Source organism: Vipera berus, assembly GCF_964194415.1.
Source record: "Vipera berus genome assembly, chromosome: 3".
Taxonomy (NCBI): Eukaryota; Metazoa; Chordata; class Lepidosauria; order Squamata; family Viperidae; genus Vipera; species Vipera berus.
In genome coordinates, this window is record NC_138204.1 from 25,398,371 (window position 1) to 25,470,459 (window position 72,089).

The 72,089-nt window shown below is 37.5% G+C and overlaps 2 protein-coding genes across 3 annotated transcripts in view; one reads left to right on the forward strand and one right to left on the reverse strand.

The window, feature by feature from the left end:
* The window catches only part of GHRH (growth hormone releasing hormone), a gene marked incomplete at its 5' end in the record, with an annotated part of 3,104 nt that extends 1,195 nt beyond the window's left edge, over positions 1 to 1,909 (forward strand). The window contains 2 exons of the mRNA XM_081323659.1: positions 729 to 833; positions 1,716 to 1,909. Of these exons, the coding sequence (XP_081179785.1) occupies positions 729 to 833; positions 1,716 to 1,851 (241 nt within the window). The 3' untranslated portion in view covers positions 1,852 to 1,909. The remainder of the gene's footprint in view (positions 1 to 728; positions 834 to 1,715) is intronic.
* A 1,372-nt stretch (positions 1,910 to 3,281) lies between these two features.
* On the reverse strand, positions 3,282 to 39,512 carry RPN2 (ribophorin II). Of its 2 annotated transcripts, none has more exons than XM_081323126.1 (17): positions 39,475 to 39,512; positions 37,898 to 38,091; positions 34,515 to 34,610; positions 33,379 to 33,554; positions 32,797 to 32,872; positions 31,755 to 31,889; positions 27,571 to 27,747; positions 25,410 to 25,528; positions 24,945 to 25,050; positions 18,521 to 18,612; positions 16,992 to 17,106; positions 15,417 to 15,611; positions 14,128 to 14,214; positions 13,109 to 13,204; positions 12,287 to 12,362; positions 9,452 to 9,581; positions 3,282 to 3,427 (listed from the first exon to the last, which is right to left on the reverse strand). In XM_081323126.1, exons 1-17 carry the CDS (start codon positions 39,485 to 39,487, stop codon positions 3,418 to 3,420), a joined length of 1,893 nt encoding a protein of 630 aa, XP_081179252.1. In that variant the 5' UTR covers positions 39,488 to 39,512; the 3' UTR covers positions 3,282 to 3,417. The 2 variants fall into 2 exon arrangements, with proteins under 2 accessions (XP_081179252.1, XP_081179253.1); XM_081323127.1 differs by lacking the exon at positions 3,282 to 3,427 and adding an exon at positions 10,147 to 10,207.
* Between the last annotated feature and the right edge of the window lie 32,577 nt (positions 39,513 to 72,089).

Sequence of the window (72,089 nt, forward strand, 5' to 3'; positions counted from 1 at the left end):
ACAGTATATGAATGTCAAAATAAGTAACACAACCTTAGCTGTGCTCAATCAGAGCTAAGATCCATCTACTTAGCTGCCCTGTTTACTCCAAATGGCCAGCTTCTCAGAATGTTACCAACAGATTTTGAGCTTTGATTCCATGAAAGAATGCAGAAAATAGTTATAGTTGTGAAACTGAGAGCCCCTAAGGTATTACATGATGTCAAATTTCTTTTTAAGAACTTCAGTTAAAATTGTTTAGACATGTTTATACTTTTTCTTGCCTTTAAAATTTAGCAATTAGAAATACACGAATTCACAACAAAGTTCAAAATAAATGATTCAAAACAAAACCAACAAAACAAACCAGTTAGGACATTGGAAAATCTATTTGGCCTGTCTTGGGAGGAATTCCAGCACTCCTGTGGAAAACATCCTGTTTTGCCATTGAACCTTTTTAGGCGCTACAGCATAGAAAAAGGGCACACATTGGTGATCCTTATTTTGACTTCATAAGTTCCAGAAATAAATTATACATGAGAAAGAATGCAGTGAACTCATTTTTATTTAGCACTTCACTTGTTATCCAAAAGGAACAGAAATTGGAAATGCATAGAACTTCCCCTTTTAGGATAGTGTAGCTTTGAAGGTATATAGACCTGCCTTTTCCATTAACACGAATTGTTCTTACGATGCTCCTTTGCAAGTGGGTTCTGCATCAGAATGACAGTGCATTTATATTTCATTAGACTTCAGCGTCATGCAGATGCCATATTCACTGACAGTTACCGGAAGGTCCGAGGAAAGGTATCAGCACGGAAGTTATTACAGGGCATAGTTGGGAAAAGACTTAGGTAAGTGTAAAGAATATACATTATTTACCGTAACTTTGTAGCTGTTAAGACTCTACTTGACTGTCAAATGCAGAGACAGGAAGATAATCCTGGTGGTGGTGACAAATTCTTACAACCGCAACAGATATTTTTCTCATCAGACGTGGCCAGAAATATAGCTCAGTTAGCAACAAAGAGTTATTAGAAAATGTGCTATATATTTCAAGTGATTTGAACTATTCACTAGAGGAAATTTGAATTTATGTAGTATCTTAACTGGAGCTCTCATTTCACTATTTTCTTGGAAAAATCTAGGCCTATATCTGATATGTAATATAAAAATATTTATCTTTCTAATCCAAATAAATATTTACAAATCTTTCTAGAGGAGTACTATAGAAAGAATTAGACTTTTCTGTTAAGATGTTAAAATCTGCAAATATCTCAAGACAGCAAACTGTGCTCAGATGTGTTAGACCAGAAATCCCCAACCTTTTGGGCACCAGGGACCGGTTTCATGGTGAAAGGTTTTTCCATGGACCAGAGAATGCATGGTTTTGTGTGCTGCTTGTGTCCCATGGATGGGGCTTTGCTTGTTTGTGCGGACTGGTTGCTGGCATGCCATGGCCCGGTACCGGTCCACAGACTGGGGGTTGGGGACCCATGTGTTAGATTACAATGTCATCTATGAACAGTCATTAGATTGTGGAATTTGCATTAGAAGAAATTAATTTTATTTTAGCTCAAGTAATTGTCTTCAAAAATAGCTGTTAAATAATAACTTTTTCAAGACCAATTTATGAGCCTGGTAGTCAAGCAGGAATAGCTCTTGCCTATGACCCTTGATTCATGCCTTCCTCTGTAGTGTGTTTCTCTATAGCAATCATTTTGGTTGTTTTCTAGGAAAGGAAGCCTGGGAGATGAGCAACGTGAAATCTTGACTAGACGCCAGTCTGATAGCATTATGATGGATAGCCGCTACCACCAACAGATGGTACTCAGGAATTGCTTGGGAGCAATGTTACAGAATCAAAGGTAAGTAGTTTTATAAAAACAAAACAATCACATTCTGTAACCTACAGTACATTTGAATGTGCTACTGCTACTTTACCAACTGATATAGCATATATATAGTAATGACTGCAACAAAAACACATTCTAATGAGTTGTAATTTGTACATATATCTCTGTTCAGTGTACTTCAGTGCGCATTCAAAGCTTACTCTATATATTAACCCTGAGTAAATTGCAATATATTAAGGTGATTAATCATTTAATTCTGCTTGTATTAGAACTGCTTTTAATTTTTAACACTGAAAAACATAATTTGCATAAATTTCTGGCATCACTATTACTGGAAATCATCTCTAACTAGACAACCTAGTCAGATGGCTTAAGTTCAAAAATTTAGAAGGAGAAACTGATTACTCATTACTGTTCAAAAAAGGGATGAATAAACACAGCTTTTATCTTGGTCAGAGATGTGCTGTTGCTGGAGCCTAGTACCTTGGAAGCAACAGTGTTCCACTGAAAGTAGCCACAATTTTGTTGCATTAAGATCTCTTCTTTTCTTTCCCAGCCCTCAAGATGTTGATAATGACAATTTAGAGGATTTTACCAGTGTTCTGATCAAACTGATGGAACTGTAAACTGACTTCATCCCTTCCCTTTCTCACTTTGGTCAGTACTATTCTCAGGTTTGGCATAAACTGCAAGAATTTCAGGGGGTGGGAAAGGTTTCTAAAGCTGCAGAAAGAAATGAACAGGACACCTCACTGATAACCAATATTACTTCTTCTATAAACATAGGATTAAAATTAAAAGCAAATGTTTATATGTGGAATTGTTTTCAGTTTAATTTATGCCAGATAAGAATGCTTAATGTATAGTAGCCTCATTTCAGTTTGAAAAATAAATGGCCGCTGTGGCAAAACGCTATATCCAAATACTTTTATTCTATTAAGACTCCATAATCAACAGCATTGAGTTGTCTGATATAGTTAAAACATGGGGATTGTACTGAGTGTTTAAATTGAGAAGTGCTGAATGGAAAGCATTCATTGACTTCTGATTTCAGCACCATGGATAGTTTTTGATTGCTATGCAGTCTTGATAAGTGTGTAAAGAATTTGTCAGAGGTTTTCTGATTCTTCAAAGTGTATTTTAACTGCTTTTTATCATCCAATTTTTTCTTGCATTTTCACACAAAATATGGAAATGCTCTTCTATAATTACTTGAAGCATAAACTTAATGTTTGCTTTAGAAAGCCAGAATATAATAAAAGAAATTGCAGTTGGCTAGACCTTTTGTCTTATTCTCTTTATTTCGTGAAGGAGGCGGTAGAAAAAAGATTTAAAAAAAATGACAATTTGGGAGCCCATCTGTTTTTAGTTCTTACTGACTGACAAAGTGGTCGTATCGCAAATCAAAGTACTTACACATTCAAGCAAACACAAAATGTTAGGGTATTTTTCTTCTTAAAAAACACTTTTTAATATTACAGGCAATTATTTTCCACACTTCAGTTTCTGGTCTTCAAACTGTCTTTGGCTCCTTTCCTTTTTTACTTAAGGTTTTTTTTTCTGTTCCTCTGTTCTTCTGTCATTAGCGTGTTCTGGAAGGACACAAAGAAATCCTCTTAAAATTAAAATTCCTGATGTGGAAGAGTTCTTCACTTATAAAGCAGTTATCTCTTTTTGGAACAGAACAGTGAAATTTAATGTTTTAAATGCCAAATTTCAAACCTGAAGAATGCAAAGAATACATAGTAAACTAGAATGTAATGCAAAATACAGTTATTTATCATGCAAATTTGAATTTACAAGTCATACTATATTTGGAGTATTATATAATATGTGTACATAATGCTACAAGTTAAATATAATAACATATTCAACAATTGATCTATTTTATTTATTTTTATCTTGCCTTTACCATTTTTACAACAACTCAAGGCAGTGAACTTACTTAATACTTCTTTCTCCTCCCACTTTCCCCACAACACCCCTGTAAGGTGGATTGGGCTGACAGAGTGACTGGCCCAAAGTCAATCATCTGACTGAGATTACAACTCAGTCTATCCAATTCAAATGATTATATTAAAATTAAATTAAGACTAAAAAAGAGACAAATCTTACAAATATCTCCCCATTGTAAAAGAAATGGAATATTCTTTTTGTAACACTTTAAGTGTACAAAAACAACTAGAATCAAAAGGAAAAGATGAGATGGCTATGACAACAGGACTTAAGCTCTTAAATTACGACATTCATAAACTCAATTCCATTACACAAATGATATATAAAACAATATATTCAGATACTTATTTTCATCTGTAAAACTGCACTGAGATTGTTTCTCCAAATAACTACATACTTTTAATAAAGAGATAGTGGGAATAACATCATTCTTAGGTATTTTTCTTTGGAATATAGTGATAAAAGTACATTTTTAAAAATTATCCATAATCCCCAGTTCTGTAGCCTACAGTGTGATAAGAGCTTCAACTAAGTTCCACTAATAGATACTGGTTAAAGTAAATACCACAAAATCAGTATTTTTCCCCCCACACTGTTTCTCATCTAACAGTTTCATGTTTTCTTTGGCATATCCAGTTTTTAGCCATTACAACCACTTAAGAGGGAAATTGTAACATTTATCTGAAAGCTGACCAGGCTTGTGCAGACAGTTTTTATAATGTTGTGTGGGTAAAGTGGGGAACATAACTTAATGTTTTAAGAGAAGATTAAATCCAGTATTTAGCCATCTTTGGATACCAATACCTGATGATTTCTAGTATGGTATGTAGCAGTACATCCATCATCTTTGAAGTGCTTGGAGAGGACGAATTTTAAATTTTTCATGTATTGGAATGCATAATTATTTTTCTTTAATAAAAGTAAAGATGATCAATCAATCAAAGGAGTTACATATCTTTTATGTGGATATATTAATTTCTTCCCCAACCTTAATCCCCAGTGAAATCCTATCTCTCTTTCTGTCTTCAAGTGTGTTTATTCTCTCTCTCTCTCTCTCTCTCTCTCTGACACCTAGCTGGTTTTCTGCTTAAGGTGGGACTAGAACTCATAGTCTCCTGATTTCTAACCAGGTGTCCTAAACAATCCATCAAGCTGGCTTATCATTTTAGATGGCCATAGTACTGCAAAGTCTGAAACCCCCTTTGTTACCTAATAACAACCTAATACTGTCCTACAATATTTCTAATTCTTCATGTAATCTATGAAATTGACAGCTGTGTATTCTTGAAAATTATAGAACTGGAGCTCAAATATCTGTCTTTCATTATTCATAGATTCAAAGTGTAAAACCTGGAATTTACAAGACTAAATGCTTATATCCTTATTGTAGACAAGAATATATCAATTTATATTCTTTAATTTTATATCCGTAATCTACATTACCTCAAAATATCTTTGTTGGTACATGCAAAATTTATATTTTTGTGTGACCACATAACTACAAAATCTGGAAATGTGCTATTAAAATCAGTAACCTGGAAAACTCTATTTTAAACAAACATTATAATAATTTCTTAATGCAGAAACCAGAAATGAAGACAATGATTGGTCAAAGTAATATCTTCTCTTACTCAGATTCTCCTATCAACCTACAATTCTTCTCTTTTGATTCCATCCAATTTTCCATATTGTTGCAAAAAACAAGACTTGGCAATCTAATTTATTAATTCATTTAAGCAGCACAACTTATTCTAATTTAGAATATACTTAGCTTTCAAGGATGTTTCTGGAATAATGAACAGGAGGTATCATAACAGTAATTCATGCATTCCATAGCATGCAATTAGGCTACCAGAAACTATTCTTGTCCTAAGTGTCGAAGCCAGGTGCTAATAAGTATGAATTCTTTTAGTAATGTAACAAAAGTGTTCTAGTCACTGCATTAGTTGCCAATTGGTTTCAAAATCCAATTCAAAATACAGGTAGTCCTTGGTTAATGACCACTGGTTCAGCAACCATTCAAAGTTTTGATGGTGATCATTGAGGAGATTTATGACTGGTCTTCACAGTTTTGGCTGTTACACCATCCCTGCCATCAGAATATGTGATTCAGATGTTTGATAACGAGCTCACACTGTGTCCTATGGTCGCATGACTTTAACCACCTGCTTTTGACAAGCAAGTCCATGGGGAACCTAGCAGGAGATTACAAATGGCAATCCTATGATGTCGTGCTTAACGAGCACATGGGATTCATTTAATGATCAAAACTGGAAGGGTGCATTTGCCATCGTAAGTTAGTAGTCATGTAACATTGCACTTTTTGACTGCATTGCTTGGTGATGGAATTCATAATTCCAATTGCCATCATTATGCAAGGAGTACCTATATTTGTTTTAACCTATAAAGTCCTTAATGGCTCAGCTCCTAGTCACCTTTGGGACCAGCTTCTCCAAACTGTTTTTTCTATCTAATGAAGTCGTTGAGAGAGATGATGTTTGGAGAGGTAGAACAGTGTAATCTGATGCTGTATTTTTTTTTGTTGGTGGCTTGTTATGGAACATTGTATCCACTAATGTGAAACTGGCCTGGAAGAAAGTCATGGTAACTATTTTATTTAAACATAGTTTTAACTGGTAATAAGATGGCTGGATGCCTGTTTGTTGCTTCAGTAGATTTTTAGACATTATATGTTTTAAACAAAATGTTATATTGTTTATATTGAATTTATGCTTCTCCAAATGTTGTAATCTGCCTTGACTCTGAGGCATAAAAATTCAACAAACAAACAAACAAACAAAATATGCAGTACAAAAGCAACTGCAACAAACAGACAAAAATCCACCCAGCTCACTAAGCTCCTTTTTCCCCCCAACAAGAATAAACGGGCAGAAAGAGAAAAATCAAAATATTACATGCAGGGCCATAGGTAACATAGATTCAGGCTACCCAACTTCATGAAACAAACTGAAACAGGCATGTCCAACAATTTGCATCAAACTGATCCTAACTATCTTAGCCTTCTTCCTCCAAAATCTTGTTCCCAAGATTCTCAACTTTTTAAATTACACAAATACTGATTCTTTGCTTCCGGAAAAATTAATTTTATATTGGTTGGACTGAGAACAAAAGCAAAAGCAGCATGTGGGTAGGTAGATCAAGCAAAAATGTGGAAGACATAAAAATGAGAAGTCTAGAGAAATCTCGAAGTCTTAAGCATTGCTAGCAATTTCTCTAGCAACTGATTTTTTTTTAAGAATGTGGAACTGCAATGGAGTTAAAACAATAATTGAGTTAAACAATAAACTCAAAATACAGCTAAACCATGCAGATGTTCCTTTTGCAATGGTCAGAAGCATAATAGGCAGAGAGATAGTGACTTCTACTAAGGCTCCCCCACCTCCTCAACCCCAAACAGAGATAAGCATAAAATGAAGCAGCCACCATGCTTAGGAAGAGGAACAGCCAAAGACCCTTACTTCTAGGTAGGACTGGTCACTAGTGTACCCCCTTTTTACCGTAGCGTCCTATACTTTGCCAACCTACTGCTCTGTTCTGCAGCGATCCTGCCAAAAGGAGAAAGGAATTAAAGTTCAGAGCAGACAGGGAAGTGGAAAGAAGTATTACTTTAGGAAGTGACAACACATTCAAAAGAAGCATGCAAACCAGGCTTCCCAAAAATCGACAGAGATTGGGTGAGCATCAAGAGAATTGCCATTTTTTGTAAGAGAATTTATGCTGCCGTACTGGCTGAATTTTAAGCCAGCCACTAATGTAGGTAAAACCATGGTCGCTCTAATTTCACCAAATAGCCATCAGAGAATAAATCGGGTAAAAGAGACAAAGTGCACAATTATAAAGTTAGCCCTGATGCATAACAGGTATTAGCAAGAAGCATTTTTATTACAGGCAGTCCTCAACTTACAACCATCTGTTTAGTGACTATTCAAGGTTACAACAGCACTGGAAAAAATGATTGATGGCCATTTTTCACACTTAAACCATTTCAGCATCCCCATGCTCAGTGATCAAAATTCGGATTCTTGGCAACTGCTTCATGTTTATGATGGCTGCTGTGTCTTGGGATGATGTGATCACCTTTAGTGACCGTCTGACAATCAAAGTCAATAGGGAGATTCACTTAACAACCGTGTTACTATCTTAAGTGTAGTGATTCACTTAACAGCTATGGCAAGAAAAGTCGTAAAATGGAGCAAAACTCACTTAACAACTGCCTTGCTTAATAACAGAAATTTTTGGGGTCAATGTGGTTGTAAGTCGAGGACTACCTGTATTGGTTCATGCTACTAGGAGCCCTGGTATAACTTAGAACTTTGCTTCCTCATTTAATACTTACTACTACAAAAAATTCCACAAAACGTTACTTCTCTATGAAGACTTCTCCATGCAGCAAGAAATGTTGCCTATATAAGCTACATATACTAACTTGTTACTAACCTCATGGTTGCCTCAACCCTGAGAATGCCTAATGACCATCAAGATTTTCTGAAGGCAAATCTATACATTTTTTCCCAGAATTTAAAAAAAAAGCCAAGCATTTAAGACACTAAAGTGAGGTTCTAGGTCCTGCAAATGATTTGAATTACTATACTGGAGGCTTTGTGAGAAATGACACTGACCTTCTAATCTTTTAAAAAGAAAAAAATCCAGAAAAGATATTCCTTATATTACTGATGGGGAAACCTACGTCTTTCTAGATGACTCTCAATTTATAAATGCACGAAGCCCCAGAGAACATGGCTAATAGTGAAGGAAGCTGAAAACTAGAATTTAGATATGTACAAAGGACTATAAATGATGACAACTGGGGACTGAATTTAAGCAATGTGGTGTTAATACATGATGTCATGTGACTCCATTGTTTAGTGATGACAATCCCAGCAGTGCTGGTTACCATTGTAACCCCAGGACCATATGGGTTGTTAAATGGAAATGGCAGGAGTCCCAGACAAGGAGCGCTAGGGAATTGGGAGGTACTGCAAGGTGACGCAGCAAACAGGAAGTGCAGGTGGGGTCACAAGCATGTGTGCACAGTACAAAGTGCGAGTCAAGTGGCTTTTTTCTCCTGGGGAAAGGTAGAAACAACTTACAAGGGATGACTTTTGACCCTTCCTGTCAGCTTCCCTAATGACTTTGCTTGTGTAACACAGGCAGAGAAGGTCGTAAATGGTAATCACGTGACTGCAGGATATTGTGACACTGGAATTGCAAGTCAGTTGCCAAGCACAAAATTCATGATTATGTGACCAGGGAGGTACTGCAGTTGCTGGATCTTCAAGGACCAGTTATAAGTACCATTAGTTCAGCGTTGTAACTTTGAACAGTCACTGAACGTGTGGTCATAACCCGAGAACTACTTATACTAAAAAAAATAAAATCATTCCAAACAGATCTCATCACTTGGTCAGTTAGAATCTCTCCCTTAAATGACTGTCTTTAAAAGTCAGAACATGGAATTAAAACCTAGAATGTCTCAATTATTACGTAAGGTGAGATATACTAATGAATCAGGAAAGGACAGCTAGGAATTTAGCAACAGATTTATTGTTAATCGCACGTACTTCCAATTTTCCTTTACTATTGCTACTAGGGTTTTTTTGTAAAAAAAAAAAAAGGAAATCCAATTTTTGTCCTCTTACCTTTTCACAGCTTTTTGAGCCAACATTCTATTGCCCGCTAGGAAGGTGAGGCTACCAAGGAGAGCCAGGTACTTTAGGGTTTGAAACATGTTGAGCTGAGTCCAGTAAACATACATGAGCCCCAACATTGCTAGGAAAAATATGGTCAAATAACAGATGGTAAGATTTGATTTCCTTGAAAACATTTTACAGCAATTCCAGTCTGTGAACTCCTTGCACTATCTACTAAACTGCAACTAAATCAGTTAAAGTACCCAAATTACATATTAAGTAACGGTTGCACAACGGTTGCTCCACTATGCTGTAGATAACAACCAAGGCTCCAGAATCTTTGACTTCTCTTCAAGTGCAAACGTTTAATTATGTACCATAAAAAAGCTGACTGGCAGAGAAGGAAGCTGGCAAAAGGAATATGAGGAGCTCGTTTATTTCTCTCCATATCAGGTGCAAATACTAAACCTTTCATCTGGAGGGATGAATTTATGATTCTTCCAATATGAAAAGCAATTCTAACCACACACATAAGACATAAATAAGGCAAATGAAACAAAAATAATCCTCAAATGAAGTAAAAATCAAGCTTCTAACATAATATGCTGACATTTATAGACAGAATGCAATTAAATGAGTCACACTGAATACCGAGAAAATTTCAAAGGGACCAAAGTATAAATAACTTGGAATGTAACACTTACATTTACAACTATCTTCAAAATGTACTCATTTACTGCAGTGGTATTCAAATTTCTGTGCTTGCTTTATTTATTTATTTTGGTTCATTATATAACATGTAAGAATAAAGCAGATATCAAAACAAGAGTAACAAAAAGAAAAAAAATATGTAAATTTTTGTTGGCTAGTCTTTCTGTTAGATCAATAGATACACAGTTCATAAAAAAAGATGGACAGGTATCAGCCTTATGTCTTACTTATCTCTATTAAAAAAGGAAATATATACATTTACAGTCAGTTCTAAATGTTCTCTATATACTGTACATATGTAAAACTGTAGGTGTTTATGCTCTCCCCCCAGCCTCCACATGCAACTTCTCTTTAAGCCTTAAAAGGTTTAAAAAAAACCCTTGTTCTTCCAAGGTGAGGCAGAGATGCCCTACCTATATGGTCCCAGTAGAAACCCCGCCCCCCCACAAATGATTCTTGGAAAAATATGGTTCTATGGCAGCTAGTGTATTTTTGGGTGAGCAGCCCTGCATTTTTCTGGCCCTTCTCTTCTTTCATTTACAGCACTAACCCAGTAGTGGGATTCAGCTGGTTTGCACCAGTTTGATAGAACTGGTAGGTGATTTTTTGTTGAGTTGAGTGAACAGGTTGAATCCCATCACTGGATGGCACCTAGTGAAGCTCTAGCCCTTTTTTGCAAGGCCCAGAATGGCCCTCGGGAAGTGCGTGGATGCTGCTTTGGAAGTCTGTTCTGGGCCTCGGAGGCCCAGGCCCAGAACAGACTTCGGGAAGGGGCATCCATGCAGAGAACTGGTTATTCACATATTTGAATCCCACCACTGCACTAACCCCATCACTTAACCAATTTCTCCATGATTCTCTGCTTCTATTCAGAAACCTGGGCACCAATGCATTCATATTATGTGTGGGCTTGCAAGCTGCAGAGAATCCAATCAACCGCTTTCCTCCAAATACTGTCCCAGATGGAACATGCAGGCATTACTGTCTAGGTGTCATATTGAGAACACTTCATGCTGTGTCAACACATGCTGCCACTATGTTCATCTAATGTAATTTAGAAAACTACACAGACTACAAATATGTGCAGTGCCTGAACACCACAGACGGCCAAGAAAGCAAGGTCAGGCAAAGATGCTTGTAGACTGTTTCCACAGCATATACATTCAGGGAGATGGTGTACTTTTGACCATGAGTACACGCTCCCTATGATTATGAACCCGAATAAAACAGTCCTAGATCATCTGGACAGCTGTACTCAAGCAAACAGAAACACAGCTACTGTTCAATCCTCCCAACTGAAGATATGGAGGTTAGAAGAGAGGATAGCATCATACAGAATGCCCTATTCTCTCTCCTCTTTTTGCTAAATCGGTGAGTTAGGGCAAACATCTCTTTTATAGTGACTGCTGAAAACCAGGATCTCCTGGATAGTTAACAGGAATGCCTGCGTTCCACCAGCGGTACACATATAATAAACTGAGAATCTTTGATGGAAGGTTCAAATGAAAATTTTAAATATCCAATTAGCTAATTAAACTTTTTTTTAAAAAAAAATAATGCTGGTTTTTCATAGGGAAAATATGAAGTTATGAAGAAGATGAAAGGAAAGAACCTAAGATTGAAAGATAACAGGGAAACGATTCAAGATAAAGAGGACCTACAACTTTCTTTTTAAAATTTTAGACAATTTAGCATGTTAAAGCCAAGTGGCATATTCCAAGGAATGTAAGAAGCCAATAGCTGTTTCTGATCAAATTAACACAAACTGACTGAGGAGAAATCTAGACACTGATCAAGGTACAATACAAAAATCAAAGCATCAAAAGGTCATACATACTAAAGGACTAATGCCCCAAATACAAACTCAGAACATTATGTACTAACAAATGTATCTAAATACAAGAAAAGCCATTGAAATTAATGATAGCTTTTAAAACTGATGGCAAACATGCATTTAGCCATACCAGAATAATTCTGAAAGATGGGCTAGAGGAAAAATGGACAAAAGGGAGGGATATAGTGTCATTATGTCCATTATACTTAATAAGCTGTGAGCTCATCTGTCATCAGGCTCTTATCTATAAAGCCAACAGAAAAAAAAGGATAATGGAGAGGAATTCCTCTGGCACTTACCTGCATGACCCAGATGAAAGATAATGGTACTTGGAGCAAAACTGAAGTTAGAAATATTGGCCCCAATCTTTATCCACTGAAAAATGGTAAAAATAATACATTAAGGGAGGATAACATTTGCCAACCAACTTCAAGAACATAATAATAATAATAATAATAATAATAATAATAATAATAATAATAATAATAATAATAATAATAATAATAATAATAATAATAATAATAATAATAATAATAATAATAATAATAATAATAATAATTTTATTTGTATACCGCCCTTCTCCCGAAGGACTCAGGGCGGTGAACAGGGCAATAAATACTAAAATACAAAGATACAAAAATTAAGAGAAGATTAAACAAAGTGCCCAATGCCTTAGAACAATAAGTTAAAATACATTAAAAGCAATAATAAAACCCAAACCCATCAGGCCAGGCCGGCTTGTTCAAACAAGTAGGTCTTTAGATCCCGTCGGAAGGAGCGAAGGTTGGGCGCCGTCCGGAGCTCAACCGGTAAACCCAGCTTGCTTTAAGTCCATTCAAAATATCTGATTCCTTCAGATATGCAAATGAGCCTTGAAAGTTTTCAGTGACCGTCTTTTAAAATGGGCCTCTCAAACAGAGGCAGGAATTTGGGAAAGGGGTAGATATGGAATAGGAAAATTTTAAACTTTCACCCTAGGAAATCCTTCACAACCCTATTTTGTGAAAAAATAGCAATGTTATACTGTATTTAATATTGGTCTTCAGCTGCCTGAAAAACCCAGCAACTGAGTAACAACGGCAAAGAATTCAGTATAATTAGAATATATATGAAACACTTACCAGAATAAAGAGCAAAAGCAGTGGAGAGAGTATCATGGCTGTGAATGTGTTTGATACAACAGTGGGAGGCCTCTTCTCAGGCTCTCTGAACAAGTGCTAGTAAAGAGGAATTCCAGGAAAAAAAATCAGAACAGTACTTTGTCTCACTCAACAGGCAGCAAATTCTAGGTCAATATATCTAACTATTATTGTACGTATATACAACTTAGATTCTACTGAGTTGTTAGTGTTGTTTTCTTAGTATTTGCACTGCCTGACTGCAAACTCGTTTGACCGATTGCTTTTGTACTGTATTCGCCTAGTTCTTATAGCAAAACTAACAATGAATGATACAGTGAGGAGTTTTATTTATCAGCTGACATATGCAAGGCAGGTATTGATTTGACGGGAAAGTGTGACTGAGCCAAGGCTACCCAGCTGACTTTCATGCCTATGCAAGAACTAGAAGCTGAATTCTTAAAGACATTATAAATCTCTAGTGGGGAAATGACCAACTTTTCCTTTTTTCCTTTGTTGTCATATTCAAGTAAGGCTCTTTTCCATATACAATCAATGCTAATTTATCTGTGCAGAAAAGAATAGGTGTGCTATAAGACCCTTCTAGGTGCCAGGGCATTATTTTTCTATTTTCTTTAGCTAAAAAGTGATCCTTGAAGCAACAGTAGAAAACTCAATTGTCTTATTCTTGGCTTTTGCAACCATCTATGGATACATGCACACTCAGGTTAAGAATTACCAAAAAAATACAACTCTACTGACAGAGGAATTCATTATAGTTGCAAACATATGGAGGTTTTTGTAATGGCAGATAATATTAAATTTAGCACGCTAATCCAAGTACAAAAAGAGCAAAGGAAGCAAAAGCAAAAGCATTCATGGACAGAAGAGACCGAAACTGGTACTCTTGCTCTACAGCTAGATAAGCTTGATAACAAATTTAAGTTCAATAAATAAATCAGAAGTAGCGGTCTTTCAAATGGAGAATTCAATGGAACAGAGTGTTCTGATTTGGGATGTACCTGTATCTCAGGTTTAGGAGTGAAAAGGCTTTTTGACTGGACTGTAGATGGAGCATCTTCTTCTGGAAATTTGATGACAACATCAGCCTGAAAAGAATTAAAAAGGTAAATGCTAATTGAAGGTTATTTATGTTTGATTGCTTTACCTTTCCATAAATAATTAAAAATATCAATTCACTAAAACCCTTCCTTAAAATTAAGGCCTCAGATAATTAGATAGTTGCCACCTTTATATGATTTGGGTCCTAGCTATATTCATGAGACTGTATTTCCCTGATAGAATTTGCCTACTTGATATAGTTGGGCAGAGATTCACAGCTGAAGGTCCCTTGTTATCAGAAGACATTCCCCTCATCTGGAACTGCTTGTTTTACTAGGCAATACAGATCCAATCTGATGGCCTTCCAAAAGCTTGTAAAAATCTGGCTGGTTTTTTCCAAGCCTTTGATTATTGGTTAACATGGCTATGACTATTACATAGATCTAGATCTGAAGGGTTTTAAATGATAGAAAGAATACACAAATAAGAATAATTTATCTTAATAAGGTTTACTCTCAAGGTAGTAACCCTCTTTTGCCTTACAACTGGAAGCACCATGATATCACTGGTTTTCAGAATAGCCTTATATAGAAAACATTGATGCAAGTTTTTCCCCTCGCTCAAAGTATCAGAACTCAAGATCATCCATTGAAATTAAATGGAAAAAGATCCAGAAAAGGCAGAGGAAAGTATTTTTCCACAAGGCACATATGTTTTGGAATTTGCTGTGAGCATCTATGGTTTTAATAGCCAAGTTGGATAATTTTTGGAAACTTGACAGGTTCATGACGGATCAGGCTACCAAAGCCTACTAATAATTTAAGGACTGATTCCTAGCTCTTGGTTAGTAACATACCTTAAATGCTAGTTATTGGGAAGTATCATGAAAGACTGATGATGCCCTCCAGTCAGGGGGTATAAGTAAGATTCAAAAGCTGGCCACTGGGGCAAATAGAAATGGGCAAAATTGATCCAGGGTGTTCTCCCTGCCTCTTTTATTTAGATCTTCATCAAGTTAGTTCCTTGAGCTTACACAAGGTCTAGCTCCTCATCTCTCTAACTCAGGGGTGTCAAACTCGCAACGTCACGTGACATCGCGCGATGTATCGGAGCTTTTTCCCCATTGCCGGCAATGGGGTGGGCGCGGTTTTGTTGTGATGCGTCCGGCCCATGGGCCGGCAGTTTGACACCCCTGCTCTAACTGATACTAATCTAGCAGGTAAAGCATTCTACAATTGGACCAACATACCACATTCCAGAGGATTGGGTTTTCCAGAGTGGCATCACCAATGATCAAATAAAGAGTGTATATTCCAGAGGCTGAATCAAACTCAGTTTTTCTCTCAGAAGTGTCCAGTTCAAACTTGTAGATGTTTTTGCTATCTGGTTCTGCAACGAACACTACCTCCTGCCCAGTTTTTTGATTGTGAAGCCGTACAAAAGTCTAATTTGAAAAGACAATGAAACTTATGTTAGCATCCAAATCATAAAAGCACAAGTTTTAATACTATTATTTCACCAGGGTTGAAGGAGAATATGCTTGATTTAAGAGCTTGGAAAGAATTCCAAGGGCCAGACATTTTACAAATTATTATCCTCCTACTGCCAATAATTACAGAAGCAATGCAAGGATAAAGTAAGAAAAGTTGAAAATATCATATTCTGTTTTATATATCATTCACATGCAGATTGTTATTATGCTATCCTATAGCGGACACTTTTAAGGAAAGGAATTATTTTCCAGGTTCTGGCAAGAAACTAGAAAATTCAACATGGGTTTATTCTAAGAAGGAATATTTAAAGAGCCAATTCAGACATGCTGCTCTTATATATAAAATGTTAAAAAAATAGTATAATACTCTTTCCTTCTTCCCATTGTACTTCTGATATTAAGCTGGAATATATCCAGAACTATAAAGGTAAGCTATTAGAGGCTTCCTCTTCACAGTGTACTGCAAAATTTTCATCCAGAATCAAACTATGTTTTTATACGCTTCATGAAAAGACACTAGCTTACCCTCAGTAAGCATGTGATCTGTACATTCAGTCTTCATTGCTTCCACTTGTAATATCTATGTGTAACATAGCCGGGTGAAAAATGGGTTGATGAAGCTTCTCTGAATGCTCTATTGATTTTGTTAAACTTGGCAGGATTGGTCATTTTGACAGAAGTGAGCTTTTAGCATCACACAAATCTTAGCCAATATTTTATTTATTTATACCCCACCTTTATTTCTTTTAATAAATAACTCAAGGTGGCATACATACATAATATTTTTTCCTCCTATTTTCCCCATAACAACCTTTTGAGGTGGATTGGGTTGAAAGAGAGTGAGTGGCTTTCATGCCTAAGTCACCAGCTGGCTTTTATACCTAGGAGAGGACTAGAACTCACAATCTCATATTTGCTAGCCTGGTGCTTTAACCAATCTACCAAACATTTTCTAACCTGAGACAATGGCGATGATACAAGCTAAGCATTCTGATTCTGACAAGATTTCAACTTTCTTTGGTGTTTTAAAGAGCTCTGGTACAGAAGAATAAATAGCAATGGATCAACTGAATAAACAGTTTATCTGGCTTAAGGTACTTTCATAAGTATACATGAAGATCTCTCTGTAATTTTGTCCATTAATTTAGACAAGAGCTAACAAATCACAAAGGCAATAACTTGCTTCTTGCCTTCAAATCTGTTATGCGCAACTGTCACATTTGCTTGTTTCTAAGTTTTTATAAACAAAAAAAAAAGCAACCTGAACTTCTTCCCATAAGCCTTTTTGCTAAATATGTCTCTCTGGATTAGGGTAGACATGCATTAACTAACCTGGTGAGGGATTAATTCTGCTCCAGTGTTCACATCAACCAATTGAAAGGACAAGGCAAAATTTTGATGGCTGTCAGCTGTGAATGATCCTTTGGCTTTGGCTGGGTAAGTGACCCTGAAAATAGAAGTGAACAATTGCTAAGGAAAAAAAAGTGAATCTGTGCAGAGGAAATTAGATGCAAAGTAGATTGGGATCTACTCATAAATCTAGTGATCTGCAGTTAATTAACAAGAGCTTCTGATTCCCTATTATGTTATATAATGTAATACAGAAGCAACTAGAAAGCTTCTTATTTCCAAATTAGATTGCTAAGAGCATTTGTGAAAACCCAAGATCTCTTTGAACAGAAGGACTCAATTTGGGTCAAGCACTGACCCCAAATTTCTGATAAACCAATACTTAGAAACACTCTTAATATTTAATTGTTAGCATACATGTACTCATTTTATTGGTTACAATTAATTGGTCCTATTCTTTTACGGCAAGTTAATTTGCAAGTCTAAAATCTGTTCATCCTTCAATAAAGGAGAAAACTATAGAAACATGCAGGTAGTTTTTCTACCCTCTCAAAGCCAAGTTACAAGAAAGCTGGTTATGCTTCACATTCATTTCCATTTGGTGAGTAAAATTATTGCTAAGTCAGTCATTGCTAAATCTGAACTATGATTTATTAGCATCTAGTCCTAGAATTATCTTTTATTATATATAACTATCGAGGGTCTTTTTAGCATGAAGAGAGGTGGTTGTCATCTCAGAGAACATTGTCTGCCACCTTATATTACATATTTAAGATTAGGAACTAAATCTTATAGATCAAATTATCTGATTTCCAGTCAAGCTTGAACCCTACAATACATGGGCCAATAAGAAAATGGAGTCATAATTAATTTGGGAGATGTGAAATGAAAAAATGGTACACAGACAGCAAGCAGGAGAATTGTTTATTTATGTTCCTCTTTTTGCCCCAATATAATCTGCTTCAGAGGCCCTATGGCCCTTTCCAGCCAGATTACAAAGCATCATTAAAGGCATCAGACAAAAGTCTTAAAAGATACTCAGTGCCAAGTAAGAATAAGCATTTGCATAGTTGAATTACAAAAAAGAGAAAGGTAGGTGGGTTGGTAACAAAACGAAATTGTAAAAACAGCAAAAGCAAAAAGAACAATAACTTTCTAGAAGTTCAAGAAGTGTAACCTTCCTTTACAGACAAACCCTTTCATTTCTGAAGAGAAGCAGGCAAGGATACAAGAGGTTCAATAAAGAAATTAAAATAATGAATTCTGTTCAGTGTTCTGTTTGCCCTGGTTGACTGAGTAGTTAAGGAATTAATAATCTAATACTTGAAATTTTTAAAGGACTAGTTGCTGCTAAGAGTGTAAACATCCAACCATACATATCTAGTATAAACCCTAACAATTTAAATCTCAAAATACAGATTTATATAATTTGTTTCCTTGATAACATGTTGGGAAAGCCTGGATTTACAGTGTTGACATTCAGTACTGAGTTGTATGTACTGGTATTTTACCTGGTAGTTTTGGGTGCAATGCTCTGATCTTTATCCACAGTAAAGAGATCCACATTTGTAATACCAACTTCAGTTGAGACTTTGACTTTCAACTGCAAACCAGAAACAATGAGTTACACACACACACACACACACACACACACACACACACACACACACACACACAATTTACATAAACAAAACATGCTGCATTTTAAACAGATTACAAGTAATATTTTTATTCATGCTTCATTTTTGGAAATTAGGCTACTTTTTTCTTTCTTTTTTTTGAAAGTATATTAAAAAGGAATCCAAGAATCAGCTTTTGATTTTTGGATATTTCCATACATTAATCAATTATAAATCAATGCTTTCTTCTAAAAGTATTCGTTTGTAACACTTTATTAATGATAGGGTTTCCAGAAAAGAGATAGCATAACTTTATTCACTGAGATGATTGAAAAGATAGTATAGTAGGTAAACCAATGTTTGATCGCATGAAGGAAATTTAAGGAAGCAAGAATATGACTAATTAGTGGCTGACAGCTCCATTTTCTAATCACAGGGAATACTTTCTAGGGCTCTCTGTGAGGCACTCTGTAGGATTATGAGTTTTTTGCTTATAGTAGTTGAGACCAAGCCGCATTCTGCATTTAAATTAAAGAAGAGAATATCTGTCCTTAAAGTTCAATTTAATTTACTGTTGTTTGTTAGTTATTGGAGCTTCCTTATACAGCTGATGTTATCTTTTGCTCCCTTCTTCATTTCAATTTCTTCCACATTTGGGCCCATTTCAGTTTCAAAAGCTAGGTTTTAATAAAAAAAACTTTGTATTTTACTATTCTATCTCACTTTACAGTACAGGTAGTCCTTGACTTAGAAGTTACTTACAACTTATAGTCTATTTAGTGACCGTTACAACGGCACTGAAAAAAGTGACTTAACGACCACTTTTCACACTTATGACCATTGTAGCATCCCCATGGTCACGTGATTTACATTCAAATGCTTGACAACTGACTCACATTTATGACGGTTGCAGTGTCCTAGAACCATATAATCTCCTTTTGTGACCTTCTGACAAACAAAGTCAATGGGGAAGCCAGATTCACTTAACAACCGTGTTACTAATTTAACAACTGCAGGGATTCGCTTAACAAATGTGGCAAAACTCACTTAAAAAATTTCTCACTTAACAACATAAATTTGGGGCTCAATTGTGGTTGTACATTGAGGACTACCTGTATTTGAATGTCTACTTTGTTTCTTGGGTTCATGAGCTTTTAAAATACATATACTGAAAGGCATATGAGACCAATTTGAGTACTTGGGCATTATGCAAAGCAATGAGGGAATGAGCAGCAGTTATTCAGCACTATTGTTTGGAAAATGCTCACCTGGATACCATGAAACTAAGTCCCTACTAGTAACACATTGATTTGTGCTTTAGATTGTAAGCCGCCCTGAGTCTTCGGAGAAGGGCGGGATATAAATGGGATTAAAATAAAATAAATAAATAAAATAAACAGCCAGATACCCAAAAGAATACAATAAAATAGAATGCACAATGAACCAGTCAGCAAAAGCAATTTGAGCTACACAAAACATTCCAAGCTCAAAAAACCCTGTTTTTTGAGTGTTCCAAGGTCAGGACAGAACACCAAGAGTTTACTCGTGAGCTTATTTTGAATACAGTACTCAACCACAGGGATCAATGGGAACTTGGAACAATATTTTGTTCTCCTTTCCAGAGGCATAAAATATGTGAATAACAGTGTGCATACAATTTCCTATTTGATCAGCAGCACATTTTACTTTAATTAAAACTTTCATAGTAAATCATGGAAGCAATTATGAAGTCAAACTTTTCATATACTACACTTTGAAGAAGGCAATATTTGGGAATATTTAAAATGAGGATTTATCTTTTTTTTTGCTCAGGTTTGTCTACTGTGTTTGGCACATTACATTCATGCGCACACAATAAATGCTAGAGAATATGGTATTTTTAGTTAAAATATTAAAGTTTAGATCATAATTGCTGAACCTGCTAGAGCACTAAGTAATCTAATGACAACCTCTAATAAGCAGCCCACCTGACAGCTTTCTCCAGTAATAAAATGCCTTATTATTAGTATTCTTACTAAACCATCACCATTAATGCATGGCCACTAGTACTCACTTATGTAGCCAGAGTGCTTAAGCAGCTCCATAAATCCCTCTCTGATGCTTTAAGAGAGATTATTACTCCAATTACCACATTGATTTGGATATGTATGACAGAGCTTGGCATGTAACTTCTAGCTGATGCATGCTGAGTGAGCAACAGGTCTTAAATGCTAATTTTTCAATTAAATAAGCAATTGAGGAGGTGAAGAGAATATCAAATATGGTAAACAGCTCTTGGGGGGAAAAATAGCGCACACACAAATTGTTTCCAACTGCCATCACTGTCACTTTGGGAATGATTTTTTTTTAAAAAAGAGACTCAGTAAAAATGAAAAGATAGTTGCATTAGACTGCAAGGAAAAAAATTCAAAATATTGATGAACTGCAAGTAAGCTAAAGAATACATTTCTATTTACTACTCCAAAATAAGTATGTTTCATGTTACTGAATGAAAGTTTTTTGGGCCCAAATTCAGTTGGGCAACTTGTCCCTGGTCTTAAAACTAAACTTTTTTCGCTTGCTGAAACATTTTCCAACTGCACTGCTGAAATTTCATCACAAAACTGACGGTAGTTTCTTGCCACTGCATGCCTCACAATATGTTTCAATGCATTAAAACAACCCTTCAAGGGTGATCCTGAAAATTCAGAAAAATGGTGACCCCCACTCCATTTTACACATAGCTTCATCCATTGAGCCCCTCAGGGAAGAAGTTAGTCTTGACAGAGAAAGTATCTCTCCACCCTATATTAACCCTTACTAAGTTGGAATTAAGATTGCTGGAAGAAATATCAACAACCAAAGATGTGCAGATGATACCACTCTAATGGCAGAAAGTGAAGAAGAACTAAAGAGCCTCTTGTTGCGGGTGAAGAAGGAGAGTGCAAAACCTGGGTTGAAACTGAACATTAAGAAAACCAAGATCATGGCATCCGGCCCTCTCAATATCCTGGAAAATAGATGGGGAAGAAATGGAGGTAGTGACAGATTTTATTTTCCTGGGCTCCAAGATCACTGCAGATGGGGACTGCAGCCAAGAAATTAAAAGACGCTTGCTCCTCAGGAGGAAAGCCATGGCAAATCTAGACAGCACACTAAAAAGCAGAGACATCACCCTGTCAACAAAAGTGCGTATAGTCAAGGCTATGGTCTTCCCAGTTGCAATGTATGGCTGTGAAAGCTGGACCATAAGAAAGGCTGAGCGCCAAAGAATTGAAGCCTTTGAACTATGGTGCTGGAGAAGACTCCTGCGAGTTCCTTGGACTGCAAGGCGATCAAACCCATCAGACCTAGAGGAGATCAACCCTGACTGCTCTTTAGAAGGCCAGATCCTGAAGCTAAAACTCAAATACTTTGGCCACCTAATGCGAAGGAAGGACTCACTGGAGAAGAGTCTAATGCTGGGAAAGATTGAGGGCAAGAGAAGAAGGGGACGACAGAGAATGAGGTGGCTGGATGGAGTAACTGAAGCAATAGGTGTGAGCTTAAATGGACTCCAGAAGATGGTAGAGGACAGGAAGGCCTGGAGGAATGTTGTCCATAGGGTCGCGATGGGTCGGACACGACTTCGCAGCTAACAACAACAATGAGCAGGAAATGGATGCGGTGGCTCCGTGGGTTAGGACGCTGAGCTTGTCGATCAGAAGGTCGGCAGTTTGGCGGGTCGAATCCCGAGTGCCGCGTAGCAGAGTGAGCACCTGTTACTCGTCCCAGCTTCTGCCAACCTAGCAGTTCGAAAGCACGTAAAAAAAATGCAAGTAGAAAAATAGGGACCACTCTGGTGGGAAGGTAACTGTGCTCCATGCGCCTTTGGCGTCTAGTCATGCCGGCCACATGACCACGGAGATGTCCTCGGACAAGCGCTGGCTCTTCAGCTTTGAAACGGAGACGAGCACTGCCCCCTAGAGTTGGAAACGACTAGCACGCATGTGCGGGGGGAAACCTTTACCTTTACTGTTGTTGTTTTTGCTAGTTGCGAAGTCGTGTCCGACCCATCGCGACCCTATGGACAATGTTCCTCCAGGCCTTCCTGTCCTCTACCATCTTCTGGAGTCCATCTAGGCTCACGCCTACTGCTTCAGTGACTCCATCCAGCCACCTCATTCTCTGTCGTCCCCTTCTTCTATTGCCCTCAATCTTTCCCAGCATTAGGCTCTTCTCCAGTGAGTCCTTCCTTCTCATTAGGTGGTCAAAGTATTTGAATTCCAACTTCAGGATCTGGCCTTCTAAAAAGAGCAGTCAGGGTTGATCTCCTCTAGGACTGACCGGTTTGATCGCCTTGCAGTCCAAGGAACTCGCAGGAGTCTTCTCCAGCACCATAGTTCAAAGGCTTCAATTCTTTGGCGCTCAGCCTTTCTCATGGTCCAGCTTTCACTGCCATACATTGCAACTGGGAAGACCATAGCCTTGACTATACGAACTTTTGTTGACAGGGTGATGTCTCTGCTTTTTAGTGTGCTGTCTAGATTTGCCATGGCTTTCCTCCTGAGGAGCAAGCGTCTTTTAATTTCTTGGCTACAGTTCCCATCTGCAGTGATCTTGGAGCCCAGGAAAATAAAATCTGTCACTACCTCCATTTCTTCCCCATCTATTTGCCAGGAATTGAGAGGGCCAGATGCCATGATCTTGGTTTTCTTAATGTTTAGTTTCAACCCAGGTTTTGCACTCTCCTTCTTCACCCGCAACAAGAGGCTCTTTAGTTCTTCTTCACTTTCTGCCATTAGAGTGGTATCATCTACCTTTACTGAGCAGGAGATAAACACCCACGTTTTTACTCTGTATATAACCTGCCTTTATTTTAAAGTAGGGGAGGGGATACAATGGCCTGCTTAACTGGTTCCAACGCCAGCCACGTTTGCAGGAGTTCCAGATAAATAAGTCAAACTTGCAGACCCTCAAAAAGGAGCAGCCATAAGCCCTGCTCTGCCATTCTGTAGCAGATCAGTAGCCTGATCTCTCCTTTATTCTTCTAGGGCAGGGGTAGGCAACCTCGGCTCTTTTATGACTCGTGGACTTCAACTCCCAGAATTCCTGAGCCAGTTGAAGTCCACGAGTCATAAAAGAGCCGAGGTTGCCTACCCCTGTTCTAGGGCTCTACTTCACTTGGCGCAGATCCTAGTACAAGGGAAGACAGGGAAACTCCGCCGGCACGACAAAGCTCTGATAATAGGGAGTCATTTTCAGAAGGAAAGCTCTTGACCCCGAAGCATCACAGACTGCCAAGAAAGATGGAACCTGAACCTGGGTTCTTAACTCCATCAAGTCCCCTCTTACAAAGTATCCTGCAAACGGCTAGCAGGCAGTTTGCACGTGACTAGTTTCTTGGTCAAACCAATTTCTAATTAAAACAATTTTTTAGCAAATGTGACAGGCAGTCACAGCGACGCTGAGCAGAAGAAATGGGGTAAGTTGTACATTCCTCAAATGCAGACTAAGTAGTAATAATAAAAAAATGAAGCATGAACAGGCTTCCCTAGCGTGGTATTTTTCAAGAGCAAAGCAAAGTAATATGAGGACTACCTCTTAACAGCACAAAATACAGAATGGCTTTTCAAAAGTGGTAAATGTGGGATATAGTGAATTTGAGAAAGGGTATCTTTGGTATGAACCTTTGTTTGCCAAGTCCAGGGTGGATGTCTACCACTACAAAAAAACCCCCAACAATTTAAGTTATTTATAAAAATATAATACATTAGTCACACTCATTTCATTAAGACCATTATTTGTTATTGTTTTCCCCATCTATTCAATGCAACACTTTTTTCCCCCCGAGGACACTTTTTTTCTGACTACAGGCCTTCAAAGTCCAACCATCACACATTCTGATTCAAAGTCACTGGCCGAGCAGTATGATAACAGTTATTTGGGAAGGGTGAAAGGAAAAGACGTTTCCATGCAGGACAGCTTTCTGAATTAAAGAAAAAAACCATGAAAGACAAATTATATGAATGAAGGCGAATAGACGTGTCCCAGGGTAATGTTTCAGGATCCAATCTGGGTTGGTCACCGGGACCAAGGGTTTAGTCTTCTGAGCTTTCGGACTTCTTGTGCTGGAGCCCCCATCCTCAGGGATCTTCTCTCCAGCCACTAGAGAAGATAGGCTCCAGCATGAGTCCGAAAGCTCGGAAGACTAAAACTCTGGTCCCGGTGACCGACCCAGATTGGATCCTGTGACAAATTACATGTTGACAAAAATAAGTATTTTTCAACTAACAAGAACCAAAAAAGTTTTAATGAACAAGTTCCTTCCCAGAATAAAAAAGGGCTTAATACTTACCTCAACTTTGTTTGCTATAAACCGACTATCTCCATTAATGCTGATTGTAAAATCATAATAGCCGCTAGCAGGCTTGACGCTCATGAAATTCAGCTCAAACACGTCTCTGTTAATAAAAGCATAGCTGTAAAATTGCAGGAAATTGATGCCCCATATACATAGCAATGATTAAAAATGCCAGAAGCAGGATGCACTTGCTTATAACAAGTGGCTCATAAAACCTTGCTTATTATAAGTGGCTCATAAAACCTCAAACAGCAAAGAAACAGAATGAAAAGTCACAAGATACTATTTGGATAGAAAAGCTATGAATTCCAAATGTCAAAAAGGCTGAGCTATCCATGAGCATCACTGGACCCATATCTATTTTCAATCTCTGCATTCTTTCCACATTCTTGGGAAGAATGGGAATCTTCCAAACCTAAGATGAAGAAGAAAAGTTTTGAATAACAGTATTCTGCTTACCCAGACAGAGAAAAAGTAGACTGCTGAAGGACTGTGGCTTTAGTTGCAACAGACTTTACATGATCCAAGGTTACAGTTGATTGAGTTAGTGGCTGTGACATCACATTTGTCACTTTAAGCTAAAGAAGGTAAAAGATTTGTAAAATTAGTTCTTCTTCACATATGAAAACTATCAGCTAAGTAACAAATTCCAGGAAAAGGTAAGCTATAAAGAACTCCTGACAATCTTCTCTTTGTTTTGCTTCAGATACATTTCTAGGCATCTTCCAAAAACTACATCTAATTAATGCCTTGTTATAGCTTTCATTCTTGTTATTTAAATTTATACTGCATCATATAGTATAACCTAAGTATGGCCTGTCTTTAAAAATACGCCCTTTTCCACTTATCCATCAACTAAGAGGATATGTTGTACCTCAAGACTGGTATTTTTATCCAAATTGCTCTGGGTAAACTTGGATTGAGAGGAGCTTTTAAAATTTACGATAATGTTTTTATGACTAATAAATATTATTAATTTTACAAGATATACAAACTACACCAATCTAAATCAATAGAATGGACATGAGCAAACCAAAAGAATCTATAATAAGCCAATATATAATAACTAACAACCATTACAAAAATAAATGCACACCTAAAACCACCCTAGATTGAATAGAAGCTAGATCTTCTCAGTAATAGCCACCCCATTGTGGGACATCTGGACTCAGGTGGTTTCATTAGCCTCTACCCTCTTCTCATTTAGGAAAGCACGTAAAATTAATAAGCAGGTGTTGTTTTATAGCAGCAAGCCTAAAATATCAACTGTAGTTCTTCAACGGTGGGATATGTAACTCCTAGCATTGGTCATTCTGTCTGGGTTTCTGGGAATTCAAATTTAAAAGGAGTGGGAGAGCTACTGCTGTCTATTCCTAGCCTACTCAAAGGAGGGATTCTAAAGGACTCCATTGACATCTATTAATTAACAATCCATTAACAGGCTTCTGAGTTTATACGTGGAATCATTTACCTTACTATGATGCTATGGGGTTTTTTACTGATCACCAGGCATTGATCTGTAAGCAGGGTACATCTCAAATCAAATTTACTTGCTTCTTAGTGGCTTTCCTGAATTCAGTTCAATCCATAAGATTCTGCTCAGTTTAACTCCAGAGGGGGAAAACAATAGTTATATGGGAGAGACTTACTATATTTTAAAGCCTCTCATTTTTTAAAATGTAATTTCTGAGATATGAAAATGCCCTTCCAGGCTGCTTCATGCATTTTATAATATGCATTCTATAAAATACTCTGAAATTAATTTTGAGTTCCCACTTCATTATCAGAGGATAGAATGGTTCCTGAAAATATCAGCCATTTCTGCTTTTTGACAGGGCTTTTCAACCAGTGATATGGGTACCACCTGTGGTACATTGGCACCTGGCTGGTGGTATGCGACCATCCTAGAAAAGTGGTAGCGGGGGAGGGGAATGAGCTGAACTGGTGGCAGTATTGCACAAGCCTGAGCGAGAGACGGCTGGAGCTGCAGGGCTGTCAGGGCTCAGTGGAAGCGCCAGGATCAACGCCAGGCTCCAGCTGGAGCTCGGCACCGATTCTGGTGCTTCTGCTGAGCCCAGAAGAAGCGCCGATCAGCTGGAATGCTGCAGCATCTCCAGGGTCTTGTGATTTACATTCAGATGCTTGGCAACTGATTCATTCAGTGACCAAAATCTGCTGCAACCACCCAGCAGACGGGGGGGGGGATAAAAACCAAACACCCCCCACCCCACCCTCGCTGCCAATCCTCAACAGAAATGCTCACAACAATGAAAACCTTGGACAGGAGGAAGAGCGCCGCCGGGCAGGTAGGCGTCTTGCTCGGCTGTAGCTTGGGGGGCACTTTTTCAGTGCCATTGTAACTTTGAACAGTCACTAAGTGAACTGTTGTAAGTCGAGGACTACCTGTACTTCATCACTTTTTTCCTTTTTTTTATCATCAAGTTTTTGACACCTTGCTAGGCGACTGGTGGTACTCGGATGCTGCCATTTCCTAAAAGTGGTACAATGAGTGAAAATGTTGAAAAGCCCTGCTTTAAGAACCAGATTTAGTATTATCTTCCCAATGCAAATATTCTCACTTTCTACTTCAGGCATTAAGACACTCGGTGCAGCCACTGACCGTGAGTATTGGCTGATGGTGAGAGACTGCAGTAGGTCCCTCAGTCACAGCAATGACCGGCAAATGGAAACGATTCTGGGAAAGGGAGGCTGCAGCACAAGCCACACTGAATGCTTCAGAAAGAATCTCAAAGTTTTTCTTGCTGAAAACTGCATTCACCAGCTGGATGAGCTGATCCTGAAAACAAAAAATAATAAAGAACCAAAAGTTAAGTTGGCTTGAGCTTTTTATTGTTTTAAGATACAAAAAGAAAGGAAATAGGGGAAAAAATAAAAAGTGATTATATCATATACAGCAGATCATTCAAGCAAATTTTTAAACATACCATTAAATCTTGATTACATGAAATATTATTGATTACCTTGAAGGAGAGCTAGTTCATAAACAGAAAACAAGCATAAACTGATGAAACAGTATCAGTCTAGGAATATACTGAAAAATAATTTGGGGGGAGGGGTTGTCCCTTATGTTAAAAAAGTTCTAATTCTTCAGTAGTAGTAACTTCCATGTTTTTGGTATATAATTCATTACTGTGTTTACATTTTTAACTTAAAGTTTGCTAAGGAAAATATAGGGACAAGTTCAGGTAGTGTCTAAAAATGAAGACTGTCTTGAAGGCACTTATACAAAAAGAATAATCTGAAAATCAGGAAATTTAAACTCTATCTTAATAGATTTAATTTAGAAAATCTAAGAATTATCCTTCTAAAAATGAATGCCTTAATATTTTATCAATTTACTGAAAATAATGTAAAATAGTTATTATAGGTGTATTTCTTAGTAAATCAATCTAGAAATAATATTCAATTTTATAATTTAGTGGATTTTAATAATCTATTTTATCTATTTTTATCTGAGATTAAAACCTTTATATATAACATCTACAAATGAATTTTCATTGGAATTACTATTCCTGGATACTCAAAAGATTCAAGCAACAACTGAAATCCAAATTATTACTAATATCCATAGAAACCATGGGGCATATAGAAAGTACCGTATATGACACTTTACTTTAGCAGGCACATAATATTATCAGATGTTTGGTTACCTTTTATAAAAACATGATTGTGTAGAATTGATAATCAAAGGTAAAACTTTTATGTAATAGGCCAGGGTCACCGTCAATATTTCTACATAAATGGTTAACCAGAAAATTTGACAATAGCTTGCATAGTCAACAGCAACTTTAAAATGGATTTATAATAGACTTCTAATAGTACTGGGGCAATTACCTCAATGAATATTTTAAACCCTCAATGGGATAAACACCTAGATTAGTAGTTTATCCTATTTTTATAGATTAATGGTACCCATTACTTCTTGGAGAGACAGATACAGGTCCTACTCAAAAGGACAGAGTTTATCATGTAAATCTAAATCAGAAAGTGAAAGGGCAATCAGATACAGGACCAATGACCTGGCATGTCTCAAAAAAGCTGTTGAGAGACAAGGTTTGCATAGGGCAGTCATGACCTTTCCGACATTTTAAAAAAAGACTGTAAGGAAAAGATTTGTGAACCTATTGTGAAGAGCCTTGGTGGAGCAGTGGGCTAATGCCTCCTTAAGTAACACCAGCTGCCTGCAATTAGTGCAGGTTCGCATCCCACCAGGCTCAAGGTTGACTCAGCCTTCCATCCTTCCGAGGTAGGTAAAATGAGGACCCAGATTGTTGGGGGCAATAAGCTGACTTTGTAATAATGCCGCTTGGGGGGGGGGCGCGAAAGCCCTAATAAGCAGGCATATACATAGAATGAAGGCTATTGCTAAGCACATTGATTTGTGCTTTAAATTGTAAGCCGCCCTGAGTCTTCGGAGAAGGGCGGGATATAAATGGGATTAAAAAAAAAGTGTTAATAATTTTGAATACTATTCGTCCATATTCTTCCAACAAAGAAATTTTAGTTATTGTTGTTGTTCTTGTTATAAAGGAAAGCTAGAGAGCTTATTTTTACCTCCATTTTAGGTACCCAATTAAAGCTTCACATCTCATTAAAAGCATTGAGGGTGGTTTGAAAATTTGTCAAACTAAATTCTTTGTGAGGAATGATGTAAAAGCATGCCCATTTAGTCACAGCCTTATTAAATTACAAAAAAACCTAGCTGTTTTAAATTTTTCAATGAAATAGAATCTGTTAATACAATTTATATATATATAAAAATCTCAGAGTTCCTGACAACACAACGCATAACTCACACCAAATAATTAATTTTAATTGGACCAATTTGAGACTTTGGAATTTTTAAAAGCACTTTATGACAAGCAGCCTGCAACACATCATTTTAGATTCACCTGGGTACTGTTTAAAGAATGTGATTTAGAAAGTGTTGCTTTTGCCGCAATTCTTAAAAAGAAGAAATAGACTTGAGACCTTTCTGGTCCATTACACATTCCCAATACTAATTGGAAATAATAGGTGCTAATTATATTTTCAGTTCAGTGAAACACAATTTTGTGATTAGCTCTTAGCTGTCAAGACAAAAGATATTATCTTAGAAGATGACATTAAAAATTTTCATAAGTAACTTCAGTCCTTCTACAAATTATGAGGTCATCTGATGTTCATTAATTAATGCCTTCACCTGAAATGTATTTGTTTTTTCTTTCAATTGGTTAAAGTCACTGTTTCCATCTTGTCATTGTGGGTAGCCTAATCACACCTGACATCTGAGCCAGAATAACTCAGTATTCCTATAGATTACAAGCATTTTCTGGTTTTCCTGTAATGGTTGACTTTCCCATAAAACCTAAACTTGTATCTTTGTCAGTTTTACAAACTGTATAACTTTTCAGTGCTCACCTACAGATAATAAACATTTGATATTCTTATTTGAAACTCTTGTACAGTTTTTAATCTGATTGCTTTATGTTTTAAAGAGGCAGGAGGACCCTCAATGGTGACTGAAGCCATATGTTGAAGATTCTCAGTCATCCAGATAGAGTTGTCTGGAAGTTGAGTCATCGCAATTGAACTTCTTTTCTTTTTGGTTTGTAACATTTTGCTGCTTCAAACCAAAAAGAAAAAAAAACTAGTTGCCATGACTCAACTCCCAGTGACTGTAGCAGTTTTTCCATATGTGATGCTAACATTATTTAACTTCAAAATTAAAGTAAGCAGATAGAAATAAGCTATTTGTATTAAGTGCAGAGCTTAACAGAATTATTTTTCTCCTGTTTTCATACAAGAAGCAAGAACAAGAGGAAGGATTTAAGATGCACCCAGTACCATATACCTTGAGGCCAATACCTAGGTCAGAGGTAGGCAACCTTGGCTCTTTTATGACTCGTGGACTTCAACTCCCAGAATGGCTGGCTCAGGAATTCTGGGAGTTGAAGTCCACGAGTCATAAAAGAGCCAAGGTTGCCTACCCCTGACCTAGGGGCTGTTAGGTATTTACACTGCCATCTTAATGTTTTTTGCTGGAACTGAAATGCTGAATGCTAAAAATTGAGGCCACATGACCACGGGATGCGGAAAAGGGTCATACATGTGAGCTGGTTGCAAAACACCCAAAATATAATCATATGACCACACAGAGTATGTATGTTGTGTCTGTTGTAACTTTGAAATTGGCTTGTAAGTAGCTCTGGGGAGGTATATTGTAACTTTGAGCTAAGCAACTAGACCAGACATGTCAAACTCGCGACATCACGTGACATCATGCAATGTATCAGGACGGTTTTGCCATTGTCGGCAATGGGGTGGGCACGGCTTCTGGATGGCAGTTTGACACCCCTTAACTAGACCTTAAGTTAAGAGAAGGACTACCGGTATTTCAATATCATAGTGCTAGCAACAGTATTGGGAGGAAAAAAGTGCAGATGAGCTCTGCATTGTTAAAACACCATTCTGCTTTGATATTGGTATTAAAAACTGACATTTCATTGTCACATAACCAAAACCCAGATAAATATAAATTATTACTAGTTTATAAACCGATTCACATCTTGCAATAATCCAAATTCAGTTTTGATTTTGTGGTTCTTTATTCTAAACCAGGGGTAGGCAACCTTGGCTCTTTTATGACTTGTGGACTTCAACTCCCAGAATTCCTGAGCCAGCATGGCTCAGCTTGGCTGGCTCAGGAATTCTGGGAGTTGGAAGTCCACGAGTCATAAAAGAGCCAAGGTTGCCTACCCCTGTTCTAAACCATTACAATAGCATGTTCCAAAAGTTACCTACTTCTTTTATTGCCGGCTCAGTGCCAACATGATCTGAGAGTCTGTAAGTAGCAGCTACAAATAATGCGGTTGCTTCAAGCCCTTCTTCAAATTGTAGATACATTCCTCCTAGATCATCCAAGCGTGCAACGAGATCCTACAAAAAGACAACAACAAATAATTTTACATCTATCTCATCCATATAATGTACAGCATGTCCTTCCATACCCAGGAGTTTTGCTACCTTTCTTCTTTTACCCCTTACTAATCTGGGGTTCTTCTTTCATATCTAGTCTGGGAGTGTCTAATGGAGAAAAGGATATTCCAATTCCAGTGAACAAACAGGACTCAGTACAGAAAACAACCTGAACATTAAATGGGAGAAAACCAAGAAAATCTGCATAGTGGGAACTTTGACTAGGAGAACATGACAGCAACAGCCTCAAACCACCATAACCCTGTAATGGATGAACCTTGTGTGAGTGAGAGGGCAAAAATTGTTAAATATGGATAATGGAAAAACAGAGAAAAGTTTGACTTTTTTTTGCCCCCCTCGGACAAAAGCTATTACTGATAAGTATCCCCACTTCCTTGAAATATAGCTCTTAATCACAAAAAATTGTCAACCTTTTGATCTAGTGGCATGGATTCATGAAAATATGAACTTAGAGTCAACAGACGTTCCTATATTAGTTCTATCATAAGAAATTATTTTTTTCTTCAGACCAAAATTAATATTGCAGAAAGACAAAATGTAAACTCCAGGTTACATTTTGGGGGGAAGAGGAGCATTTTCATTTCTCAGCATCAAGGCCTGTTATGTACTCACTCTACTGTTATGGAATACCTAAATATTACTCTTTTAATCTTTATTCTACCAAGAATTTGTGATTTGAGAGAAGTGGAGTGCCATTTATTCCTTTACTACTTTTAGAATATTGTTTATATTTAAAATATAGTTACACTTTTTAAAAAAATTGGTTTGATAAATTTTATTTCATATGGTTAGTTAGATGAGAACAAAACAGAACGGCATATTATAACAAAAAAAATCTAAAACAAACCTCTATTTCTTCCACAATGCTTCTTAAATCTGCCTGCTGGGATAAATAGGATGCTGTCTGCAACGCCTGAATTGTTCTGAAAGAACAGAAACCTTGATGTGGGGAGAATACTATAATACACGATCCTACCAACTATGAGCAGATTGATCTCAGAAGTACGAAACAGGAATATATATTAAAAATAGCACCAACAAATTGAGATTCATATGGTAAAAAGTTTTGGATAAAATAAGATATATTAAAAAGTTGTATGATTTGATTAAGGTCAACTTTATTTCCCTAGACTAGAAATGAAACTGCAGTGGTGTCCAAATTCTAACATTCAGGAGTGATCATTAACATTTCTATGAATAGCTAAGTCAGAAGTTCATCAATCCAAAAAGCTTCAATATACAGTAATCTAATCATATTGCCAATTCTGTTCCATGCTTATGGCTCATAAGCCATGAGGCATATGTTACATAAGTGTCAGTAACTAGATCAACTTAAGGCAAAAAACTAAAATGCAGAAGTAAATAATACAGCAGTCTAGCCTTGGCATTCCATACGTTTCTCTGAATAATCCTCAAGATAAACACTTACGCCAAGATGTTTTCTTCTTTGCTAAGACGAGAAGTGAGTGCAGTCAGGGCTTCTTGGGAAGCAAGAGGAAGCCCAAAACCATTCAGGGCTCCAACAGCATGATAAATCTGGGTAATTGAAGAATCTTCACTGATAGCTTCAAGTAGCAATTCCCTGGTTTCATTTGAAATAGTAATCTAGGAATAATACACTAAATGCAGTATACATAAAATCAAGTCAAGTCTTCAAACTCATTCAAGTTCAGGAAAAAAAGCCAAATCAGACTATTAGGCACAGTACTGTCTATTCTGATATACAACTCCTGAATTTCTGGTAAATTCTTTCCCATTAACTTTATGTGAACTCTTTAAATGGAGGACTAGGGATTGAACCCAGAAACTTCTATTTATACTACTGTTTACATCATACATAAACCTTTAGGTTCTTCAAAACCTAACAAAAGACACGTTCCAATTATAGTGCACTACATGTTATACTGGCAGTTTAAAGTCACAGCAAATTGTGCTTTAAGGCTGGTACTTAAGCTTGATCAATGATTCAATGAGCAGAATGGATAAAATCTGGAAATCACAAACTAAATCGCTCAAGGAACAGCACTAGTTCTGTAAAAATCAGAAACCAGAAAACTTCCCTCCTGTAAATTGAAAGCATATCATAATTTCTTTTCATAAACAGCTTAGTTAAAAATAATCCAGAAACACATATAAGTCACTTTCAGCTTACTCAGAAAGTCAAATATAAGAATATTAGCTACATAAATAGAAACTGTATCCAATATAGAAACTGTATCCAACATAGAACAAAATTATGCCTAACTTCATTTTGAAGCCCTTGTGGTTTAATTTGCACTGTCACATTGCTTAAAACAGGTTAAACAATCTGCCTTCTGCTATAGTGTTATTTAATATAACCTCAATAACTGCTTATTTTAGCCTGCAAAGAGATGTCTTGGAAACAGCTGTTGTCAAATTAACCATAAGTCAAACATATGGAAACATTTGTACAAGAGAACATATACTGCTCAAAAAAATAAAGGGAACACTTAAACAACACAATGTACTGTATTTAATAGTAGGATGTCTTATCTTGTGTTCCCTTTTTGAGCAGTATATTTTTCCTTTAAAAACTGAACTTACCTCACATCCAGCCAGTGCCTGACTTCCCTGTGCAGCATAGAAGAGGGAATCAATACTATTGGGGTCCAATTTAGATTTTATAAAATTGCAAGCAGCCTATTAAGAAAAAAAAGTGTTCTTAAATAATTAAGGCTATTAGCACATGCTAAATGTAACGTTCCCAGTTATTTACCATGAAAAATCTTTCCAATGTAGATTTTGTAGAAAAGATTATGCAATGCCAGACTAGATCTGGTCTAGTGAGATCTGGTAAAAGATAGCTCATAATTTATGTATCTCCCTCCACTACAATAACAAAAAAAACCCAAAAGGTAAGTTCCTAATCTATTCCTTTTCTTGCTTATATTACAGGCTGTTTTGTTCCTCCATTCTCAAAGACATGAGGCTTTTTACCTATGGAAGCAAACATAGGCATCTATAGAATATTTTCAGGGCACAACATAAATGCTGTGAAACATGGAGTACCTGATTTAGGAAGGTAACATAAAATAACACTGGATGTAAAGGAGGAAGGCATTTTCTAGTTCCTGTAAGTGGTAGCCTTATGGTCATTACAGTAAATCAAAGATGGCTATTTATCAAATAAAAAAAATACACTCTTTTCAATTTGAGTTCAATTCCTGGTAACTTTACTGATACATTGTCCGTATGGAGCTCCTATTGCTCCAACAGAAGTGATTCACCATTACAAACTTTTGAGAAAGTTTCCCATACAATCTGTAATCTGGTTTTCCTTGGAGGTCTCTCATCCAGATACTAAATACCCTGACCCTGTGTGGTTTTGAAGCCAGACGTAATCAAGCAAGCGGAGACTTTTCTACGGGTTTAATTAAAGTAACTGATACAGACTGCAAATTGCCAGCAGGTGAAGTATTAGCACCATCTATTGGAGGAACTCTATTGCTAAATCCAGAAAGAATGATAAATGTTCAAACTCAAGCAGAAATTATCTGTCTGAAATAACAGAACACATATAGTCTGAAATAACAGAATACAAAGTCTACATATAGCTGGATTAAAATATTTTGAAGAAGATATGAGCAGTAGGAACAGGCATTAGCCCAGCAGAGAATATATTCTGCAAGAATATCAATTTTAATTTCTATTATTTCCAGAAAAATCATGTGTGAAACCATGAAGAGTCATTACTAATACAGACAATACTGATAAACTGAACACTATTCTGACTGGGTATAAGGCAGATTCATACCATTATTTTAAAAAGAATCAATAGATAGTCCATTCCTAATTGTCCTAAACTGAGATGGTATAAAATAGTATATAACAGGTTATGTTGGTTCCAAAACCAACAAGGGCACCTGAGCTTTTACTACCATGGTCTTCCAACAACCAATTTCATCTGTTGCGTACCCCACACTTCTAATAAGCATTCCAGGTTGTGATGTAAGGTCACAGAGTGAGACTGACGAATAAAAAAATGGGCAATTCAACTCACAGAAGCTAGAAAAATAAGTCTGAAATAAATGAAAAAATATATTTTATGGGTGATCACTTAGTGGACAATCACTTAGATATGAGCCAGCAGTGTGCTGCAGCTGCCAAAAAAGCCAACACAGTATTAGGCTGCATTAACAGAGGGATAGAATCAAGATCATGTGAAGTATTAATACCACTTCACAATGCCTTGGTAAGGCCACACTTGGAATACTGCATCCAGTTTTCATTACCACGATGTAAAAAAGATGTTGAGATTCTAGAAAGAGTGCAGAGAAGAGCAACAAAGATGATTAGAGGTCTGGAGGCTAAAACATATGAGGAACAGTTGCTAGAATTGGGTATGTCTAGTTCAGGGGTCGGCAACCTGAAAAAGGAAAAGAGCCACTGGGAACCGGTTCCATCACACATAAAAAAGGTGGGAGTCGCGTGCGTGCGCCATGCACGCGCAAAAAACGTTTTGCGCATGTGCAAAACGGGGTTTTTTTGCGCATGCGCGGACGTGCGCGGTTGCCATTTTTTTATGTGTGATGGAACCGGTTCCCGGTTGCGCGACGGCGAGGGCCCGTTTGCAGAGCTACCGCCTTTGGCAGCCTGCAAATGTGCCGCGGCAGCTTTCCCAAAGAGCGGCGCCGTTCGCGCGGAGGTGCGCGCGCACCTCTTCAAAGGTTTGGGGAGGTGCGCGCGCACCTCCGCCCATTCGGAGAGGTGCACGCGCACCTCTCCAAACGGGCGGTGCCACTCTCCATTTGGAGAGGTGCGCGCGCACCACTGCCCGTTCGAAGAGGTGCGCGTGCACCGGCCGGCTGGAAGCCGCAGGAGACGGCTCAAAGAGCCGCATGCGGCTCCGGAGCTGCGGGTTGCTGACCCGTGGTCTAGTTTAATGAAGAGAAGGATGAGGAGGGACATGATAACAGTGTTCCAATATCTCAGGGCTGCCACAAAGAAGAGAGTCAAGCTATGCTCCAAAGTGCCTGAAGGCAGGACAAGAAGCAACGCATGGAAACTAATCAAGGAGAGAAGCAACCTAGAACTAAGGAGAAACTTCCTGACAGTTAGAACAATTAATCAGTTGAAGAACCTGCCTCCAGAAGTGGTGAATGCTCCAACACTGGAAGTTTTTAAGAAGAGAGTAGACAGCCATTTGTCTGAAATGGTATAGGGTTTCCTGCCTGAGCAGGGGGTTGGACTAGATGACCTCCAAGGTCCCTTCCAACTTCACTATTATTATTAAATTACATCATGTTAAAATGTATATTATATATTATACGTAATTTCTTCTCTATTACCTAAAGTGTTAATAGAAAGGGTTCAGGTATAAATTAGTCAATGTTTTTAAGAAGAATTCAAAATAAGCAATTGCCTGATACAAAGGAATAAACATTTATTTAGGTTTCATTGCTTCTCTTACACCTATAATCGAGACACTAATATAAAGCTTATTGATGCTATTCCATGGATGTTAGTTAAAGATCCTTGCAATAAAACGCAATAATTTATTGGGAGTTTTATAAAAATAACAAATAGAATAAGGCTAAAACATAAATAATTCCAGGTAAGAATTCTTAAGTCGTAAGAAAAAAACTGTACAAAAACTCTCCTGAATGCATTATGAGAACTGATTATTTTTCTTGATTTGTCCTTTTGTTGTACAGTATTGTCAGAGAGCAATTTTCAGCTCTCTTGCCTGAAATCAACAAGTCAACTTTGTTTCTAGCTTTACATTAAATGTTCAGGGAAAACTCCGGGAAATGATTCATAGACAGCAAAGCTAAGGATATGGGAAGTATATGATATTTGTATACCTGAAAGAAATATTACTTGCCCAGAGCAAATGGCAAAAATTATGCTGACTTGCAGTAATTTATTTATGTACATATAATCAGCTCATTCATCATGAATTCATCAATATTCTAAATGCCCCTTACCTTTTCATCAGCCACTTTCCCACCTAATTGATTCAATCCTACGATGGTATAATAACTTCCTTCCAAATCAGTAAATGGACGATTCAAAGAGATTTGTAACCTCTGAACATCATGTAGTGTGAGATAATGAGTAGGAGTCAAGGCTATGATCTTGTCCACAGATATTAAGACCAAAATGAAAAATGTGAGATATCCTGAAAAAAGGAGAAAAGTAAATGCCTGTGAATATCTTTGTGAAGTGCATATATTAGTTTTAGAATAATTTTATCTAGTTGGATCATTACACGATTCAAGTATCCTCAGCACAAGAAGAAAATGTATTAGTCAAAAACATATAATCAAATAAATCAATTTGACTGCTTTCTACTTTCAGAACATACTTTTAACGTGTTTTATTAAAACAGGCTATCTTTCTAACACATGGATGTCAAACTCGCCACATCACGTGATGCAACGTATCGTGACTCTTTTTGCATTGCCGGCAATGGAGTGGGTGCGGCTTCAGTATGATGAAACCGGCCCACGGGCCAGCAGTTTGGCACCCATGTTCTAACATATCAAGGAGTATATTTGCAAATATTAAAGTTGATTTGTTTTTAAAAATATTTGTATTCTTTTAGATAGCTTGGAATGAAACAAAGACAACAATGCTATTATTAGCCCAAATCAAAATGTAAATAATTAGCTGAAAGGGGACAGATGGGGAGTTGTTTTACCTCACTTGCAATCAATTTCTGCCACCTATAGTGCAGTTGCTTGTAAAACACAAGATGTGTCACCCGACTGAAAATAGACATACTATTCTCCTTCATACTATTCTCCTTCAAACACAAATAGCTTCCCATTAATTTAGAATGACCATCAGACTCAATTATCTTCCAATTCCACATTCACATCATTACAAATGATGTGAATGTATGTGGAAATGAATCCATACGAACAACCTTTCAAGCTATTTAACCCCAACCTTGTCCCTTCTTTAACCGTACAGTGATTGACCATGTGCAAGAGAAAGTGGCAGAATCCAGGTAGTACTGAAGGCTGAAATTATTACAATCTTTTAATGCAATTATATTCAAGAACGTGGTTGTTTTTTTTTTGAACCAGATTAAATTTACTCCATACTGATATGGAGATTAAAGTACATAATTACCTAAGCACAATTACCTGGTAGAGAAGAAAAAAAATATATAGGATAAAAGCGTAGGGGAAAAAAAGCCTTTACAACATCAATGTAGCATTTCAGTTAATGCTACAATAGTGAAGAGGCTCAGCTCTATTAGGAACGCATACAATTCTCCTTTGATTTAAATAACAACGATCGCTCGAAACAAGGCTCTTTTTATTTTCATCAACTGCTTGACAGGTAGGAAATTCAGCAGGTGAAGCTTTTTGTGTCAGCCTTGACATGATAAGGTAAGATTCATTCTGATCGTGCCAAGGACTTTTCCCAAATTCCCTCAGGGGAAACTTGCACCCCAGACTTCAGAAAGGAGTCCTCCACCCGCCCTCCCTAAGCAGGACTGCAAAAGCAACAATCCGTTTCCACGCCGTCACCACCTCACCAAACTCCTTACCCGGGGCCGCCATTTTCCCCCTCGCCTGCACACCAAGGGAAGACCCCACTTCCGCCCGGAGCTCTGGAACATACCATTTAGCATAACCTAACTCTTGCTCTTAAAGAACAGGATTGATATTTGGATAAGATAGATCGAATTGCTCCTTTCAACCTGTGGAAATGGATTTCAGTTTAAAGAATGTGAACTTTGGCTCTGCTGCTCATTTCCCCTTGGTCAGCACGAATGGTACGTTCCAATACGGTGGCTTTGGTACTGGGCGGAGCTTCAGAAAGGATGTGGCGTCCGCTGAATGGCTGGCAATCGAATCATTTATATCGAAGGAGGTACATTTAAACAAGCGTGCTATGGAATGATTTTGTGGGGCGGGTCGAATTCTAAATCTATACTTAGGAAGTTTTCGGAGAGGTTGGGAAGTTGCAGATTGTCGGCGAGAGATTATACAGTGGAATACAGAATATTCACACACATCGCTTAGAGACCTCATAGCTAAACAAATGGAATAATTTTGCATTCCATCGGTGAAATTCTCTTCCTCATGGAAAGAGTTTTTAAGCAAATTCTGTTTCATCAAGATGAATGAAAACTGTTAATTAACCCCATGAGGATTTTTTTACTGGGAAAAAAAATGCAAAGAGGAAAATTTAGATCTGGATTTAAGGCAAAATATAAATTTATTTATTTATTTTATTTAATTTGTATACCGCCCTTCTCCCGAAGGACTCAGGGCGGTGAACAGGGCAATACATACCAAAATACCAAAATACAAAAATTAAAAACAGATTAAACCATAGTGCCCAAATACAATAAATAAATTACTTAAAAACAATAATTAATATCCAAACCCATCAGACCAGGCCGGCTTGTTCAAACAAACAGGTTTTTAGATCATGTCGGAAGGAGCGAAGGTCGGGAGCCATCCGGAGCTCAACCGGTAAACGGTTCCACAGGTCAGGCGCACCCACAGAGAACGCCCTCCCCCTGGGGGTCACCAGTCGGCATTCTCTGACCGGTAGCACCCTGAGGAGGCCCTCTCTGTGGGAGCGCACTGGGCGGAGGGAAGTTGATGCCAGCCGCAGGTGCTCCCTAAGGTACTCCGGACCCATGCCATGTAGGGCTTTGTAGGTCATTACCAGCACCTTGAATCTCACCTGGAAGGCAACTGGAAGCCAATGCAGCTCATGGAGCAGAGGTGTAACATGGGAGTATCGGGAGACTCCCAACACAACCCGCGCGGCTGCATTCTGCACCAGTTGGAGCCTCCGAGTGGTCCTCAAGGGCAGCCCCATGTAGAGAGCGTTGCAGTAGTCTAACCGAGAGGTCACGAGCGCATGAGTGACTGTGCGCAAGGCATCCTGGTCTAGATAGGGCTGCAACTGGCGCACCAGGCGAACCTGGGCGAAGGCCCCCCAAGTCACAGTTACTATATGATCTAAAGAAAACTGTGAATCTAGGAGGACTCCCAAGTTGCGAGCCCTATCTACGGGGGGTAATAACTCACCCCCCATAGTAAGAGATGGAATGATCTGAGTTTCCCGAGATGCCGGCACGCACAGCCACTCAGTCTTGTCAGGGTTGAGCCGAAGCCTGTTCCTCCCCATCCAGACCCGGATCGCCTCCAGGCAACGGGACATCACGTCGAGGGCATCACTGGGGTGGTTTGGGGTCGAAATGAAAAGCTGGGTATCATCAGCATACTGATGATACCCAACTCCAAAACCACGAATGATCTCACCCAGAGGCTTCATATAGATGTTGAACAGGAGAGGCGAGAGGACCGACCCCTGAGGAACTCCGCAAGCGAGAGGCCTTGAGGACGACCTCTGTCCCCCTGCCAACAAATGTACCTATAAATGCAACAAAATATAAATGTATCTATAACTGCTGTAAAGAAGACGAAGCCACTACATTCTTTTTCCTTTTCTACTTTTTCTGTATTTCTTTTTAACTTTTCTATTACTTTTATTCATTTATCTTTAACTCAAAATTTAACTCGAAATAATTTCTATGCTTAATCTAATGAGGATTCATATCTTTCACAATGTAAAATAATGAGAACATAAATGGCTTTACAGCAGGGTTTATGGGTAAGAGATCAAAAGAGGCAGGGCGGAGGTGCCAAGATCTAAGTCTTGACCCTTTCTACCTAGACATGGACAAAGGGGGTGGAGCTTGGATCACAAGACCATGTCTGCCCTTTTACTTCCGTTTTTGGATATCGCTGGTTCTATTAGGAAAATGCAGTTTTGTCCTACTTTTAATAGTCAAATCTTACATTGACAGACAGAGGAAAACCTACATTTTTCAGTAGACTATCCAGATAGAAACCTAATGCTGGGAAAGATTGAGGGCAATAGAAGAAGGGGATGACAGAGAATGAGGTGGCTAGATGGAGTCACTGAAGCAGTAGGCGTGAGCTTAAATGGACTACAGAAGATGGTAGAGGACAGGAAGGCCTGGAGGAATGTTGTCCATGGGGTCGCGATGGGTCGGACACGACTTCGCAGCTAACAACAATCCAAATAGAATTAAACATGGCTCTCAAGCAACTTACGGTTGGATTTGATAGACTGAAATTCTTTCTGATTCTCAGATTCTAAATAAGTAAAGATTTTCAAGTAATGAAAAAGCCTCTAAATATTTTGCTTGTAAAAATTAAATCTTACCACTCATCGTAGTAATTAAATAAATAGATGGGCAATATCCTGTAAAAGCGAAAGACTAGATAGGGAGACGATGTAATTCTCAATCTAACCCACAGAGGGTGGTGGAATCATATTTTTTGTTTCTCTGGAAGAATTCAAAGCTCCAGAAGAGAATATAAATAAGCCCATAAATATCTTTTGAAAAGTTTATGCTAATACAGTACTGTACAATATTATACTGTAAATGAGAAACATCCTGTCGTCAAATTCAGATTTGAAAAATAGGCAGCAATTAGTGATTAGCTTTGTCATAGGTACAATTTAAACCTCACCAGTCTGGTACCTCTCAGCTCTGTTAAATTTTCAGTTATATGAAGACAGCTAGATGCATAAGACATTCACCTGGAAGTTAACAATAAGAATCTCCTTTTATCTGCTTGCAAATTTTGTTATAGTCTGAACCAGCTCTCAGCAAGCTATTTCTCCTGTCTTTTATTTATTGAAGGTTTATTATTGTTTTATTATACAAGAAAGCAAATCCAAAAGGATATTAACTTCTTTTTAAAGGCAGAACAGCATATTAAATAAGTACCAGATGACTGTTAAAATTGAATTTATTACATTTTAATGTCGATGAGCTTGATCTGTATCCTATTACAAAATAGTTAAAACTTTTCCATGAGAACTGCAGTTTTCTCAATGAGTGCAGATGATGTCATATTCCTGTTGCTAGCTTGCAGGGATTGAGAATTATCTTGTACTTTAAAAAAAAAAGCTCATTCTATGCTCAGGTATGAGCAAAAAGAAGGTAATATAGTATTTGTGAACGACAGTTTATTTCTTGCTATTGTTTAAAGCAACCATGGCAGGGGGATTTGTACTTCTAGCCAAGATTAAAAATCCTGGAACTAAATTGTGTGACTCATTTGCAGAGATCCAGAGAGGATAAAATATGAATGAATTTACAGCTACTGTAAAGATTGGAAACTCCCTTTTATATCTCTTTTCTTTTTCTTGTCTCTTTTCTCTTTTGTTACTTATTCACTTTTCTTTGTTTTCTTCTATTTTGTTTGAATTTGAATTGTTTTTATTCTGTAAAAAATTTTTCAATAAAAATTAATTAAAAAAATCATTTGGATTGGTTCTCTAATAGTGCAATTTTCGGGATCTTTGCTGAGAAGTAAACTGCAATAGCACACCGCAGATAGATTTGTTTAAGATTACTATTGTGATTTCTTTTTCAAATGTAAATTTGAGTTTGAGGGATGATTATATAACTCATGGTGTCAAACTTGATCACATCACGTGATGTATCATGATAGATCGTGACGTTTTTTGCCTTTGCGGAGCTGGGGTGGGTGTGGCCTGTGTGTGATGCATCCGGTCTGCGGACTACCAGTTTGACACCCCTGATATATTTGGATTGTGTGATTGTAGAATTATCGATCCGGCTATTTGATTACCATTCGTGAACTTATCATGACTTAACTAATTAATGACTAGGGACTTTAATAATGTAGTGTACCACCTCAGAGGCCGCCAAAGCCCAGGCCATCCCAGTCCCACTCTCCTCCATCGTACTCAGCAGCTGTGCTCTTGAGGTGTTAATAGAGTGTCTTTTCCAGTGGGAGCTCACACAAAGTGAGGTGGCAGATTCTCATCAAGGTGGGGGGCTTACAGGAACAAAGATGACCAGCCCCTAACCCCGATAGTCAATGCGTGGCAGTGTTTAACAGCCCCTGGCAGTCACAGCAGCAATAGTCAATGATTTTACAGTGACCGTTCGGAAACAAAGGGGTGGGAAAAACCCCGGCGCCAGGCAGCGCTGGGAACACAAACGAAGGTAGTCAGCATTCTGCAGAAACAGCTCGCCCTGCGAGGGCAACTCCCCACAATGTCTATAACTTGCACAAGTAACTAATCAAAGTTTGGGTGGCCGCTGGTCCCCAAAGAAGTAGCTACCAGCCTCTCCTTCTCTTCTGTCATCGCTTGCAGTCCCAGGTCTCGTCGGCATCAAAACCCCTACCCCCTTCTCTTTATTGTTAAAATCTGAAGACTTAGCAACCCCAACAACTCTCTCTCTCTCCTCTGTGTCTCTCTTGCCTCTGCTCAGGATATCCCCCCCTGTGAAAGAAAGCAATAAAATTCCACCTTCTCACTCTCTCCCACTCTCTCCTTCCCTCTCCTTCAAAGAGAGGGATCAGCTAAAACCTCAAGTCCCTCCCCAACTTCACCTGGTCTCTCCCCGACAACAGCAACAGCAACCACCTTCATCACCTTTCTTTCCTCCTTTTTCTTTCCTTCCGCCCGATCCACGCCTGCCGTGCCCAAAACTGGCAGCAGCTGTCTGAACTTCCTTCTCCCCAGGCAGGCTCCTGCAAAGCCTTTCAGCCAGCCCCGCTACAATAGTAATAACAAACAACAACAACAACAACAACAACAATACAACATTTCTCAATGGCTGAAAAGTTCTGCTCTGGCTTTGGAAGGTTACATATAGTACTGCAATTTATGGAGGACTAGAGGAATACTGAAAATAACTAAACTCTATAACATTGCACCATTACAGAATTCTCACTTGCTTGGAAATGACAGCTCTTACCTACAAACTAAAGGAAATTTCTAATCTGTATTAGTGGAAACAAATTTGCATGTGTACAGCAGAACAGGATGGAACAGCAGCACATATATAGGTCTATAGGTTCAATTTTAGAAAATACCAGCAAATTAGCTTGGACTAGAGATACTCGATCAATGAAAAAACTTGATAAATATCCTCTATATCATAGGACTGTGGCTATTTGCTATCATATCTCTATATTCTAGGCTTGGGATTCATTCAGAGATTGAAAGGGAATGCTTCTGTAGATTTAGAAATCCTCAATGAATGCCAGATCACTGTCCAGCTAGTTAACTATGAAGTGATTGCCTTGTGTCCCTTTATTACAGAGTCACCAACTCATGTATTTGTAAAAAGGAAGACATATTGATCTCTGGGATAGAAGATATGTTTCCCGCTGCTAACATTATCAAAGAGTAAGCCAACATTAGAGAGACATTGTTTTTACAGCCCTTTAACTGCCAATAATTTAGCCATCGAACGTGTGGTAGGTGTGTCGGTTCAACACCTGCATATGGTTGGATACATCACATCTGGCTCAGCTGTGTTGGTTGATGTATGCATAACTCTCATTGCCCTCTTTCCCACCACCTGCTTTCTAGGCTGTGTGCGCCTATCCCGTGCTGTCAAACTGTCGGGCATTACCCCGCAATTGCTCTCCCTATTACAGTCCAGTGTGTTATTGCCGTACAGTTGCTCTGATTGGTGGCCTCCCGGTTGTATTTGCAGTGTCAGTCATGCTAGTTTGCTTTGGTCTCGTAGCCAATCCAATCTGTCCCTCTGTGTCACTGATTGTCATAGCCCCCAGTTGTTCAGCTGTGTCAATCAATCCATGGCAAAGATCCTTTGCCATCTCTCTGTGGTTCATGAGGCTGTCCTGAATGTCCACAAAAGGGGGGGGAGAAAGGGAGGATAGTTATTCGATTCTCGCATTCCAGCCTCTTATGCGATTTTCCATGATGTCGTAGTGCCTGATATGCAGGTAGCAGATCAATGTGCCAGTTAATCGAGTTCTGATTGGATAACCAGGTTTCCTTCAATAGGCGACCACTCCTTGTGGAATCCTGGGCAATAACCTCGACCTCTGTAAAATTAAATTAAATTAAATGACAGTCAGTGACACAGAGGGACAGATCTGCAACCTATTTGCTGTGAATATCAATAGCTTCTCATTCCTAAAATAAGAATATTGTTCTTTTTGTCCTGTCACATCTTGAATTATGGCCACAATCACTGCAGCTTCTTTAATCTTCGTTTGGAAATTAGTGTCCTTGGATTTGGGCATCTATGATCCCATTTCCTCAAAACTGAGAAAATTATTGAAACAAAGGACATCAGAGAAATTTGGAGTAGAGACTCCAGCCTTTATATCTTCCCATTTCCCTTACTTTTGCTAGCAGCTTAGGTTAAATACTTTTTAGTCTTTCCTAGAATGAGAAAAATAAGAGCTGTCATTCTAACCTCTTGGGGGTCACCAGGTTGAACATCTTTGAAATGTGCAGCAGCTTTGATTATTTCTGAAAAGGTATTTCACAGAACTTAACGTCTTCTCTGACACTTGTCATAGTTGGAGAAAGCCCCAGAGCAGCGCAAAGTGAAGCAAACACTCAGGTTACTTTGTTCAGTCTAAGAAATGAAGGGGATGCATAGCTTTGTTAAGTATTTTTGAGTGTTTCTTACCTGAGAATACTCTCAAGAGATCTTTGACTACGACCTCTGTAATTGCAGTCAACATGCCCAGCAGCCAGGCTTAGAAAGGCCAAGAGGAATGGGTCTGACACATTTATGTTATGTGCACAGGTTATAAATAGCTGCAGTTAAATTAGCAAAATTTAGCCAAGGAGATCCCTCCATTTTCCTTCCACTTGTTTCTTCACCCAGTCAGGTATAATTTCTCCAGATCTTTCTAACTATTTATTTAGATTTATATGGCTACCCACTCACTCTGAGTGACTCCAGGCTGCTTACAAAGAATAAAAAACCCAATATAAAAGAATAAAAAACAGTACCCCCCCTCCTGGCAACAATACACAATCAAACGAGCCACTTGATGGACTCCAACCTATTCTGGGTTCCATCTAATCTTAAGCCATGACCCAGTCTTTGATACACAGTTGCAGGTTTCATGAGAGGGACATTTTACATCTGTGGAAGCATTAAGATTCCCCTTTCTTGGACTTCTCTCTCTCTGTGTCTCTGTGGTGGGTCCTATAGACTTCCTTCTTTGGTTAAAAGATGTCTAGCAATGCCCTTTTTAGGACCAATATTGCATGTTCTATGTGGAATGTTAATTTATTTCCCCTTCCTCACTTGAGAACTTTCCAAGGCTGAAAGGGCTTATGAAAAACACAGAACAAACATTGCAAGCATCTCCTGATATGGCTGCTAATGGGTTTCCACTAGCTACTCTCCTTCTAAATAGCCGTAGTTCATTCTCAACAGTTTGCAAATGGATTTTCAAGGTTGTTTTTTTCTTCCCTGCCAAACACACTCAGACACAAACACATCTTATTTTCCAGAATGCTGTCTCTTGAGGAATGTGCTGTAACTGCTCTGTGCTGACTTTTCTTGCTGCCTTTTCAGCCTTCAAAGCAAACTGCCTGGGTAGGGGGAGAGAGAAAAAAACAACCCATAGAAAATGGATTTGCTTGTTAAGTGAACTAATGTGAGTATGAAAAACACCTTTTTGCTCTAAGATGGTTGAAAAAGAACTCCGTTGTTGACCCAGCCTACCTGCCGAGTAGGGCGGTGGCCTTTTTCTGGTGCCAGCTGAAACCATTTTGATGCTGCTCATCTTACCTAACATTCCTTGTTGTATTAAAAAGCTTGCATTGATGAATCCCATCTGGGATATTTCTTTTGTGTTAAATGTTTGGTAGAAATGTATACATACAAATATACACACAAGGAAAAGCCAGTATTTCTCTCTCTGGCAGCGGGAGAATTATGCTAGTGTCTGCTGAAAACTTTACTTAGGAAATATCCTTTTCTTTGTTTTTCCTACATAGTTTCAGGTTTTTAAAATAAAGGTGGGCATGTAAGAAAGCATATCAGTTCTTTCATTATCAAAACTTTCCAAACAAACTTAACCAGTTTAGTGCTGAGATGTTTGAATTTTGTATTATATCTGGATTCCTATTTTGGAATAAATTATGGTATGTTTTGTGCCCTTTGTAGTGGAAGGGATAAAATATTTCATCTTTAATTAAATTGATCACAGATTATCCTTGCCACTACCCAAGTAACAGTAACTGTCCTTGTTTCAGTATTCAGCTCAATTTACAAAATCATGGTACAGTTTTAAGCATAGGCCAGTGGTTCTCAACCTTTTCTTTACCATGGACCCTTTTTAACTCAAGATTTAAATCAGAACATTTTTTCAAGTCTTCATGCTGTTCCCCCCAGCCCCGTGATGGCAACGTGGCTCCCTAGAGGTCTATGGACCGTAGGTTGAGAACCTGTGACATAGATGTATATCCAGTGGTAGGATTCAGCCAGTTCGCACCAGTTCGGCAGAACCAATATCTAATTTTTTGTTGCCCAGGCCCAGAATGGACTTCCAGAAGCAGCATCAACACAGAGACCCAGTTGTTCACATATTTGAATCCCACCACTGGGTACATCATCTATAGAAATACGATCTGTGTTCGCATTACTGTTCAGTACCACATTCTTTAACTTAATGCCCTTTTAACCTAAAGTAAATTTCTGGGATTGTGGTTTTTCAGAAATTATAGTATCATAAATGTGTTTCAAAATCTTTTTAATACATTGCAAGAAGCTCCAACATGAATACCAAAAATGAAGAGAGGACGAAGAAAAAACATGGACAGAAACTGTCTTAGATCAATTAGAGGCAACAGAAGTAGATCTGTCAGGTAAGCATATTGGGGGGGGGGAACTTGCTACAATAGTAACCAAAGAAAAATAAATATCTTTTCCCCTCTATGGAGATGAAAATGCAGCTTTTATAAGAAAAACTGTCCTTGTTTCAGTATTCAGTATTTAGGGAAAGGGCAGAAACTCAGAATCTCCAGTTAAAAGATTTCAACAATGTAGGAAGCCTTCACCTGAATCCATGAAGTGTGATGGGTGAACTGTCTGACTTTGAGCATATGCATCAAATTAAGTCAGATACTGGGTTTACAATCATATAATAATAACATACCCACATATCCGCCATACCTAACTAAGTTCCAGTAAGGAGAAGAGGTTAATTTTTAGCAGACAGACTTTTCTGATATTCTATAAAATAAATTTCTGAATTGTGCATATGATTGAAGGGATCCCATTCCTTAACTCTGTGACTGAGATATTACATCATGCCAGCAACTCTTACACCTGGAGTAATAATATACAAATTCTGACTTCATATAACATGATGAGCCTAAATTACCCCATATTCTGCTTTAATATGATGGCCAATGTGCCAAGACAATGATGGATTCCTATTGCACCACAAATAGTCTAATTCAAACACTAAAAGCTAGTCTAATATGTTTCCTGAACCCTGCCAATGTTTCTGTGTCCTCCAAACCCCAGACTGAGGGGTTTTAATTAATTTATTTATTGGGTTTTAGTTTAACTTCAGGGACTGTAATTTAATCATAGTTTTAACTGATTTTAATTTGTATGTTATGTATTTTAATTCTCCCTGTAAACCGCCCTGAGTCCTACGGGAATAGGGCGGTATATAAATTTAAATAATAAATAAATAAATAAATAAATAAACATTTATATTTCACACTCAAGCTCTAATCAATGGAGCATAAGGTTTTAGTGTAAAGCACAGTAGTTGCCATAGAGTTTTAGTCTGTTCTGTACTGGCTCAGAGGATTTTTATTATTGAGCAGCATAGTACTTAATGTTAAAATGGGAGGAATTTTAGATGTTATTACTGATCTCTTACTTCATAGCTGATTTAGTTTTTAGTAGTCAGATATGGTCTAGAACTGAGTACAAGATTAACATATATTTAAAAAGATAGAGAAAAATTGCTCATCTTGTATTGCTGAGAAAGTATCGGGGATATTGCACAGAAATCTGATGCCACCGTGTCTATTGTTTGCACTTACTTGCAAAGATTAATTTGCTGTAGTAAACGTCCAAAAAGGCATTTTCAAAACCTGAGTGTCCTACTGCAATTAGATATGCATGTTTGGCCAATGCTCCCTGTAATGTATTGGCCTTTCTTATATGTGTAAGTGTTTGCTTACGTTGCACTGCTTGCTAATTGCTTGAATTCAACTGCTAAGTGCTAGTTCACGTGTATGCTTGTAATGGTTGCTAGCCGGCTCAGACTGGTTGTCTCCAGCCAGCTAAGTAGGTCTTTGGGCGGGAATCCTCTGCTTCAAACCTATTGGTTGCCGCCTATCGGCCAATCGTATAAATAGCCGCACAGCTTGCTTCTGTTATGTATGACCTTCAATAAAGCCTGTTGCTGTTTTGAACCTTCCGTCTCGCTCAGTGCCTACAAAGAACCAGCTACACCATCCCACGCAGACTCTAGTTGGGTTAATACAGCCCATTTAATCGAGAGATAGTTTCTTACTATTGTTCTAGTAGTAGGCAACCAGGCTTTTCAAGTTAAAAGCTGCAATTTGGGGAAATATAGAACCTGTGCCCACTTTCTCCAAGTATCCCATGGTATACCCTGAGCCCATGTTCTGGAAAAGTATTGGCAAAAGTTTATTATGTCAATGACTTTTTCTCCATTGGTAGACATCTGGAATAATAGCAGTGGATGTGGTTTGAGCAACCAGCCAGTGTTTGGGACACATGATCTGTGGTGCTAAGCCTTCATAATGGGTTTTGTAATGAAACACTTTCCATTTTAGCAGTTCTCTAAGTCTGTTTTTTATTTTTTGGAGGACTAAAAGAACAGTGCTTGGACATTGTTAGGGTTGTCAGAGTAGAACACCATAGCTAACTAAAAGAATGGTTTGACTTACAATTGTCCTGTAGGGTTAAAACTGCTTCTTTCCCCACTGTTAATAGGTCCACTGTCAACAATTTGGCTAAAGAGTTGTGAACTCTGCCAGTTTGTACAGTCTTAAAGAATTATGTGCAACAGCAAAGGTTAAAGTTTCATTATACAGTACACCTGCAATCTTTCTCCATCCATTTCCCCCCCCCCCAGGTCTTCTCTTCTATTAATCATCACCCAATTTATTGCACATCATCACCTGCTTTCTGATAACCTGGGCACATCTGCTGCACATCTGTATTGCTGATTAATGAAATATTGCAGAGATGAAAGCGAGAAAGGTTGGGGGCCTACACTCCTATTCCATGAAAATGTCACACAAAGGGGGACCCCCTCCCCCCTCAATAATGGGTGTTTCGTGTGGTGAAATGCACTTGGCATCCTTTGATAATATTCTGAGATGAAAGGAACTCCTCAGAAGGTAGCCAAGCTTAGTTTCCAAAACTTTCTGTTTTACCCTCTGCACTCAGTCAGAGGCATTTTGGCAAAGCTTTTCTCTATGTGTTTGATGAAAGAATTTAGAGAAAAAGGGAAAATGAATTGGAAATATAAATTACTTTGAAAAATGTGTTGGAAAGAGAAAACAAATATGGTTGCATCTGGTGGGTTTTGGAGAGGATCAGTCTGTTCCAAAGTAGATAGTCCATTGCTCTCCTCGCCAAAATTTTATTTTGTTGGCGTGGCATAAATGCTTATTTTGGGACTGTAATCCTGAACATTGGAAGAAGCCCCACTAAAACTCTATAGGAGTTACTTCTGAAAAGACATGTCTTGGATTGATAGCGTAGTTATTTTAGATTGTAACACTAATAGTCTTATTTTAAACAAGGGGGGGGAAACTATGTTTTTTTTAAAAAATAAACATTTCTATAGACTACTGGAACCGATGTTGTAATTGTTGCAAGATTCTGCCTAATAATAATAATAATAATAATAATAATAATAATAATAATAATAATAATAATAACAACAACAACAACAACAACAACAACAACAACAACAACAACAACAATAATAATACAACATGCCAGATATCACAGTCATAGAGAACCGAAGTGTACAGTTCATTGATATCGCTGTACCAGGAGATGCCAGAGTCAAAGAAAAAGAACTGGAGAAAATTACGAAATACCGCGACCTGGCCATCGAAACTGCGCGATTATGGATGAAACGTGTAATAGTGATACCCATTGTCATCGGGGCACTGGGAACTATGTCCAAAAACTTTGCAAAATACACCAAGAAATTGCAGCTTCCTGCAATAACTCCAGCAAAGCTACAAAAAACTGTGCTACTCGGAACATCTTATATTTTAAGGAGATACCTGGTTGATACCTAGGATGCTGGCAGCAACCCCTGTCAACCATTAGTGCTAGTCAATTTGAGTGTTCCGTTGACTGAGTTTCATGTTTTATGAATAAAATTGTTATAATAATAATAATAATAATAATAATAATAATAATAATAATAATAATAATAATAATAATAATAATAATAATAAAGTTGGAAGGGATCTTGGAGGTCATGTAGTCAAACCCCCTGCTCAGGTAGGAAACCCTATACCACTTCAGACAAATGGCTGTCCAGTCTCCTCTTAAAAACTTCCAGTGTTGGAGCATTCATCACTTATGTAGGTAGTTTCTGCTAGAAATAGGAAGGACCAGCTGCTTATGAATCTGAGTCTTCAAAACATGTAAAATCCAACCCTCATTGATTCACCAGGCCATTTAGTAGATGATACAGAATATGCATAGTCACGATTCACATGCCTGATTTTTCTTTTTAAAGAGGCAAACAGCAGATGAAATAGGCTGTGCTATATTGAAAAATGGTGTGACTTTTGTTCCTATGTTATGCCTGAAAGTACTGCAGAAAGTACTGCAGAAGTCTAAAGTTTAAAAAGAAAAAAAAGAATAGAAAAGAAAAAATATATAAAGAAGCGACTTCTGAACTTCTTTACAGCAGTTATAAGTACAATTGCAGATTTATTCCTTCCTGTAAAGTTGCATTGTCACTCCCTTCTTGCTAATTCATCCTGCTTAATTATCAAAACCACAAATCACAACTTTCTTTTTTTTCTGTTGTATGCAAAATCCATAAAGGGTTTCTAGTCAGCAATAAGTATAGACACTGTCTTTTCTCTAATCAAACAGGTCAGCTTGGCCATCACACCAAATTCTATCTTCTTTACCAACCATTCCTCCATTGCAGACTGCCAAATCTTTTCATCTTTCTGCATACAAATTATTATAATATTATATTATATTATAATATAATCATATATAAAAACAGAGTTCCATGACTTTTTTTTCCAACTGTTCATCCACAAACCCAAGAGGAAAAGTTCTGTTTTCAGTTTAAAGATTTCACCTTTAAAGTTCTCTGAATCAGCCTATACTTTCTTATTAAAGTCAAATCTTATCCCTCCTTGAGTATTAATGCTATATTAGCCTCTTTTCAGCTTTTTCACATCTTTCCCTCTAGAATCCATTCTGTTTTGTAAAAGTTGATCCTTGGAGCATGACTAGAGTAAGAAGCCATCTGATCCAGGCACCTTTCTTGCTTTAGTCTTTATTTAATAGCTTTTTTATAGCTTTGTAAACTTCCCTTATTGTTAATGGTCAATTCATAATTTGCTTCTGTTTCTTGGTTATTTTCAATAAGTTTTATTTTTTAAAAATATTCATCTCCAGGCAAATTTCTTGTTTTTTATATATTTTTTAAAAATTGTTCAAATACATTCTGCATAACCACACGATCTGTTATTACAGTATCTCTCTTTTGTAATTTCAAGATCATTTTTTGCTTTCTTTTTGTAATTTGTAAACCAATCACTTCCCTGGTTTATTTGCAAACTCAATTTTTGTTCTGTTTTGCATAATTCATTTTTATTTCCATTTCTCTTAGTGCTACTATAGGCAATTGTTATCATAGAAGCTAAAGCTGATGAGATTAAAGTTTCTTTAATTATTCTTTTGTTACCCAAATAGCTTGTACTTTCTCTTGCCTGTTCTTTAGAGTTCACTGCTAAGCAGTATAAAGTAATTCTCAAGAAAACTTTGCTTACATTCCAAACCATTCTTATATCTGTATCTTTATTAAGATTATTAAAAAAAAGTCTTTTTAAATTTACAATCCTCCACTGTTGCTTTTCTGCTATAGCATTTCATTAAACTTCTGTCTGAAAGAATTGGGTTTCACTTTAAAACCAAACTCACTGGCTTATAATCTGAAAAGATCTTTGATAATGCCTCTACTTTATGAACCTTAATAATTGAATTATTTAAAATCCAAATCATGGGTATTCTTGAAAAATATCTATATCTTTCAGAAAAATAAATACACTCTCTTGAGGTGCTATTTTTATGTCTCCAACAAGCAATAAATTGTCCATCAAATTAAAAAAATGGTTTTGGTAGTTTGTCTTGTGGAATTTTAATTTCTCAGAAATTCTGTCTACTTATGGGGGGATTACTCCATTCCAATAAACAGCAATTTTCATAAGAGAAGCTCATTAGTCTATCCATAAGGTTTTTTTTTATAGAACTTTGCTTTATCCTGATTTGGGGTGTGAATTCCCTGTATCAGAATCTTAACCATACGCAAATTAACTTCCAACAAATGTGTCATGCTGATCATCCCAAATAACTGGGCAGATCATATCTCAGTCTCCTTCATGGGACTTGCATGACTGGAGTCCAACTCAAAACAAATTCAAGCAACTTCATTCCTCAGATGTTGGGAATAGTCCTCAAAGTGGCCTTACAGGAGCTTCTGTAGCATATCTTTACCCAAGAGACTGATTTGCTTTCTTACTGATTTTTGAATATTTGCATTTCTAACATCTATTCATATCCGAGGTAGGACTTCACTATATGATTTAAGACAGAGAGAAGGAAAGTGGGAGAGATACTCAATTAGATAAGTAATATTCTATTGTTTTGCACATTGCTAACTGTGTATGATTGAAAACATTAATAAACTATTAATGAAAAGAATTTCAGTCTTGTTGACTTATTTTCACATTATATTTTCCACCATAATATGCTATAACTTTTTTCCTAAAGCATCTGAGCACACTGTGCTTATAAGATGGAAATTCCACACATTTTGCAATTAGGACTGTCAGAACATACTGGTCATCAGTTGTTTTTTTAAAAGATGTCCCTATATCCTCCTTGCCTAAAAATGCATATTTTAAAGGCAATGGAGTGAAGATCCTAAACTGAAAGACTAATTTTAAATCTCTCTATGCATGCATTAACTGTTGAAGCAAACTATAAGAGATGACATTATAACATAAATTGTATTCAGCTGTTATTTCAGAAAGAAAGGTAGCACTATGAGTCTGGACAAAAAAAATGAACTTTTTCCAAAACAGAGGTTTATTGGGATTGTGCCTGGCCAATTTCTTCTGTTCTTCAGCCAAATACAGCATGGCGTATTTTGCACTGTCCGCACATCTGGGCAAAGATCTCATCTGCAGTAAGGCACAATTTATTGTTCTTCAAAGTGTATCCTCAAAACCATATTTTAGTTGGACATTTCTTTAATGGTACAGATATCAAAAAGGATTTCTATCTAAAATATTCTCAATGCAGCTTGGTGGCAGATCTCTATATACAAAGCCATTGTAAAATTTGAGAAGGGACTACTTAGATAGATAGAAGAGAACACAGGGTCAGCTTTAACCACAAATCCAACTGGAAACCAATTTTAAATAAAGCCAAGTCTAAAAACACAAGACAATTCCTAGAAGCCTGGCATTCTGATAGATGAGCCATTAACTGACACATAGAGATAAACATAGTCTACAAACCAGTTAAAGAACAAAGGTCCAAGAAAGATGCAAACAATTTGGAGGGATATCCTTCTTCTTATCATACACCCAGCAACCAGTATATAAGGGGGAACCAACAAAGTAGATAGAAACAATCTAATATGAAGTCATACAGCCAATCAAGCAGGGAGACCAATCAGAACCAGGCACATATACTCAAGACAAGTATGACAATTTGCCACACGTCAAAAGCCTGAAAACCTCCCTCCTTTATGTCAAAGTATTGACATTGTTACATAAGTAAGTAATGAATTTTTTTCGCAAGAACACCAAGCTCAGTGAATGCCAAGATCTCCATAAATGCAATAAAGATGAAGTGTGTACGTTATGCTCACAATCTATTTTATTTAGTTCTTCTGTGGAAAAAGTGAAGTCTTTCTTTAAAAAAACTCAGATTTGTGACAAATGGGGCAAGGCAACAATTCTTAGGTATTTTTTTGTTGTTGTTGTTTCCAGTATTTTATATTTTACAGCAGTGAAGACAACCATTTAATTAGCTTGAACCATTTTTGAGGATTTTTTTGCAGTGTCAAAGCATCAGCCAAGGAGGAATCTGTTATGTATTATTATATTTGTGCTTCTCTCTCAAATTAAGTTGTTTATTGTATCTGAGCTCTTTGAATACAAGGATATAGGCGGTCAGTAGCCATCAGATTTTAATTTAGCTAAAATCTTGTAATGTTCCACTGTTAGTTTTCCTATTCAAAATCTCGTGGGTTTTCCAGCTTGTGTTTTTAGCATCTGAGTTTTTGACAGCTCCACCGATACTGAGAAATAGTCCACTGATGTTAAAACAGTCAGCTGAAGGTGATTTTCTTTTCTTAACATTGATCAATTAGCACAGCGGCAGAAGAAGGGCTTCATCTTATGAAGATGACATACAATAGGAGAACATTTGCACAATTGTATATAGAACCACTCTTTCCCAAGTACCCTCCATGTAGTAAGGTACCATCCCCGTGGGGGGAACTCAACTCCCAGTAGCCTAGGAGTACATTGCAACATACCTAAAAACCTGGTTGTTTGATTTATCTGTCCTGGACTGAGGGGTTTTAAATTTTTAAATTTTAAATTTAAATTTAAATTTTAAATTTGGGCTATTGTTATTTAATCCTATTTTAATTTTAACTTTATCTTAACCTTTGTACTGTTTTTAACTGTTTTTAACTTTGCCCTGTAAACCGCCCTGAGTCCTTCGGGAATAGGGCGGTATAGAAATCTAATTAATAATAAATAAATAAATAAATAAATAAATAAATAAATAAATAAATAAATACCTTTGTCTTCAGCTTTTTCTGGAAGATCGCCAAGGTAACAGCAGCAACAGCAGCAGAGAAATGTACTACCATTGAAAATGACTGCCTCTGAGCATTGTCCCCTTGAGTTTCTGGAAATGTTAATTCAACCATGGCTGTGGCAATCTGGTTTAACTACAGTATTCATCCACTTAGTTTTTTAATCTTCCATTTGGCAGACTTATCACCAGCAGCCCTAATGCCAAGCCAATTCTCAAACCTTGCTTCTATTTATCCATACTTTATACCAACCGGTGGCCAGTTTCACAGCTGTGGCAAAAGGCATCTACTATAAACGAACAAATCTCCGTGGTTACAGATATAGTCTGAATCCAGGGAACCATTTGGGGAGAACAACTTTTCTGTGCAAGGAAAGCCTGAATCAATGCCTGTATGATGCTGAAGCATCTGTAGGCAGCTTTCACATTAAGCAAGACAGAATTAGCTTGATGTAAAATATCTAAATGTAGAAGATTGACCTTCTGTATGCCAAAGGTGTCCTCAGATGCCTGCAATAATCATTTCTAGAACTCTGCTCTTGCAGGAAAGTGAGAATAAATGTCTTTATGCAGTCACAGCAATCTACATTAGAAAAACAGCATCTACTGCGCCAGTAGGTCCAGATGTAGCAATCCATTGATCCGTTCATACCCATCTAAGGTAACAGGAACATCCGCTCAGTGTATTTATATGAAATGGTAGACACAGCATCACGACCCAAGTCCAGTGCCTTTTGTACATGTGTGTTGATGCACATGAAAAAGGGATTGTGCTTGGCTTGTGACATCACATTGCCACCTTGTCCGTTTTGACCTGTGCTCTATGGATGCTCTATTATGCTCTATGAATTAGGCATAATGAAGACTTTAATCCTGGGTTCCTTTTTTCCCACCCTTATGATGCAAGGCAGTGGACAATGCTTTTTTTCTCAGCATTTACATGACAAACTTCTTGGTTCTCAGCCTTGTCTCTTCCCAACTTCACATTTTCAACCTTCATCTCTTGATAGCTTCTTTAGATATTCAGCACTGTTTGCATAGCAAATTTTATGTGAAGCTGGTTACGTTCTTTCAAGATTAGCATGTCTTATGAATCCAGCCCATTACTTCCCTTGAGATGAACATGATGCTTCACAGTTTTGTCCTATCCTTTCCAACCATAAGCTCTGTGTTAGAAATATAGTCTGCTTTAGATTTCAGATGTTTCCATTATCAGCTTGTCTGCTTGTGAATCTGATCTCGGCCAAGATATGAAGCCGTGTAAAGGCTACCTGCTATAATGTCTATGCACAAGTCTTTCGGATTCCAGCACAGAGAGCATGACAACTTTTACAGCTTGAGGTTTGTCTTATTGGCTGAACATGTGCTGACCCCTCTCTCAACAGGATTCTCTTGGCCCTACCGCAGAACAATGATTATTATTCTTTGAAAAACAATTCAACTTCAGTACCACGGCACCACAGATAATACAAACGTGTTAATGTATGAAAGTTGGATTGCAAATTCACCAAAGAGACAAGGAAGAATTTGTCAAAGACACTCTTGGTGGGATGCCTGTGCCAATAACTCCAGGTCTTTGTCATAAAAGCCTAAATCACATGGAGTCATCTTTAAAAGTTATTGTTTCTGGTTTTATTCCATTCTCACTACTTTCCTGGTCAGACAGAAACCAGACCCCAGATAGTTTCAGCTAAAAGTGTGGCTCATGCTAGCAACGAGAACAAGAAAATGCAATGTGTTTTGGAACAAAGAAATTAGGGAGATACTACAGTAACCAGCAACAAACAACAATTTAGCTTTGTCCAAAAAGGAGCCCTACAGATCTATAATCTTTGGAAGTCAAGATTGCACTATGAAATAGAAAAATGCTAAAAATAGGAGTTTTCTGCCTTGTTTTTTTATTCCTAGATTTGTATGTATTAGGGACAACATACTGTACAATACAAAATTCAGGATAAAATGATAGTGAAATCTTGTTTTCTAAGTCTTATTAAGCCAATAGGGAGGATTCTATGCCATTGCTATGCCATCCTTCAGCATTGACTATGCTGATTGTAGCTATTGGAAGTTGTAGCTCAGCAATATCTGAATGGTGGTTGGCTTCCTATCACCCCTAGTAGATCTCCCAACAGATTTCTTTTGTAGATAATTTTAACTTCAGGAATAAATGGCACTTTGTTTTCCAGCTCCTTCGGTCAACACAGATCCAAGCATATAATCCAGAGATATAACCCAGCCAGATAACCCAGCCAGGCAAAGCAATAATATTAAACAGTGTCATTATGGTTATTATGGCTTTGTCTCATACCCAGGTCTGAATCTTGATTGAAAATCTACTTTCTCCAAGGCCCTCTAAAGCTGTTGTACAACCACCTTCCCCAAGAAAGGGATGTGAGATACTGGATGAAAATTGTTGAGTATGGTGGGGATCCAGCAATGGCTTTTTGAGGAGGGGGTGAATCAAGTCCTCTTCAAGAGGTAAAGGACAATGCCTCACTCAAAGAACCTCCCTGTAGTTTCAACCCAGTGGTTCTGGTCTTGCCCTCAAGGCATTTAGTGATCACTTCCATTTTTTTATTCCACAACATTTTAGGTATCTAAAAACTGCTAGCATATTTCAGTTTTATTCTGCTGAAACATACTGATTTCTTACATTGTTCCTTGCTGGACATAGTTTCCAGTTTCTCTCATCATCTTGGTAGTCTTCCACTGAATTTATTTCATTGATAAGTGGGAAGAGCTAGTGGAACTAATTTAATTTCAACATGCATAATTTTCTCTTTGTTTAAACCAGGGGTGTCAAACTCACAAAGTCACTTTTTTTCCATTGCCAACAATGGAGTGGGCATGGTTTCGCCATGACGCATCCGTTCCGCGGGCCGGCAGTTTGACACCCCTGGTTTAAACAATTCATTCAAGCTACTGTATATTTAATTAGAAGAAACTCATCATGTTAGTATCTCAAAAAGCAGTGAAATACGCACAACATTCTAGCTTAAGGATTAAATTGAATTTACAAGATAACCTTTCCAGTTGCAGAGGCTCTAATTTTAACTTGGGACTCTCTAATAAGCTGGTGAATGAATATTTTCCTAGACAAACCTGACTAAAGTAATTGTAGTTTTGCGTGTCTGGAAACTAGAATAAAAAGGATAAAAATGTAAATATTTAGCACTTGGAAGCATTTTAGGAGGACAGGTATGTTAGGATGGTAGCCAAAATTATGAGGATACTGGTAGCACCTTTTCAAACTAACAAATGTTATTAAAAAGTATACAGTTTTATTAAAGGTATAAGAAAGGATGGCAATGTATTCTTTCCCTTTAGCTTTAAACTTCAAACTGGAATTGTATGCTCAACAGATGAATACTGTAAACATACTCTTATACACCTAGAGATGCTTGACTTAAAGAGACTTTCATGAATTCCTTAACAAAAGCCAACACAAGTTTCTGGATTTTATCAAACTTACTCTGATCTTCAGCCAATGAAATAACGGGAGATAGAACTGGAGTTCAAGATATTACCAGCTTATAAAAATGTGAAAGTTTGTTAAACACAATCCTTGAAATCCATTTTTTGTGTACGTATAGTCAAAGATCTTTGAGAATATAAGAATGTATATTGAGTAAAGTCAAGGCTTCTGTAATCCTGCATGGTAAACAATCAGATGCTAATGAAAAACTATAGGATGTGAAATAAGTAGTATTCTTTCAAAGTATTTATTATACAAATACAATGTTTCTAACATCGTATCTAACATAGATACACACAGTGCTTTTTTGTAAAAAAAAAGGTGCCAGAACTCACACACGTCATACAATCCACCTTGCCTACCCTACAAGGTTTACCTTTGTAGTTGAAAAAAAAACCTCTTCAAATTTTACTGTATCTAAAAGACTAGAATTTTGTCCAAGGTAATACTATTAATGTTACCATGGTTACCAATGTTACCATTAATGTGGCTTTAAATCACAAGAAGGCATTTTATTAATCTTTTGGGACATTTACCACTGGCGTAACCATTTAGTTTAATGACTGGAAATGTCAGCTTTCTATGTGGAATGAAATTGGCCCAATAAAACAAAATTTGGTGGCTTGTAAAAGATTGAATTATTTTTAAGAAGTTGTCAAACAAGGTAGAAAAATTTACATTTGGAGTTTAATATGAATATTGACTTGAAACAAATTAAAGTTGAAACTTTGTCAGTGAACAAATTACTTTTAGTTTACCTTTAAGTTAAACCCGATTTAATAAATAGATCTGATTAAACCTCATACTCTAGATCTACCTTTACATCTGACCAATACAAAATTAATATATATTATTATTATTAATAATACCTCCAAATCACAAGACATTGGCTTTATTCTTATTCTTCCCCTCTGCAGTTTGAATATAAAGTATAAAAGACTAAAAAGAGGTTTTCGTAGACATCCCAGCCTTTGAACTATCCAAGGAACAGAAACAGCAAAGTTTCACTGTTGGGCAAGCTTCCATGCCAGCCGCCTTTGTTTCCTCTCGCTTGCCTCTTTTTAACCTCACACCCCACCTTCTGTAAGGGAAGGCAGAAGACTCACTCACCCTCTCGTGAAAGATGGCCTCCATGTTTATGTGTCTCTTCCCACCACCATTGGCTTCCACACCACATGGTCCGACCCAGCCAATCAAGCCATGCTCTGGCTGTGGTGCTCTGGCGCCTCATGGCTCCTTCTAGAGGAGGCAGACAGCACTGGAGGGGACCCTGCTCACACTGTACCGCCAGCAGGGCATTTTAAAAAAACAAACGAGGATAGGAAGGGAACCAATAAGAAAAGAACTCTGGAAAATCCATCGATCCGTTCCGGTGCGTTCTATGACAAAAAAAGCCCTGGATACACGTAGTATTAATAAAATCATTTAAAATCAAGCATAATTAAAATCAATATGCATAATTGCCTACATTGTAAATAAATGTAATGAAATTTAGTTCAGTTAATATCATTAAGAAATGATCACACAGTTACATAGCCATAATAACCAACAACTCTATGGAACTAATATAAAATCGATTGTCTATTAATAGCTTAATCAAAATGTTTGGGTTTATACTTCATCTTTACATGATATGTAGACCTGGGTCATTCCTTATTTATCAAATTGGTATGTTATCAGTTTCATTGCAGTTCATTGTATTGTGGTTTGCAGACCCTACTTATGGCTTACCAGGCCGCAGCATGCCAGCAACAGGTCTGCACAAACAAGCAAAGCCCCATCCACAGGATGCAGGCAGCACAAGAAACCATGTCCCCTCTTGTCTGTGGAAAAATCTCTCTCCACGTAACTGGTCCCTGGTGCCCAAAAGGTTGGCGACCTCTGACTTATGGTACATCTTTCAGAATCCACCTCCACCCCATTTTTTTTTTAAAAAGGCATTTAGAAAATGATGCAGTGCCATGTAAAATCCATTGCCAGCCACCAGGGGGCAGTGCCGCTGTGTCACCTGATTTCAAATTATTGCTAATTTAAAAAGACATTGCCAAGAGCTTTGCCTCTTTTCCATTACTGTTTTTCACAGTTCTGAGAAGGTTTTTCAAGAAGATTGAAAATAGTTTTCTCTGCTGTATTATTGATTTTCCAATAGACTAAATATAGTTTGGGATGTACAGTTCTGAACTCTTCCATTCCACTTTCTCATACAACTGAAGGAAAGGAAATGAATCATTTTTATTTAGTTCAGCAAGCAAGTTATCTCAAAATGAAGGCATTTAAACTTTAAAGGTGATTATAAAAAAAACTAAACTACAATGTCTCCTGGAATTCTTTATATGCTAAAAATTAGTACCATTTTTCCCCCCAGATTTTTTCCTGATGTTCAATATTCCTTTCTTTCTCTTCAGCAGTCTGCAGCTTGCATGGCTCCCTGGGTTTCCATTAAATCTGCATTTTTATGTGGGTATAAAGAAAGTCTTTCCACTTTTTACAAGTGCCACATATAAGTCTCATATAAAATGAGGAAGGTGGGCTTTGAAGGTGTAATCCTGGTCACTATCTTGGCTTTTTAAATATCCTCCTATGACCACATAGAAGAAGGGAGGTAGAAGCAGGGCACATAGTGAGTGGGGTTCTTTCTCAAATGGCTTCAACCCCAATCATACACCTGGGGTTGCCTGGGGAATAAAAAAACAAACAAAAATGGCAAAACTGTCAGTATCCCATCAGGCGAGATTTCCTGTGAAGGTGGCTGCTTCTCAACTGACCAGACCTTTCTTGATTATCTCCTGCAGGCCAGGGTAAATGTCAGCCAACAAGAGACTAGATGGTTCCTTTGATCTCCACTTACAACGATTCTTTATTGTCTGGAATACCTTATTTTTTTAGCAGACACATGCATTCTGTTACTTATTCCAGGCATCATACCTTCATTGGATATAAAGGAGAAGTCAATTCTATTCAGCTCTTTAATCCTGACTCAGATATTTATCCTTGGATGACAAGTACAGATCTCTGTCTCTTATATGCACTCATCTCCTCCACTTATGTCTCTGCATTTGCTTTGTCAACCAGCAAAGGGTAAAAGCGGTTTCCATCACTTAGAACAGAACTAAGTCTGCCTTCTCATTCCATTCCAGAGGAGCCTTCCAGAATGTTACAATGACTGATGGTGGAGAGAGTCACTGAAAATCCAGGAAAATCAAAAGACCACTCCCATCATTCGGCACCAAGTTAGTGTAGCAGAAGAGACTGAACTGGAAGGTGGGGTTAAACATGTCATCAGTTTAGAGTCATTGCATTGTCACAAAAGATCTAAGTCCAACCCTCTGTGAATTCTGTTGACCCTTATCTAGCGCAATTTAGCTTTGATCATTAGTTGACTAGGTTCTTGTATTAGAGATAGCAATAATAAACTCTTCTGTGGTTTGAACTCAGTGATTGCTTCTGGTTATTTATCGCTGCCATTAAATTTCCATTGATCAAAGCAATTTCACTGTTCACACCAACTCTGAAACCACGATGACCTTGTTATCTGCTGGCCTAAATTGTTCTCTTTTGTGCATGGGATTCTCTTGTCCTCTTATTCTCTAACATAATTACAAACTAAATATACATGTAGCAATAATATAGAGCAGAGATGTTTTGTAGTGGAAAGATAATTCATTGCCTGATACCTAGTAATGAGATTCATTCTAGACTTTGAAAGAATGAATACTGCAACATGTTGAAAGAAATAATGATATCTGAGGAAAAATGAGATTAATAGTACAAAAGAACAAGGACCAATAATCAGAACTTATTAAAATGCATTTCAAAATATGATGCATTTCCAGCAATACAACAGTTTTACAATCTAGCATACCATATATAGTATATCAGCTTATATGATTGGAAGTTGAATGTTTCTTTACTACCAGAGAGCCAGTGTGGTGTAATGCTTAGAGCAGGGGTATCAAACTGCCGGCCCATGGGCTGGATGCATCATAGTTAAACCACACCCACCCCATGGCCAGCAATGGAAAAAAAGTTGAGATACATCGTGACACGTCACGTGACGTTGCAAGGTTGACACCCCTAGCTTAGAGTGTTGGACTAGCACTGTTCAAGAGGGAAACCCAAGTTCAAATCTATTCTAAGTCATGGAAACTTTCTCTGTGTCAAAACTATAGGGTTGCTGTTGTATAGGGGAAGTATGGGAGGAGGAAAGATGGTGTATTCTTGAGCTTCTGATTGAGAGATAGGTTATAAATCTAACTAGCAATGGAACTACTTCCTGTAGTGTATATAGGAGCAGCAGGGCTAGAAAATCCAGGCAGGTTCTGTGACCCATGTAGTTCTATGCAAAGGGCTGGATAAATGGGTTCAGAGGGACAATCACGAAGCTCTACTGTTCCTGCCACTTTGCCATTTTTCAGATCGTAGCCGTGGTTCATTTGTTCAAATAGTACAGCCAACCCCAGTCAAAATGGAGCCATTTCATTTATGATTTATATAAGGGCCAATAATCTCACCAAGGCATCTTACAAATAGAGAGGCAAGCTCTTAATTTTTAAGTTTAGGAGGAAACCTGATTGTGGATATGATTCCAAGAAAAGTAAAGTCTTTCCCTGGTTTTGGTTAGAATCTCTTTTCTTTCTGCCAAAATACTGGAAATAGTACCTTCCACTAAACTCTTATTTTAGTGATTGAGCCAATAAATGTTGGGTTTCTTATAACATTTGGCAAGGAATATATTACTGCCTGGTATTTTATTACTCTTTAACTACATTAATTATATCTTTGATCCCTTTGGTTGTGAGCTCACAGTTGGGCAAAACTGCATATTCTTCTGAAAGGATTTAGTCATTTATATTGACTTGTCAGAATGTTAACATTTCAATACTGATGGGAACTTCAGAGTTGCAAAATTTAGTATAATTATTAGCAAGCATGGCTAAAACTTCAGGCAATGAAGAAGAGCTGGGAGAGCCACTGGAAATAACTGAATTTGCAGATCTAGATCCCAGCATGGGGACTGTTAAAAAAACCTAACATAGGCAAGGTTTTAGTTCTGTTATTTGATTCAACTTCTAAGCTCAAGCTGCAGTGCATATTTGAATATCAGAAGGTTTCAAAGCACAGGTTAAATAGAAAAACACCATCCATGGAAACAGTGCTTTGCATGGTAGTTGTTTCTAAACATTATAGAAACACCTTAACCAGAGGTAGGTAGCCTTTTTGTAATGGGTTTTATACTTTGTGATGAACTGTTATCAATGGCCACAGAGTGTTTTGGAGGAGGTACTAACATCATGACATCTTGCAAGTGAATAGGTATAACAAACAATTGTTATAACAAAAATTTTAAAAAACAAACATTTAAAAAATGTTTAGAGGCACAAACATTGGAATTTCTTATTTATTTCATTTCCCCCCCTAGTAATTGGGGAGAATTATGTCATTTGGGGCGCGGTGGCTCAGTGGGTTAGGACGCTGAGCTTGTCGATCAGAAGGTTGGCAGTTTGGTGGGTCGAATCCCGAGTGCCATGTAACAGAGTGAGCTCCTGTTACTCGTCCCAGCTTCTGCCAACCTAGCATTTCGAAAGCACGTAAAAATGCAAGTAGAAAAATAGGGACCACTACGGTGGGAAGGTAACAGCCTTCCATGCGCTTTTGGCGTCTAGTCATGTCAGCCACATGACCACGAAGACGTCCTCGGACAAGCGCTGGCTCTTCGGCTTTGAAACGGAGATGAGCACCGGCCCCTAGAGTTGGAAACGACTAGCACGCATGTGCAGGGGAACCTTTACCTTTACCTTTACTATGTCATTTGGACAATTCACTGTTGAATTTTGGAGGTCCAATATTGAGGAATTTTGGAACTATCCAAAAAGCAGTTTGGGGGTTGCCTAAAACTGATCTTGGATTTGTGAAGGGGTGCAGCTAGGCAAGGCTAGAAGTTGTGTTTCTCTGCTCCTAGTCCAGCACCTTGAAGTACTAGATTTAACTGGCTTTCACTATGATTACAGTTGTACAGTTGTAATAAAAGTATAAAACAATAAAGAAATAAAAACTAAGATTAGAGTTAAAACTAAGAATGTTAGACTGGGTTAATAAAAAGGTACTTAAAAGGCTTGAATGATTAACAGTCTCAAAGAGCCCACAGAGACTGTAGGAATTTCTGACCAGCTTGTTTCCATTGAAGCTATTTTCTTCCTGTTATTTGGGAGAACGCACCAAACAGGTCTCTGAAAAAGAATTTTAAGGAATAGAAAGGTATATTAATGTAAACATTTTTTAAAGCTAACCAGGTCATACACTGTGTACAGTACTGTGTATTTTGATATTAAGAAACTAAAAGATTCTGGGGCCACATCTGATTCCTTTCTCCTGAGAGAAAACACAAACTTTGCCAGTTTTTATTTGCTTATCAGTAAACAAAGAAACATTCACTGCATGCCAATCGTTGTATTTTAAGAACTAAAGAAATATTGTGCTACTCATGAAAAAGAATTCACACATACCCTAAAATATGCTTGGGCCATGTTTGGCCTGTGGGAAATTCCTTAGAATAGATCTCAAATCCTTTTGATGTAGAGATTGTCTTTGGTGCACACTGAAGTCAATGTGCAGTCAGTGCTTTGTAAATGGATGAATTAATAAATAACCAGTGACTATGGCTGTTGGAAAGACTTTGGTGGGGCTGTCAAGGAGCGCTGAGCTTTGTAAGAATCAAACAACTATAAGGGTAAACATGCAACAAGCAAGGCTAATTTCTTAAACCACCCAACTGGGCCATTCCAACTACTATTAGATAAACAAGAAACAGATCAGGATGCACCGATTTTTGAGAATGTTTTTTTTACAACTAGTGCCAAATAAAATAAAAGTGACTGTGAGCCACAAACAAGCTTTATTCAGCATGTATCTCTGGGAGTTTGTCAAACAACACTAGCTGCAGACAACACTTCAGATTGCTGCCAGATAATTTTCCCTTGTCATGATTTAAAAGGAAAAGAGCTTGTAGCAGTCTGGTTCTTGAAAAAAGATTGTACCCTTGTTGAATCCTTCCACAGAATTACAGTGTCATGATGGTTTTGGAGAACAGATTTGTTCTTGTAGCAACTGCTCTCCCAGAGCATAGTAAAAATGCATGATAAACTTGGGGTGTGACCCACTACAACTTTTTTTAAAAAATTAATGTGAGAGGAGGAAATTAAATATATTAAATATATAGATTCTGGGTCTTTCTCTACTACTGAGTTAAAGTGCTACACCTGTCCATCCATGGTCAGAAGAGAACAATTTTAAAGGTGAATTTACAGTCCATTCTCTGTCCTGTCAACATTGCTTCTCTTTCGACTTACTGCCTGCTGTCATATACCCTACCTTTATAGGATGATGATGAGCTTGAGAAGCTCAGTCTCTATCTAGTGCTTTTTTCATTGATTTTGATCAAACTGTAGCCAATTTGTGCATTTTAAAAGAGCCTAAAATGAGATAAAACTTAATTCAGCCTAAACAGCAAATCTGCATAGCTGCTTGCCTCAGAGGAAAGATAACCTGTAATTTCAAAAGTAGATAGGATCAGTAAAAATAAATAAATCCATTTCATTTAAGTCATGTGCTAAAATAAAATGAATTTAAAACTCTTGTAAATTATTGCTTTCCATATATTTAATCCATCTTTTTGTACTTTTACCAATTTCTCAGCTGCAGCTGCGAAAAAAGCCAACACAGTTCTAGGCTGCATTAACAGAGGGATAGAATCAAGATCACATGAAGTGTTAATACAATGCCTTGGTAATAGATACTTACAAAGGCATTATTTGGTTGTCTTGATGTAAAAGATGTTGAGACTCTAGAAAGAGTGCAGAGAAGAGAAACCAAGATGATTAGGGGACTGGAGGCTAAAACATACAAAGAACAGTCACAGGAATTGGGTTGCCACAAAGAAGTGGGAGTCAGCTATTCTCCAAAGCATCTGAAAGCCAGTGGTGGGATTCAGCCGGTTTGCACCACTTCGGAAGAACCAGTAGCTAATTTTTTGTTGCCCAGGCCCAGAATGGACTTCTGGAAGCAGCATCCACACAGAGAACCAGTTGTTCACATATTTAAATCCTAACATTGCTGAAGGCAGGACAAGAAGCAATGGATGGAAACTAATCAAGGAAAGAAGCAACCTAGAATTAAGAAATTTCCTGACAGAATAATTAATCATTTGAACAACTTGCCTTCAGAAGTTGTTAATGCTCCAACACTGAAAGTTTTTAAGAAGAGATTGGACAATCATTTGTTTGAAATGCACAGGGTTTCCTGCCTGAGCAGGGGGTCAGAGTAGAAGACCTCCAAGGTCCCTTCCAACTTTTTTATTCTGTTCTGTTTTGTCTATTCCAATCTTCCCCACATTTAAAATAAATAAATCTAGTAATTCAGACAGACATTCAGGTGTACTTTTTCTCAACAATCTGAGAAGAATCTAGAAGCTGCTTTTTAGTAGAGTTACAATATTATTGCTCAGCATAACTGTGAAGAGAAATAGAAAATGAAAAGAAAGGGTGTTCTTTTATCCTACATTTCAAAATGGGGAGGAGATGATTTACTCTATTATTTGTTGTGGTAATATTTGGGAAGTTTCTGGATGCTACCATTTGGTGGCACATTAACACATTATTGGAGTTCATACTTCAGTGGTTAAGGAGCCAGATGAGTTCTAAGGATTGGAGATTGTGCATTATGTCAGTGTTTTTCAACCTCAGCAACATTAAGATGTGTTAATCTTCAGTTACTTTAAAGAAATGAAATGAAGCCTCTGAACATTGCTTGTATCCTGGGGCTATTCTTACTCAGCAATTTGCCCTATGTAATAATAACAGCGTGAAAACTTTTGCAACACAACACTCTTAATAGGGCTGGGGATCAAAAGGAAGGGGTTAGGAGATAAGTCTCAAACAAAGACAGGAAAAATTGCATAGATTCATCTCATAATAAAATCATGAGCAATTTGGCTCTACTGAAATATAGTTTTGGGCTGCTCTATAGATTATGTAACCTTGCATTTAAAGGAAAGGCACTTGGAGAAAATCTAAGCCCTGGCTCTATTAATATAAAAGAATCCACTGGGGAAAATATAATTTGGGATTATTATTATATTTTACAGTGGCATTTTTCTGCCAGAATTGCCAGTGCTTGCTTTGAAGCTAACTATAAACTTTCTTGAACACTGTTTCTAATCAAACTATTTTAATCCCAATGGAAGAATTTTGAGAAAGAAAAAAAAATCTGAACTTAGAAAATTCTATGTCCGTGCTTATAACAATTGAGCTACTTTTGGAAAACAAGATTTCTAGAAATAGGTTCATCATTACCAGCTAGAAAACGTACCTACTTTACAGCTGATATTCTGCAGAAAGCATGCCAACAATTTAAAGGAATAATAAAAATGATTTAAAAAATGGAGAAGCACAGAATATGAAACTTGGGAGTAAAGCAAGAAGTGAATTCATAATCAGAATAAAATAGTTTGACATAGGAAAACAAAGAAAGGGAGAACCTGCTATACATGGTGAGTTATAAAACCGGGTAAATTCTGTTGTGTGAATGATGTCTGTCAAAGTTGGCTAATACCTGCATAGTGCCAAAAATGGAGACCAGTGTTCATAATTTGGAATAACATCCACGGTTGTGATGGAAGCTTATAAATTATACAAATAATTTTCATATTTTTATGATAGTCCCAACTCCTACATTTCATATATTTGTGATATCAAAGATGTAAAAATAATCTCATCTAATCTCACATAGCTGTAATATCACCATTTCAGGCCAGATGTCCTAGTCTCATGAGTGACAACTCATTATCTGAGCCATTATTGCATTTTTAATTAACATTAGTAGTTGTAAACTCAGTCCAAGATTAAACATCAAGTTCACCAAGCTCCGCTAAAGATTAAACAACAAGCTCACAAGAAACAGTATTGAAAGGGGTAAATTAGCAGTGACAAGTCCAAGGACAAGTAAAACTTGTCAAACCTTCATAAGTAATTTGTGAAACAGAGTTTTATAACATAAACCTTATTTTTATTTAAAAAATAAAACAAGAATAAATGAGATAATCCTACTTAAATATAATATTAGATCCATGAAATTACACATGAGGAATTCCTTTCCTTTTTTTTATATGCCTAGCATCACATTTAAAGAGGGCCTGAAACTAACTCTTCGCTTGTTTATATCTCCTTTAAAACAGCTTATTCTGATTAGAATTTTATTGGGGAACATTGTTTTAAGTGGATTCAGGCCCAAAAGCTTTAAGCCAACCTTCCCAACCAAGCACCCTGCAGATGTATTAGATTACAATTCTGATCACCTCCAACATATGTGTCTTGCTGGCTGGGAAGTCAGGAATTTAAATGCCAATACATATGGAAGGCACCAGGTTCGAGAAATTTGCATTCTTCTTTGGTTTTATTCCTCCGTCCCAACCCACCATCCCCAGGCTAATTTACCCTTAATTCTTCCTGCATTCTGGTCTTGACTTTTATATAATCTTGGTCTTAGTGTGTAAATTTACCTTGGATAATCTGAAACCAGTCAGCTTTAGTATTAAGACCATATATTTAATATATAAAATATATTTATTAAATATATTTATGAAATTGTATATGGTCCCATAGTGACCTGCTTAACAACCATAATAACTTACAACCAAAATAACAGGCTCAATTGTGGTCATAAATCAAGGATTACCTGTATGCGTGTATTGCCACCACAATATGCCCTATTAGGGAAAACTGCAACCCAAATTCTTCACAAAATATGGCAAACACCCTAAATTGTTTAAGGAGGTTGGAAGAGAGGTCCTATTAGAACAGAGGTCTTCAAACTTGGCCCTTTTATGACTTGTAGACTTCAACTCCCAGAATTCCTCAGTCAGCATGCCAATTGTCCTGCTGTGTTATGGTGAGAAGTTTCCCCCCCTCCTTTTGTCCAAATCTATATCAAGAAATTGATTTCTGTGTCGAGAAGCAATGGGCTAAATATTTAGATTCCATGGAAACATGTGGCCTATAGCTTACCTGGGGCACAGTCCAGATATAAGGAAGTCCCTGAACAGACTTCTCTCTGGTAAACTCTGTCTTCCATTCATGGAAACTGGAAAAAATATTTGGTGGTGGTAACAGTAACACATCAGGCAGCAAGATTGATTCACTACAAGTTGTCCTTGACTTACAACCATTTGTTTAGCAACTGTTCAATTACAACAGCACTGACAAAAGTGACTTACAACCAATACTTCCACTTACAACCCTTGCAGCATCCCCATGGTCACATGATCAAAATTCAGGCGCTTGGCAACTGGCATGTATTTACAATGGTTGCAGTGTCCCAGGATCATGTGATTGCCATTGGTGACTTCCCAGCCAAGTTCCAACAAGCAAGTAAAGCGAATCTGGGGGAATTTAACAGTTTAACAATTGTGGTGATTTGCTTACAACTATGCAAAAAAATTTGTAAAATTGAGTTCGAATCACTTAACAACTGCCTTGCTTTTTTTTTTAAATCCCATTTATATCCTGCCCTTCTCCGAAGACTCAGGGCGGCTTACAATCTAAGAAGCACAATTCAATGTGCTTAGCAATAGTGCTTGGCAGTGGAATTCTGGTTCAATTGTGGTCATAAATCAATGATTACCTATGTATTTACATTCCCCATAATACCTTCAAGAGAGTTGCTTGAGCCATTGTAGGAAATAACATTGATCTTTGTCTGGCTG

Excerpts from the sequence above, each read along its gene's own strand:
- RPN2 (XM_081323126.1), bottom strand. Across the intron at positions 32,873-33,378 it reads AAAGAAGAAAACATCTTGGC|AACAATTCAGGCGTTGCAGA; the intron begins GTAAGTGTTTAT and ends CTGTTCTTTCAG. Across the intron at positions 25,051-25,409 it reads TCTACTTTTTCTCTGTCTGG|AGACGTGTTTGAGCTGAATT; the intron begins GTAAGCAGAATA and ends TTTTATTAACAG.